The sequence below is a fragment of the Aethalodelphis obliquidens genome, unplaced genomic scaffold (assembly GCF_003676395.1).
Source record: "Aethalodelphis obliquidens isolate GAN/ISIS:26980383/991018 unplaced genomic scaffold, ASM367639v1 scaffold6, whole genome shotgun sequence".
In the NCBI taxonomy this organism is placed as follows: Eukaryota; Metazoa; Chordata; class Mammalia; order Artiodactyla; family Delphinidae; genus Aethalodelphis; species Aethalodelphis obliquidens.
In genome coordinates, this window is record NW_020837950.1 from 55,700,058 (window position 1) to 55,772,146 (window position 72,089).

Sequence of the window (72,089 nt, forward strand, 5' to 3'; positions counted from 1 at the left end):
ATATTTAAAGTGATGAAAGGGAAAAGCCTACAACCAAACCTACAACCTCTACCCAGCAAGGGTCTCATTCAGATTCAACAGAGAAATTAAAACCTTTACAGACAAGCAAAAGCTAAGAGAATTCAGCACCACCAAACCAGCTTTACAACAAATGCTAAAGGAACTTCTCTAGGCAGGAAACACAAGAGAAGGAAAAGACCTACAATAACAAACCCAAAACAATTAAGAAAATGGGAATAGGAACATACATATCGATAACTAGCTTACATATAAATGGATTAAATGCTCCAACCAAAAGACATAGACTGTCTGAATGAACACAAAATCAAGACCATATATATGCTGTCTATAAGAGAGCCACTTCAGACCTAGGGAAATACACAGACTGAAAGTGAGGGGATGGAAAAAGATATTCCATGCAAATGGAAATCAAAAGAAAGCTGGAGTAGCAATTCTCATATCAGACAAACAGACTTTAAAATAAAGGCTATTACAAGAGACAAAGAAGAACAATACATAATGATCAAGGCATCAATCCAAGAAGAAGATATAACAATTTTAAATATTTATGCACCCAACATAGGAGCACCTCAATACATAAGGCAAATGCTAACAGCCATAAAAGGCTAAATCGACAGTGACACAATAACAGTAGGGGACTTTAACACCCCACTTTCACCAATGGACAGATCAACCAAAATAAAAATAAATAACGAAACACAAGCTTTAAATGACACATTAAACAAGATGGACTTAATTGATATTTATAGGACATTCCATCCAAAAGCAACAGAATACACTTTCTTCTGAAGTGCTCATGGAAGATTCTCCAGGATAGATCATATCTTGGGTCACAAATCAAGCCTTGGTAAATTTAAGAAAATTGAAATCGTATCAAGTATCTTTTCCCACCACAATGCTATGAGACTAGATATCAACTACAGGAAAAATTCTGTAAAAAATACAAACACATGGAGGCTAAACAATACACTACTAAATAACCAAGAGATCAGTGAAGAAATCAAAGAGGAAATCAAAAAATACCTAGAAACAAATGATAACGAAATCACGATAACCCAAAACCTATGGGATGCAGCAAAAGCAGTTCTAAGAGGGAAGTTTATAGCAATACAATCCTACCTCAAGAAACAAGAAACATCTCAAATGAACAACCTAACCTTACACCTAAAGCAATTAGAGAAAGAAGAACAAAAAAACACCAAGTTAGCAGAAGGAAAGAAATCATAAAGATCAGATCAGAAATAAATGAAAAAGAAATGGAAAAGACAATAGCAAAGATCAATAAAACTGGTCTTTGAGAAGATAAACAAAATTGATAAACCATTAGCCAGACTCATCAAGAGAAAAATGGAGAACACTCAAATCAATAGAATTAGAAATGAAAAAGGAAAAGTAACAACTGACACTGCAGAAATACAAACGATCATGAGAGATTACTACAAGCAACTATATGCCAATAAAATGGACAAGAAGAAATAGCAAATTCTTAGAAAAGCACAACCTTCCAAGACTGAGCCAGGAAGAAATAGAAAATATAAACAGACCAATCACAAGCACTGAAATTGAGACTGTGATTAAAAATCTTCCAACAAACAAAAGCACAGGACCAGATGGCTTCACATGCGAATTCTATCTAACATTTAGAGAAGAGCTAACACCTATCCTTGTCAAAGTCTTCCAAAATACAGCAGAGGGAGGAACACTCCCAAACTCATTCTACAAGGCCACCATCACCCTGATACCAAAACCAGACAAGGATGTCACAAAGAAAGAAAACTACAGGCCAATATCACTGATGAACATAGATGCAAAAATCCTCAACAAAATACTAGCAAACAGAATCCAACAGCACATTAAAATGATCATACATGATGATGAAGTTGGGTTTATCCCAGGAATGCAAGTATTCTTCAGTATACGCAAATCAATCAATGTGATACACCATATTAACAAATGGAAGGAGAAAAACCATATGGTCATCTCAATAGATGCAGAGAAAGCTTTCAACAAAATTCAACACCCATTTATGATAAAACTCTCCAGAACGTAGGAATAGAAGGAACTTACCTCAACATAATAAAGCCCATATATGACAAACCCACAGCCAACGTCATTCTCAATGGTGAAAAACTGAAAGCATTTCCACTAAGATCAGGAACAAGCCAAGGTTGTCCACTCTCACCACTATCATTCAACATAGTTTTGGAAGTTTTAGCGACAGCAATCAGAGAACAAAAAGAAATAAAAGGAATCCAAATCGGAAAAGAAGAAGTAAAGCTGTCACTGTTTTCAGATTACATGATACTATACAGAGAATCCTAGAGATGCTACCAGAAATCTACTAGAGCTAATCAATGCATTTGGTAAAGTAGCAGCATACAAAATTAATGCACAGGAATCTCTTTTATTCCTATACACTAATGATGAAAAATCTGAAAGAGAAATTAAGGAAACACTCTCATTTACCACTGCAACAAAAAGAATAAAACACCTAGGAATAAAGCTACCTAAGGAGACAAAAGACCTGTTTGCAGAAAACTGTAAGACACTGATGAAAGAAATTAAAGATGTTTCAAACGGATGGAGAGATATACCATGTTCTTGGATTGGAAGAATGAACACTGTGAAAATGACTCTACTTACTCAAAGCAATCTACAGATTCAGTGCAATCCCTATCAAAATACCAATGGCCTTTTTCACAGAACTAGAACAAAAAATCTCACAATTTATATGGAAACACAAAAGACCCCGAATAGCCAAAGCAGTGTTGAGAAAGAAAAACGGAGCTGGAGGTATCAGGCTTCTGGACTTCTACTATACTACAAAGCTACAGTAATCAAGACAGTATGGTACTGGCACAAAAACAGAAATATTGATCCTTGGAACAGGGTAGAAAGTCCAGAGATAAACCCACACACAAATGGTCACCTTATTTTTGATAAAGGAGGCAAGAATATACAGTGGAGAAAAGACAACCTCTTCAGTAAGTGGTGCTGGGAAATCTGGACAGTTACATGTAAAATAATGAAATGAGAACACTCCCTAACACCATACACAAAAATAAACTCAAAATGGATTAAAGACCTAAATATAAGGCCAGACACTATAAAACTTTTAGAGGAAAACATAGGCAGAATGATCTGTGACATAAATCACAACAAGATCCTTTTTGACCCACCTCCTAGAGAAATCAAAATAAAAACAAAAATAAACAAATGGGACCTAATGAAACTTAAAAGCTTTTGCACAGCAAAGGAAAGCATAAACAAGATGAAATTACAACCCTCAGAAAGGGAAAAAATATTTGCAAATGAAGCAACTGACAAAGGATTAATCTCCAAAATTTACAAGCAGCTCATGCAACTCTATGTCAAAAAAACAAAGAACCCAATCTAAAAATGGGCAGAAGACTGAAATAGACATTTCTCCAAAGAAGATATACAGATTGTCAACAAACACATGAAAGGATGCTCAACATCACTAATCATTAGAGAAATGCAAATCAAAACTACAATGAGGTATCACCTCACACCAGTCAGAAAGGCCATCATCAAAAAATCTACAAACAGTAAATGCTGGAGAGAGTGTGGAGAAAAGGGAACCCTCTTGCACTGTGGGTGGGAATGTAAATTGATATAGCCACTATGGAGAACAGTATGGAGGTTCCTTAAAAAACTAAAAATAGACCTACCATATGACCCAGCAATCCCACTACTGGGCATATACCCTGAGAAAACCATAATTAAAAAAAAAAAAAAACCAGTCATGTACCACCATGTCCATTTCCATTGCAGCTCTATTTACAATAGCCAGGACATGGAAGCAACCTAAGTGTCCATTGACAGATGAATGGATAAAGAGGATGTGGCACATATATACAATGGAATATTACTCAACCATAAAAAGAAACGAAACTGAGTTATTTGTAGTGAGGTGGATGGACCTAGCATCTGTCATACAGAGTGAAGTAAGTCAGAAAGAGAAAGCCAAATACCGTACACTGACACATATATAGGGAATCTAAAAAAGAAAAACAAAATGGTTCTGAAGAACCTAGGGGCAGGACAGGAATAAAAATGCAGACATAGAGAATGGACTTGAGGACACAGGGAATGGACAAAATTATTCTCCTTCTTTTCCCCCTCAACAAAAATGTCTCCAGTCTTTATATCTTCTCTCGCCGGCAAAACATGTCCTGTTTGCTTTACATACAGAAATGCTTCCCTTATCATTTTTATGTATTAAAAATTTTAATCCTTGAAAACCTTAACAAAACCAAGAAACAAGTAGTTGAACTGTCATACCAGCATTTTTTGATTGGGAAACTTAAGAACATATTTTATAACCTTTAAAAACGTACATTTTTCTCATAGCACAATATCTCTTTTTAATGTGATACAAGATACATGTTTAATAAACCCAAACCCTCTTTCTTCTTCTTTTTTTTTTTTTCTGGCTTGAAGTTCTACTAATTAACCCAAGGTTGAAGTCTGAGGGTCTCAGGCAAAGTGGGTTGTGTTTATATTTCAAGGACATGATGAGAGTTAACTTTAAGCTTTCTCCTAGGAATATTTTTATTCTCTCAGAGTCAGAATTCTGCAAAAAGTATTTTTATCAAGCCGGCTTTCTATAACTGCATATGTAAAAAGAACCAGTTTGGGAGTTTCAGAAGAGTTTCATTTTAACCAATTTTCTCTGGAGTTGGAAGGATAATGTTGGTGACCACACAGTGCTTAAACAAATTATCTTTCTTTTTCTTTAGTCATAATTTCATAGCTAAAATCTTTCTCATGAACAGAACCTGAATTTCTCATTTTACAAAATCCAACAAGAATACCAACCACAAAAACGGAATACACATCGACACACCAGAAGACCGAACTGTCACAAATCCTCTAAGACAGTGGAACCCAACCTTTTTGGCACCAGGGACTGGTTTCCTGGAAGACAATTTTTCCGCGGGCGGGGCGGGGGTGGGCAGGAGAGGGGGGTGTGGGTAAGGTTCAGGCAGAAACGCGAGTGACAGGGAGCGGCGGATGAAGCTTCGCTCACTTGCCCTACACTCACCTCTTGCCGTGCAGCCCGGTTCCTAACAGGTTGCGGCCCGGTACTGGTCTGTGGCCCGGGGCTTGGGGACCCCTGCTCTAAGAGGAGTCCCAAACAAACACCTCCCCAACACAAATGGCCTTCAAGGTCAGACACACGTCAGAACCAATTGGCAAAACGCCCAAATAGCAGTTCAGTGCTCACAAATGGCCCTCAACATCAGACAGTCAGAACCAATTGGCAAAATGCCCAAATGACACTCAGGGCTCAAAAGTGAAGTTTGCCCGGGTGCACACCGGTGGACTTACTCGGTCTTGGAGCTCATCAGCTGGTCCAGATGCACGTTTCCGTTCCACCAAGGAAAAGTGTAAGTTGGCAACCAGTGCCGAGCAAGGGAGAAACAGGGAGAATCCCGGAAACAAATGGTTTCAGCAGCTCCTACGAATGTCCCCCAAAATCTCCCTCTCGGGGCCAGCTAGCCACGAGTAGCGGACTCCTCGCGGCCATCCAGTCCAGGCGTGTCGTCATGGCTGCGGCTCTACTCGGGAAACCCCCGGGGAGCCAGATGTCACAAGAGCGCTACAGCCCCACGTTGGACTCAAAAGCTGTTCCTCAAAGTGGGGTCCGGCTGCTCGCTGCTCAAAAGCCAATAAAGAGGCAAAGTTGGTGGAAAGGAAAGCTGCTGTAGTTCAGATGTCGGCAAGAGCTTTTATCGATGGAGGGAGGGGGCTACATACAGAAACAGCACAGTCAGCTCTCACAGTCATCAGAATCGTGGCAGCTTATGTCATGGCTGCAGTCTGGTCATCATGTAGTTAACTGCTTCCACCTGGTGAGGGGTTTCAGTATCTATGCGACAGCTCACAGGATGTGGCTCGGAATATTATCTATAGCCCTTGAAGAGGAACTAAAGGTCCTTGACTTTGCTTAATGACTAAAGTATTATTATTTAGTCTTGTTGGACTGTTTTCCTTTGTTTCTGCATTTTCTCACTTCTCTGATTAAACTTCTTCTTTAGCTAAAGTTTTTCCACAGACAAAAGGCAGGCTGAGGACATGAGGGGCAGGGACCATAGGGTTCTGTTCTGTTTCACTGAGACAGAAACCAAGATCTGGGTGAGAGCTGTGTTTATTGCTACTGGGGTGTCACTGCTTCTACACTCTCTCATTGACAGAGCATAGAAATACATGTGTGTATACTAATCCGTGTATATACACGTATTGATAAACTTTTCTATACTAACCATCTGTATTTATATTATTCTAAACATGAGTTTATACTGGCATCTCCAACTCTATTTCATCACCATCACATGGATCATTGTAGCCTCCTCTCCTTGTTTATCAGTAATCTCCCATTCCAACGGTGAAAAACCGGCTTCCCCCTTTGCCATGCATTTACCCAATTGTACAATTCCAGTATATACTTATAGCAGTACCAGAATTGTTAATACTTACCCCCATGGGAAACAACTTTGTCAACTGGACTATAGTGCTCATGTAAGTTTCTTTTGCTCTTAGTTTTACAAATTCCATTTCATTTCCAAATTTACTTAGGTCAGCAATTCCCTCCCCTCCCGCCCGCCCTCAGCAAAACCATCCCCTTCAGTGGTGTGGTTTCACATGCATTTGTAATACAATTAGATCCTCTGGCCAAGATCTGTATTCCCTTTTGGGATCCCCTGGCCTCCTAGATGATTTCTTAAAATTTGCATACATTAAACTGTACAGTTAGAAAATAAAAAAGTGAAAATATTTAAGCTAAGTGATCAATCAACTCATGCAATTAAATGCAAAGAAAGCAGAAGGAGGAAAGCAATAGAGATAACATTAGAAATTAACAAAACATAAAACAAACAATTTAAAAGAGTAATAAAACCAAAAGCTGCTTTTTTTGAGAAAAAGAAAACAATTGACAAGCTCTTGGGAAGATTTAAGAAAATAAGACAAATAATTTAAAAATAATAAAGGAAATAAAATTAAAAGTATGTAAAATATTTAAAGAACATAATACTATGAATAAATTTGGAGCAGTGCATTTGAAAATTTAAGTAAAATGACAAGTTTTAAAGAAAATATAAATTTTTGATTTAAGATAAAATAGAAAACTTGAGAGAATACTATCAGTAAATAAATAGAATAGTCACAACGCTCCAAAGGATAATAGAACCAGATGGTTCCCAGGTGTGTTTTATCAAGTAGTCAAGAAACCAGTAACTCCTAATAGTATACAAATTGTTCCTGAGGATAGAGAGAGAAGGAAAGCTTTCCAATCAATTTTGTGAAGCAAAGAAAACCTTTATAAGAAAACCAGACGAAGGCAGTCTGAGAAAGAAAAATTAGAAGACATTCTCATTCTGGGACATGAAAGCATATTTTATGTCTTATGGTTATAGTCTATATATGGTTTTGTAAATTTTTTTTTATATTTTATGGTTATAGTCTATATATGGTTTTGTAAATAACTTTATATTCTCTGTGTATTTATATAAAATATACATAATTTTTGTAAACACATGTAAAATCAGGACTTGTACAACAAACCAGATGTTGGCATTAACTTTGATTTTATCTGTATTTTATCTTACCCAAAATGCAATAATCGTTTTTATTATATAGTCTTTAAAAGTACTTTCCAATTCTTAGTTCAGTCCTCTATAGATCCCTTGAGAGTAGTTTCATTTTACTTTTTTATGGTTACTTCATTTAACCTGAATTTGTAATGAGCATGAAATGGGAATTTTAAAGGTATTTGCTCAAGCTCTTGTCAGAGAACAGTGTCATGACATTTAACCCCGAGAAGATCCAGATACTGAACAAGTCTCTGCCCCCATTGGTGCCTGCCATTCAGCCCCCTACCTGAACGCTTCAAAGAGCTGCCTGCAAAGGAGAAAGCCTCAGGGTGGCTTGAAGATGTGTGTCGTTTCCATCTCCGACAGAATTGTTTGGGAGCGCCGGGTGAATAGATAAGAGACTTTCCTGCCTCACTATTCTCACCCCTCCCGGGAAACTGATTACGATCCAAGACACATGTAGACTGAAGCTTTGATTGAAAGGACTTGGTTCCTTGCTCTCATGGTATTAAGTGGCTGGGGTGGGGTAGAGCTTTATGAGGGTGATCATAAAAGAGAAGCCAGGGAATGACCTGCTTTTAACCCAACTTCTGTGTCACATGGACTCAGGGACAATTTCTACGTAGCATCTCAGCTTTCCTTGCCAATGTCAACTTGAATAGCGTGGATCAGAAACACAGATCCTCCCAAGAGTGTTAAATATAAATGTGAATATAACAATCATGTCAACTGGGCTTTGGAAACATTTCCTTTGAACTTACATTTGAATATATTTGCCTGATTGTGGGTATCATGTGTGCATGAACCCCTAAGCAGTATTCCACATGGTGGGTGAGCACTCCCACAGAGATACTGACAAGGCTGAAGATGAAGACAAGGTCTGGAAGTAGTTTACTTGTGCTAAAAAAATGCATTCTGATACTTGTTCAGATAGTAAGGTGGACTGTATTCAGGACTGTCGCAATAGGTGTAGGGACTACTGCAATGGGGTTTTGCAGCAAGGAGAGATTGGGCTTAACTCAGGATACAACAAAGAAAAGTAGAGATTTACAGCCAAAGAACAGGGTGGGAGGAGGGAGTCAGTGGATGAAAAATTATGATGAGAGTATGGTGATTCTTGTTAAACTGACCTAATGGGATTCTTGCTGAAGGCAGGCTGGGGTGATACAATATTATCTGAGGGGGGTGGTAGGGGATGAGAAATTTGGCCAGATGTCCAGAGTCATCAGATTCCAGGGTGGGGGATTTAGGTTAAACTGACTTAGCAGGATTCTTGCTAAAACTGGGCTATGCAGGCCCTCCCAGGATGTACACTGAGATCCAAGCCTAGGCAGCTCAGACCAGCCTGACTACAGGTCAAGGAGAGAGTCTGTCACTTGTTGGGAGAGGACGCCCGTATGCAACAATGAACACAGGAGAGGTCAGCGATGGTTCAGTCCTGAATTTGAGGATGGTTTAACATGTAACTGATAGAGACCATCACTGTGTGTTCATATTGATACACATTTTACATATCTGAGGAGAATGGGAAGAAAGGATGTTTAAATGGGATCAAGCTGACATGGAATGTGGGTCCAAATATCAAATTCAATGAAAAAAGCCAGTTGCAAAACTGTGTGTTTAGTATAATTCCATATTTTGTAAAACTGAATGGTAAAAATAGTTTATACACAGGGAAGGAAAAAGTATTGGAATGTAAACAGAATTGTTAAAAATAGTTTTCATTGGGGAATAGAATTAGAGTGAAGGTTCAAGTTTCATGGTATAGGTTTGAGTAATTTTTTAGTTGTTGTAGTTTTCTTTTTATAACAAACACTACCTTAGCAATTAGGAAAAAAATAATTTTTAAATGGGGGAGGGGCTAAGGGGGCAACAGAGCCCTCATCTCTCCTTAGCACTGCCTAGGAAAGAGTTCAACAAAAGAAGTCATATCAACTAACTCACTGGCCCCAAAGGCGATACTCGAATCCTGTCGTCAGCTGCTCTTTCCCCAGGCAGGACACAGAGTTCACCAGCTTTCAGCCTGCGACCCAGGCAGTGGCTGTGTGAGCTTCTTAAATGCCAGGTACATAGGAAAAATTTATATGGGAACAAAGGTGTAAGAGAGGGAATCAGGAGAATGTCAGTATCAAATACTCAATATGCCAACAAAGTAAGTCCTTAGTAGAATGAGCACAAGTCCAGCAAACTTTAAAAGTAAATCTGTGCCAGTGGGTTCTATGGGAAGTCAGAGGACCTTTCCCAAAGGCAGGAAATGAGAATCACCCTTTCCATCATTGGCTTTATCTATAACCCTGGATTTGACACTGAGTTGTACCCCTTATTAGCTGTGTGATATCGGGGAAGTTACTCAACCTCTCTGACCCTTGGTTTCTTCATCAGTAAAATGTGGAATAATAGTATCTACCTCATAAGACTGTTGTGTGGATGATCACAATATGCCTCAGCTTGGGGGCTGGCATATAAATGAAGGCCCAGTAAGTATCTGCAATTAAAAAACCTATAACAAAAGAAAGTAAATCTGTACAAAACAAAATCCCAAACAACCACAGATAACTCTATATGCTAAAACACAAAAGCATTAAATAAAGGTTTATTGGCATCATATTACAGACACATTTTATCTTATGCAAGCATTACAGCAAATTCTGTATAATGAGATATATAAACAAATGGAAAGAAAGGTTGTTGTGATATAGTATAAGACATCATTAAATGGAGAAATCCTACACAGTAAAAGGAACTTAGTGATCCTTTGTGAATTATTTCTCTTTTATCTCTAGCTCTTCATAGTTATCCATGTCAAAGATAATTTGTTGATAAATGTCCAGGCCAACCTTTGAATATGTTTTAAATTTTCCACATTTTAATCAATTGTCTCCTCATGTATTCTATTCTGTAAGTTCATTAATAAGCACTAGAGCTCACACCACACAAATGGAAATAGAAAGATGCATACATTTGGAGCCAGACGTATCCATTTTTTATTCAGTTTGTGACCCTGAGCACATTATGTAATTTCTTTGTTCTTTGGATCCTTGTCTGTTCAATGAGACTGCAATAACGTCTTCATCTCAGAGTTGTTATGGGGATAAAATAATTGTATCTCACATGCTGGCACTCAGTTGTTCGTTTCCCTGCTTTACCAAAAGGAATCTTAAGAGATCATCACCCTTCTCATTTTACGAATGAGAAAAGCTCAAGACCACAGAAGTTAAAAAAACCACACATCCTGAGTCCCATTTCTACACTCCTTCCACTGCTGTCCTTTCTCTTATTAGCTTGTTTATCTTCAATAGAGAAGAGAAAACTCAGTGGAATCAAAAAGTATTGTTTTCCTTTTTTTAATATAGGTAAGCCACCAAGAGACTTTTAAAGGAGGAGTAAGTTTTATGAAAGGTAATAAGTAGTCTAAGAACCGTCTGAAATCCTCAGAGATATTAAAAACAGAAGTTCTGTTTTTCCAAGATTTCCATAGCAGAACATAAGTATTCTGTAGGCTTTGGCACCAAAACCTCCAGCACTGAGTATTTATCTGCACATTTGAACTCAGGCCTTAGGAATGCTTGCCCATCGAATCGGCAAAGGAATTGGAGTTCAGCATTCAGAGCAGCGAAGTTTGCTCAGCACACAGCTGTATTTGAAGCCCGGCTCTGTTCCATTAGTCAATGGAACTTGCACAAAATGCAAAGTAGTTTAAATGTAAGTGCTGGGATCTTACCCTGCTTTCATATCTTTGTCATCTTTTTCCATACCTGAAGATCACCTGTGGATAAGCCAAGAGAACCCGTGATCGTGTGCATGATGGAAAAAGTCAAAATTGGGCAACCTGTAATTTAGACCTTGGCCTCTTTACTTGAGGAAGCACGGCAAGCTTTATTTGGCAGGAAGGAGATATTCAATACTACCATTAAAAACAGCTAAAAGAGGGCTTCCCTGGTGGCGCAGTGGTTCAGAGTCGGTCCGGGAAGATCCCACATGCCGCGGAGCGGCTGGGCCCGTGAGCCATGGCCGCTGAGCCTGCGCATCCGGAGCCTGTGCTCTGCAACGGGAGAGGCCACAACAGTGAGAGGCCCGCAAGCTAAAAGAGTCTGTTATTTCCTTAAAAACATGTTTTTAAAATTACATTTTACCATAGTAAAATTGGTTGAATTTTATTTGGTTATTTAAAAAATATATGTACCTTTATTTGTCTCTCTCAGTTGTTTCACTTGCCTCTTTGCTGGTCTCAAGTAAAGTTCTTACTACATCCAGAAGCACCAGGAAACTTTAAATGTCACTAAGGCTACTTGTGGCTGCTCTGATACTTGGGAACACAACCATTGGAAATGGGCCATATTTGTGACTACACCAGTTGCTCGTAGCAAATTGCTCACACAGCAAACTATATCTGTGGTTATAACTCTTACATGGTTCAGCCACAATCCAGGTATTTTAACCATATGGATCCACAGAAGGGCACAAAATCGGTCAGTCAAATGCAGAGGCCTGTGCGACATCTCTGTGGCTTTTGAGGGTAACAAGCTGCTTCCAAAAACTGCCTATTGATTTGGCATTGGGGAAATTTTGCAACCTGCCTGGTAAAAGTAGCAATATGTTAATTTTATTTAATAGGTCAGAGTTCATTTTATGGGAAGGGATGAGACTGAACAGTCAAACCTCTAACCCTGCTATGTATTAATGTACTTGGTTCTGTTTATTACAAATAATTTTTCTCAGAAGCAAAATCCTGTCAGAATTATAATTAAATATGGACATTTGGGAGTCTTGTCAAGTGTATCTTAAAACAACTGTTTATATAATCCTGTGCTGCCTTATTTACACAATGTAGAAAGATTATACCAAGGCCTAACTATAGACAAGAAATGGATATTTGCTCCTTTCCAAATTATGACAATTTGATTGGATATTAATATTGGCAAGTATTTACACAAGCAGAGAGAGACTTGAAACATTTTGAAATTGCTTCTTAAAGCTCACTTTCTGACAATAGCACCGGACTCAAAAAACAAAGCAATGCGTTCATCGCTTCTCTTAGTTGTAAGATGGTGATTATTATTATTATTTTTAACTGTTCTGTCTGGATCTCATCACCCATAACAAGAACCCATCTGCTGTAACTTCTTTGTTTTGCACCTTAGTCTCAATTCATAAAATTATTTCAAATTCTGAAGTCTTGGGACATGTCCACATCCTGGGAGCCCGCTTGACGTGTCCCTGCTTCAAAGTTTCTAGACTCTAAGTTTCTAACAAGTTTCCAGAAAACCTTACACTTTTCTGAAAATTCTCCCCTGTAGGGCAATGGGATGACAAGTTACATTCATTCTTCTGTTTTCTAAGCGGTCTTTTACTAGGATGCAGTGTCCCTCCTGGCACTACTCTCTTCCCCCTCTAACACTAGATGCCACACTATCTTCATTAGAATCTGAATAATGACAATATAGCAACATAACCACCCCTAAGGCCTTGCACTCTTCCATCTTGGCACCAATTATTTTTCTGTGATGGCGATCAGTAGCCTTCTATATATTTTATACTTTGAAAGAATATTGTAAAATATCTTTGAAAGAGGTATAAGGGTGGATATGAAAAGCCATTCTAAGTAATTTCATCTCTAAACTTTGATTACTAAGTTTATTTCTCAAAGGTTGAGGAAGGGGAATGCAAAGAAACAGAAATGAAGGAAATCTTACCCAGATACATGATCAACCATTCCTAGCAAATAGCGGGACGCAATTTTAATAGAGCGGATGGTGATCTATTAAATTTTCCGGTGTCAGGTTGTGTGTAGAACAGAATCCAAAACCTTAATAAAATTAAGCTGTATTAGATCTCTCACTTCCCTTGATCTCTCAGACCACTTTGAGAAAGAAATTAGATAAAACTATACTTTGCTCCATTTCCTCTCTCTGTTCTCCTCTCTCCCATTTCCCACCTTCACAACAACAACAAAGACCCAAATCCCAAGCTACTGCATATTTTTCTGACCAAAACTCTCTGGGAAAAACACAATGATGAGTGTGCCCTGATGTCTCCCAGGTCCTGCGGACAACTTCAAACAGAGTACAGCTGAAATCGGGCTGCAGTCACTTTGCTTGGTCCTGGGGGAAGGACCCAAAGGCAAGTTCCCAGCTGACTTTATCTCTATTGCACCATATCTAAGTGGGGAAGGAAGTGGCTGGAGATGCTCCAAAGGACCTTGTTCTTCAAGTTAGATGCTGGTTTTTGTGTTGAAGCCAGCCAGTGAAGAGGGACAAAGGTGCACAGTCTGGGTGAGCGGCTCCATGTCTTCTGGAGTGAAGAAGTGTTTAAAATGAACTCCCGGAGTGAACATTAAACTGGGAGTACAGGAATCTGGGTTCTAGTCTTAGCTGAGCCTCAATTTCCTCATCTATAAATTGAGATAGTTGAACTAGATGATCTCTAAGAGGCATTAGTAATGTGTTGGAAGAGATTCCTGTTGGTTTCAGGTCCAACAAATTCCTTGAATTGTATTCAAAACGTGTGTGTGTGTTTGTGTGTGTGTGAGTGTGTGTGTGTGTGTGTGTGTGTGTGTGTTTTCAATGGTGTCTGGACCTCCCAAACTATTAAAAACCATTAAAACTGATTTCAAACTCTAAAGTTCATCTAAGTGATTTTTTATTTGAAGTTGCTTCATTTGGCTTTTCAGGATACAAAGATCACAACTTTTCCAAGTGTATTCGGAGTAACTAAAATAATCAATGCATATATCCTTTCCAGCACTAATCCTCTGATGCATGTTTAAAAAATTAATCTAGACATTGATTATAATTTAACCAAGAAAATCATCTGCTATAAACTTGTATAGATTCTGAATAGTTTTAGATTAAAATAATTGACTAATGAACTTAACAGCCTCAGTTTGTGTGTACATGCAAACCTAGATTAGAATACCTTCTGTCTCTAAAAATAATCATAACTTTTTTTTTCTTACAAGTTTGCAGTTGTCAGTTATGGGTTACACACACAGTCTTAACGAAATTTGAAATGGTCTTTAAGAATGAGTTGCTTTGAAGTCATAAATAAGACAACAATTTTATTTCCTTTTGGAAAATAATCCATAAGTGACTTCTTTTCCCTAAGAATTGGTGATTTATATTCTAGTAAGGATTTTGGAGTCCAAGCAATTCTATTACTTATTTGTTTCGACTATGAGAACTTTCTTTTTATTTCTCTGGTATTCAATTTCCTTTTGCACCTGAAAAATAAAGACAGTGAACTCAAATAAAATGTCCTCAGAGATTCCTCCCTCCTCAATGATACTATGGCTATACTTGGTATTCTAAATGCCCTGTTCTCAGTACAGCTATCCCGGAGCTTAATGGAGAAAAGGTGGTGCTTTCATATTAGCTTTCTAGTTCTTTTGTTAATTAAGAACAAATTTTTCTTTCTTGTCCTCAGTTCACCTGAATGCTCCTAAAATCTAAACACATTAGTAAATAAGAGAGCTTTGTTTTTAATAGGTTTCTCTCTTCCTTTATGAGTGATAGAAGTTTTACAATGTGTGTTTAATTTTCCCATAATTTTTAAAAGGCAAATTTCACTGGGGCCATGAAAGAATTCTCTGGTATATCCAGAGTACATAGAAATCGCCATCCCAGTTGGCTAAAAAATAAAAGCTTGGTTAAATTGATTTGGCCTGGCTCCCAGCGTTTCCCAGGCATTTAGCAATATCTGAGAGTTAAGTCCGTCACCTTCAGAAGCTGCAATAACTCTTTGATTCACTGTAGTCCCATTTAGCACATTGCTCTGTAATAATATATTTGTGAATAATATGAGAAAGTAGATTCTCCTTCCAAAGGCACCGTATTTATAACTTAGGATAAGAAGGTCTCTGGGATATTGTCAATTTTAAAGTTCTCCTTCCAAGTTGGTTGGTTATGTGGCCACTGGGGACATGCTCTTTCTTCCTTTTAGAAAATTATTTCAGGTGTCACAATGCTTCATACAGATATGATACATTTTGTTTTGATATCTTAACGCTGATGAATTGGATGAGACATTTTTAGAGGGGATATTTTCTCCTAAGGACCACCACTTATACTCCCCAAGCCATAGTGACTTTATACTCCATAAGAATGCTACTCGGGCTTCCCTGGTGGCGCAGTGGTTGAGAGTCCGCCTGCCGATGCAGGGAACACGGGTTCGTGCCCCGGTCCGGGAAGATCCCTCATGCTGCGGAGCGGCCGGGCCCGTGAGTCATGGCCGCTGAGCCTGTGCATCCGGAGCCTGTTGCTCCGCAACGGGAGAGGCCGCAGCAGTGAGAGGTCCACCACATGAAAGGCGGTGCCAGCACATAGGGGAAATGCAGTGGTTAAGGAATTACACCTGCCCCACTTGTAGTTACAGAGACACTTTCTCATTTAGAATCATAGAATTCTACAAAAGACAATGTGTCATGATAGAAGGTATCCTATGATATCATCTTATCCACATCTATCACCACTTAATTTTATAACTGGGAAAGAGGAACAAGGGGACGTAGCAGATTTTCCTAAAGCCGCATAGCCTAGTTGACTGGAAATCCCAGACTCTTCTAAATCCTCCAGTGTTTTCATGACACATCATGTATAGAACCTGTGGGGAATGAAACTATCTAAAACTGCCCTCTGTAAAGAGTTTTTGATAATTGAAGGTTCCTATTATTATTTGCCTACATTTTATCTTACACCTAAATTACTTTTTGAAGATTCATGAAAAATCAAAGCTAAAAGTAACAGACTGTTAATGTTACAAACCAGCAGCTTCCATATTTTTCTCATGACTAATTAAAGTCCTAATTAGTGGTTGCTTAGTTGTTCCCACTAGAAATCAAAACAATTATTTTGCTAATATTCAAGCAGCTGGAAAATATTTGGCATACCCCAATTTTGTACTTAAAATAGATGGTTATTTTTAAAAGAGAGGTAATATATTTTAGGTTGTTAAGGACGATTTGTTGAATACTTATCGAGCTACAGTATTTTGAGGCTTGTCTTATTCCAAGTCCATTGGTGCGCTCTCAATTCTCACAACAGCTAGCTCCTATTCAATGTCAAAATACAAATTTCAATAACTGTCTCTAATGCCACAGTAACTTTAGAGAGATGCAACATGCCTTTTAACTATTAAAAAAGGGTCAAACCTGGTGCAAAATTACATAAAGGCGCAGTTTGGGGGACAGAATAGAAATTGAATACACCAAGGTAGCTGCTTGGGAAAATGAACAGTATATAATCTAATATCTTTAATTTTATATACATGAATATAATGTATGTCAGCTTTGTACATGAGATACATACAGTATTTAAACATTTTACTCAACAGATAAGAATTTACAATAGGGCTTCCCTAGTGGCGCAGTGGTTGAGAGTCTGCCTGCCGATGTAGGGGACACGGGTTCGTGCCCCGGTCCGGGAAGATCCCACATGCCGCGGAGCGGCTAGGCCCGTGAGCCATGGCCGTTGAGCCTGCGCGTCCGGAACCTGTGCTCCGCAACGGGAGAGGCCACAACAGTGAGAGGCCCACATACCGGAAAAAAAAAAAAAGAAGAATTTACAATAGCAATAGAACTGACTAAATGGCTGTCCACTTAATATACTTAGATTAGATCCTTACTTTAACAGGAAAAGAATTTAATAGTTTACAATCATAGACACACTGACATTTAAAACAAGACTTTATAAAATAATTTATATATATTCTAGCATCTATTGAGAGGAATAATTTGCATTTGTGGATGTGTGCAATGAATGGCATATTCAAAATTTTTAGGTGATAAAATAATTTAGAAGCAGTTCATGCAGAGGTCAAAGCAAGGGATGGCAGTTCCTTCAAGATGTCCTTTCTCTTTGACATCAGTGGACATCAGATACACACTAGGTACCATTGGGGCACACTAGACCAAGTCTCCTCCAACAATTACTTATATAAACATCAATATACACCAGTTGATATCCCTTCTTCCGTAGTACAAGTACAGGTCACAACTTCTCTCAGCTGTGGGAGTAGTCAGTTTATACTTAAAGTGATTTAATGTCTCCTGGAGTTCTAAGTGATATATCTCTATACAAGGTAACTAACAGAACTTCCTGGTTTTTACAACTTTACTCTGATACTTCACAGAGTGCCCCCCGTGTCCTGTGACATAAACATCCAGCAGGTAAGATTTTCCAGGCTGAAGACCTTTGATTGTTTCTGTGGTCACTGCTTTGTGCAGGTTTTGACTGTGGAAATATTTACAGAGGACCTTCTCTGATTTCTTCCTTGTATCTGGTCCAAGGCATTGGTTTTGCTCTCTTTTCTTCTGGTCTTCACTGTAATTATCATCCACTTCCTTTTTGTAGATGCAAAACTTGTTCCTTTCCTGGGTGCCTAGCCAAGCCACGGTGGCTGAAGAACAGGTACGCAGCTTGTCGAAGGCTTTGATGCGCGTGTCTTCAGGAAGAGAGGGAAATGACTGCTTACTGGGCCTGGTGGTAGCTAGTATTTTCAACATAGATGCTCCCTTCTTGTTTCCTTTCAGTCGAATGAGATATTTGGCTTTAGGTTTTCCTCTCAGCTGAAACTGTCGAATGCCTTCCACGTTCTGAGACAGAAGAAGTTTCCCATCTCTTCTCACTTGGATTTGGACAGCGTCCAGACAAGAGTGAATAAATAAGGTGACTTTTTGGTGAGACGAGACTGGAGCAAACCGTAGAAACTTTGCCCCCTTCCTTTTAACGAACACATCCGTAACTTTCCCATCTTTCAGCTCAACTGTCTTCTGTTTTGCTTCTTCCTTGGTCCTGGCAAAGGTGCCCACGTAAGCAGTGCTCATATTGCTGTTGCTGTTGGCCACGAAGACGTCAAAGTAGTACTGCGTATCGGGTTTCAGATCCGAGACAGTGAAGATGTTCTTGTTTCCTATGCAGATTTTCTGAATGTCAACCTTGGGCCTCGAGTAGGCGTGCCTCCCCAGTTTTGGAGACGGCTTTGTCAGGAAGCTGTGCTCTTTACCTGAATTATCCGAAGCAAATCCGAAGTGGGCAAAGTCAAAAGGGCTGAAGTCCAGACCGGGCTTTGGTGCCATCATGAAAGCGTCGTCCGCACTCAACTTCGCTTCCACTGCGCAGAGACTTTTGAAATTGTGCTCTTTGTTGATGACCACACAGTACTGAATGGGTTGTTTCAGCAAAGAGGCCGTGGGGCTCGGTTTCCAAGCCAAAGTGACCGTGGTGCATCCCAGGGAGGTAACGTCGACTCTTGGGTCATAAGGTAATTCAGGGTAGGGCTGGTCAGACTCTGGAGTTGTGGTGGCATATACCTTGAAATGTGTGTCTTTCTCTGTTGAAAGAAGCTCCAACTGATATAAACCAGATGGAGAACTAGAAGATATGAAATATTCCACGTCGTTGCCTTTGTAGGAGAATAACTCTGCGCCTTCCTCATTAATGATCTGCTGCTTCTGCTGAGCCAGAGGCTCTGGATCACCTAAAAGACACAAGAGAAGCACAGCCTACACGTCAGGGCATGTGCTGTGGCTTGCCAACCTTAAATTGTGTTCTTAAGACAATTTAATTTAGTTTTTCTCCATTATAAAAAGAATACATGTTCCCAGTAGAAAACTGGGAGATAGAGAACAAGATAAAAAAAATCATCCATTAATACAAATCCATATAGTCCTTTATTAACAGTTTGGTCTATTTCTATCAGTCTTCCTTCTACACATGTTTATGCAGTTGTTATTATTTTCTCTTATTTTTCTCTGCAACTTTATAACATTTATTATCATGCATATATGTACCTAGAGAAACCTCCATTTTTCTCACTTAATATTATATCATAAAAATGAAACTGTTGGTTAATTTTTGACCATTATAATAATGCTTTTATATATATAAGGCTTTTCTGATTTTACATTATTTCTTCAGGATAGATTCCAGCTGGTAGAATTTTTAGGTCAAAGACTGCAAACCTCTTAGAGACTAATCCCTACTGTCAATCTGCTTTTACCAGAAGGGTTCTGTCAGTTTGCACTTGGATGGCTAGCCATTTCACTAATTTCACTTTTGTTAGTAGGACTGGACAACCTCATTAAAATATAGACTATAAAGCACCAGTAAGAGGACCTAATTTTCAACGTGTAGAACACGCGCTCAGGAGGAATACAGGGAAAGTACTGAAACTAAAATAACGTTTTCCATTTTTTGTTACTATTCATATCAGATGTCACACAGATATCGGTGTTAGAAGACCCAGAGAAGGACCGTGTAGCCAGAGTGGGAATGGATCTTTTCCAGCTGATCACTGCAGGTTGAGAGTGAGGTATGTAGAATTCCATATCCCTAAACCACGCAATTAACACAATCATCATGTGACTACTCATTCTATCTCAATCTCGCCACTCCCCATACGCCCTTTCAATATTTTCCTAATTACAGTGTTCCCACATCACTGTACGTATCTAGCTGGCTACCATCCTGTCATGGCACCAGTCTCAAGCCTTCATTTCAAGCTAGGATGCCTTTGCCCCTTAAAGGGAAGCAGCGTCAACCCAGGGCCTCATACAGACTCTACTCATTTCTTTGTATCTGTCATTTGTTTCCCACCATCTGCATCTTCTTCAGATGCCTGACCTATTCCTCCTGACTTTCTTCTCATCCTGGACTTTCCGTGGTGCTCGATGCCCTTTTGTTCTCTCTTTGTGGCGACCCTTTACTCCCCAGAGATCAGAGGCTCTTATCCTTGGGTGCATATTAGATTCACCTGGAAGGGAACTTTTACCATCCCAATGTCCAGACCCCACCCCAGGGCAATTAAATCACAACCTCGGAGGTAGGATGCAGGCATCAGTAGCATATACAGCCCCCAGTGGTGAGTCCAGTGGTTAGGCAAGACTGCAAACCACAGCCAGGGAAGCCGATGCTCACCCCTTGCCTTTCCTCACTCCTTCAGCCCACACACCTGTCTCTCTCAACCTTTTATTTCACCAAATCACCGCCATCTGATGTCATCCTCCGTTTCCCTCATCTCCAGCCCCAAATCTCCAGCTTCCCCCATGCATCCGTGCTGGTTTTTCTTACTAAGAGAAGGCTGTCTGTCTCATAAGCCTTTCAGCTATCCATCCAGAGGTCCGGGGTCAGGTCTGCCGCGCCGCTTACCTGAGCCTTCCCCGCTCGCCTCCTCTGGCAGCTCCTGGAGGCTCAGCGTCCACGCTAAGGGCGCATCGCAGGGAGTCACTGTGACTGACAATGGCGTGTTGTCTTCTTCAACCACAAAGAAATACCTGGGTGAAAGTGGACCACTTCAGACCGAGGTAATTCATCCTAACACTTACAACCAAGATTAGTGGGAAAAATCGCTTGGTTTAATTTGTATTCACTTAACAGAAAATCAAACTGGCTATCTGACATAAATCATGATATTTTCAGCAGTAACCGTGGAAGTCCAATAGCCCAAGGTTCTGCGACCAGATTTACCATCGACACAGTCTGAAATAATTGAAAGACATTGAACCAAAATGTGGAGTTTGGGTGTTACTCGAGTTAAGAATCAAAACTTACCAGTTTGGGGGTGTTATTTAACACCAGTACAAAGTAAGTCACAACCAAGAGGAATTTCCAGGTACGTTGCCCTACAGGTACTGCATTTTCCATAAATTTGGCGATAAATTTATAAGTTACCCCAAGGGCACTCTAAAGCGCCAACCATTCCAAGAGATCATTTTCACAGCAGTGTCCTTCTAAAATGCATGTTGGTCTCTGGCAAAGTAACACTGTATTCAGGCTTTCACAGTCTTGACTTTTGTTCACAGTTTTACTATTCCATCTCCTTTTGGAGACAGGTATCTAATGACCATTTGAGAAATATTTTTAAAAGGTAAAGATAACTGTGTCAGTCAGTGGAAAGGCACATTTCTCTGTCACTAAGATTTTCTGTTGAATTAATAACCTAGTGATTTGAAAACATTTTAAAAGAACAAAACATTCTCCTCTATGCTTTCCCCTTAGATTTTTTAAATGATGTCTCAAAAGAACTTTTAAGTAGAATAAAAATATTGCCTATGTATAACAATGCTATATATTCTTACTCTGAATAATTTAGATGATTCCATTTATCTTTCAAAGCCCATAATCTTGCAAGGGAGGAAACAGTGGTTTCCTCACTGGTTTCACGGCAAAAAATAAGCAAGTTTCACCTCCTAGAGATTGCACCTCCTGGGTACCTCTTTGCCTCTCGATTCTCTCTATATCTACCCCAACACCCTCTCCAAACTGACCACCGTGGCCAGCTGCTCCATCAGCCTCCTCTGCAGTTCTTCTCACCTCCCCGAACTCTAACCCATGGGGTGAACCAAGGGCCTGTGCTAGGACACTCTTTTCTACCCGTGCTCATTCCCTGTGTGATCTCACCCAGGCTCACAGCTTTAAGCTCTTCTATTTTAATGATTCTCACATGTAAATTGTCAGCCTGAACTCTTAGCTAAATTTTAGAGACAACTATCTTCTCACCATCTTCCTTTAGAGACTACTGAAAGTTTCAAACTTAAGATGTCTAATCCAAACTTCTCATTCTCTCATCAAACCAACTTCTGCAGTCTGTCTCTACTCAGTAAATGACAGCCCTAACCTTCCAGTTGCTCAGGACAAACGTTTTAGAGGCATTCTTGACTTTTTCTTACTCTTCCACTCCACATACACTGAATCAGCAGTCATTTTTTTTTTTTTTTGGCTTCATCTTTAAAATATACCCAGAGTCCATCCCTTTGTTCCACTTTCCCTGTTACCACCAGATCAAGCCACCATTTTTTCTTGTCTGAGCATTGCAATAGCCTTCTGACTGGCCTTGTTTCCACTTTGACCCCCTTAGTTTATTTACCTCCTTCCAGGAGGAGATATCCATGTACACCTAATTCTGAACACACTCGCTGCAAACCCTCCAGGAGCTTCTTGTCTCATTCAGAACTTGCAATGATTTGCGTCCCCAACCAAATCTCTAAACTCGTCTCCTCTATTCTCTCCCTTCTTTACTCAGCTCCTTGCTCTCTGTGGAATGACTACGGCACACTCTTGCCTCAGGGCCTCTGAACTTGCTGTTTCTCCATCTGAGATGCTCATCCTCCAGCTGTTGACCTTACGTGCTCAGTCACTGCATCAACTCTCTTCTCTAGAGTCGGTCACCATCTCGCCATAGACCGACTCTGACCCCTTATGTAAGACATCACCTTCCTACCCGTGAAGCTGTTCTACTCCTCTTCATTTTTCTTCAAAGCACTTATCACTGCCTGATGTATTAGATATACCTTTGTTTGTTTTTTTATTTTCCCACCTCCCCCAACTAGAATGAAAGCTACAAGAGGGCAGGGCATTTAGTTCATTGATGAAGACTTAGAGACTAAAATAATTATTAATAAATATTTGTTGGATTAATGAATAAGTTTAGCTTTTCACTTTTGGGGAAAAAAGTCTTTACTTGTTCAGAGAGTCTACAACTTCCCCAGCAGTGGGGCCTCCGCCTACCTCACTGTCATGTCATCATCCCTTCTGCTTTCTGTGCTCGAACCACGTAGGGCTTCTTTGAGCCATTGGGATGTTGTTTGCTCTGCCTGAAATACACCCCTTAGTCCTTATTAATATTTGTAAATAAATAATTTTTTAATTGAAATATAGTTGATGTACATGCCCTTACTAATATTTAAATGTCACTTCTTCAGGGATGCCTTCTCTAACTGTTCTGGCTCAGGTTCTCTCCCATGCTCTGAGTGTCCTATACTTTTCACTTTGGGCACCTATTGCAATTTGTTACTATATATTTATATTATTATTCGATTAATGTCATTTTCCCAACAAAGGCCCACTTAGGGTTCATTCTCCATGTCATTTTATTCTCAGCATTTAGCACAGATTTCTGCAGGTAGAAAGTACTTGATAAAGTCTTCTTAATGAATGCATTACTAAATGAATAAACAGAACCCAAGAATCATAACACCTACCTTATTCTAGCCTTAGGATACCTACACTTAGTCTGTTTCTACCTGAAGATACTGAATCTGAATGGAAATATATGTGCTTTCCCCCCTTCATTATTCCAAGATGAATTAGGAGCTGGAGGGTGGAAATAGGGCTGTGGAAGGACAAATAAAGGGAAGACCCTATAAAAGCAAAAAAAGCTTGTTCGGAATATAGTAAACTTAGGCAATCATCCAAACAAAATAACTAGATGATTGTACTCTTTACTATATGGAAGGTTTATGGACTTAAGCATCCCTAAAGAGAGGTGTCAGATGGTTTAATTTTCAAATTCAGTCAACTTTTGGAGAGTAGAATTTTGTTCCTTTGGCCAGGTTGCATAGGTGATATTAACCACATAAACATGACTGAACCTATGAACATTACAAAGAATTAGGTAAGACAAAATAATTTATTTAGCATTGTGTAATTTTAAAAGTATTCAAAACTTTTTAGTTTTGTTTGTTTTTGGTTTTTATGTGGGTAGCCGAGCTAACCAGTGCTGAAATCAATGTGCACGTTCATCTATTATCTTCTGTTCTCATTTCAATCAAGAAAGTAGTTTATTTCCAAAAGTATGCAACTGTGTCTTAGTAACTTTAATACAGGCCATAAGCAACCAATAACAGAGAAAACAATGCTTGCATTCCACAGGGTAATCATTTTACATATGAAACATCAGAGAGTCCCTCTAAGTCAACATTTTCATATGGAAGCACTTATGATTAGGGATAAAAGACAATCTGAATAAACTTTAACAATTTGACAAACATTTATTGTCTACCATGCACAGTGCACTCATGGAACGGAGCTGCAATCAGAGATGATAGGGCACGATCTATGAGCACCAGGTATTTACTGGCTAGTGAGGAAGACAGAAATGTGACAAATATGCTCCAAATTATAAGGCCAGAGTTGAGGGATAAACACCGTGAACCATTTAGACTTTGGAATCTATGTATAAACATAAGCATAATTAATGAATTTGTTTTCTTTTGCTATTCTCTGCTTCCAAACTTTATCTGGAATTTCATCTTTAGTTGTAATATCAACAATGTCTATATGGGTTCTCCCATCACATATTTTACCCCTAGAAATGACTGTGGCCACAACTCTTTAACTATTGTTAACATTGCATCCAAATGTAGATATCAAAGTCTCCAATCATGATTTGTGCAGGGGGGAAAAAACCCAAAAGAATGAACAAATGAAAGAAATAAAAATAGAAGGAGGAAAGGAGCATGTGTTGTTTTGAAATGTCTTATAATAAAAACATGTTGCTTCAAAGAAAAAAAAAATGTAATTTTAAGACAGCGCTTAGAACCAAAACTTTAGTTTTTAAGAGACTGGAAGATCAAAGATAAACCATTTATTTGATTAAGTGAAATGATTACATAATGAGGAATGCTGTGCTTTAAAGAACACTGCAAAGCAGTGCACAAGTACATTTGGGAAATCAAAGTAATTTTTTAAAGAAAAATTTGGATTCACTCAAAAGTTTCAAGAGACAAAAGAATATGACAAGCAAAATGGTTCGGCATGAATTCAGCTGATATTTAAGACTAATTTGAATCATTAAAACTGCCTCCTCTACCCTTCCTTCTTTTCACAGACTAAGTCTCTGTAAATACTAAGACATCAAGTTCCTTTAGTATAATCATCCTTGCATTTTGTGCCTTCAGTCTTAGGAATGTCATTGAAAGAGTCATAATTATTTTATATATTACTGACAAATCAGTTCCTAATCTATTACTTCCATTCAAACAAATAATTTCATTCAGATGGTGCTGAAATGATACCCAAACAATAGGTCACACCAGTCAAAATATGAAAACTGATTATCTACTCTCACACAGACTGACCGGATGGTAACATGTCTGTGCCATTCAGTGGAAGAGGAGCACCACGTTCCATTCTTATTGTCAATTAAAACTGAAGTGACGGGGCTTCCCTGGTGGCGCTGTGGTTGAGAGTCCACCTGCCGATGCAGGGGACACGGGTTCTGTGCCCCGGTCCTGGAAGATCCCACATGCCGCGGAGTGGCTAGGCCCGTGAGCCATGGCCGCTGAGCCTGCGCGTCCGGAGCCTGTGCTCCACAACGGGAGAGGCCACAACAGTGAGGCCCGCGTACCAAGAAAAAAAAAAAAAACAAACTGAAGTGACAAGAGAAAGACGACAATAATTTGATACACCTCAATCTTTGGAAAATGGATTATTGATGACATGACATAGTTTTATCCTTTGGAATGCCAAGGTGCCCTAGGTTAAAAGGAGAAACTGTTTTTGAAATATGATAAAGAGGAGTTTGGGTACTGCAAAGTAAGTAACTTTAAATATAATTAGTTTATATGATTGATTGATTGATTGATTGATATATGTTGATATATGTAAGTTTTAAAGGTCAAAATACTTAGAAGCATTATGTGAGTTCAATATGTTGATGTTGGAGTGAAGATAAGTGAGGGGCCAGTTTTTTTTTTTTTTTTTTTTTTGCGGTACACGGGCCTCTCACTGTTGTGGCCTCTCCCGTTGCGGAGCACAGGCTCAGCGGCCATGGCTCATGGGCCCAGCCGCTCCACGGCATGTGGGATCTTCCCCGGACCGGGGCACGAACCCATGTCCCCTGCATCGGCAGGCGGACTCTCAACCACTGCGCCACCAGGGAAGCCCGAGGGGCCAGTTTTTATCTCTGTTTGGTTTGATGCTTTCAGAACCAATCATATTGATCAAAGAAATACTATCCTTACAAGCCAATGCAAACCCTTGAAGAATCATATGTGTTCAATTAATTGCATTCATCCTGTAGAGTCATTCTTAGAAATTTCCTACCATCCTGAAGAAAAGAAAATGACCATTCCAAAACGTTAGACACGCAAGGACTTCTCTCTCCACCCAAAAGATCACAATCAGCGAGAATCAAAGAGACGTCTAATGGCTAGACGTTGCACTGCCGTTTTATTTTCTTACTTAGAGAAAAATAGGCAATGCTATCCAGAGGTTGACTGCAAATTACCTAAACTAAGTCTAAAAGGTCACTTTCTTTTTCAGAGACACCCGTTCTGAGCTTATTGATAAAGGAAGTCCTGCAGGGAGAATACCTTTTAGGTGTGTCTCTAAAGAGATAACTGCTAATTTCAGCTCCATCTGGAATTACTGACGAATCATGAAAAAATGCCTTGTCCCGAATTTGCATCTGAAAGAGTTCCTCATCTCGAGTGGGTAACTTCTGGGTCCTGGAGCTGAGTGGTAACAGCAGCCACAGCATACACCAGTGGAGAGGCACCATCCTGGGGCAACAAAAAAGAATTGCTTACATTAATTTTACAGGCAAAACACTTGGGCAAGTTGCGAACTTTCTGAAGGGTTCACACTATTTGGTTTTGACAGAAAGAGCTGTATTATGTATTTTGGATACATGCACATGAGCTTTAAGGCGACTTTCCAGTTCTTTTTTTTTCAAAGTATTTCAACAAGTTGACAATGAATTCACCAGAATTTCAGATATTAAAAAGATTTTGAAACAAAAGGACTCTTGGTGCATTGACTTCCTTGGGTATTCAGGGAGAAAAGTTCCCCCTTCATTATGGCAGAAGCCAATATGGTCATTGTAGACATCTCCATACAAATGTCTCAAAGCTTAAACCATAACATAAGTCTCAGAGACCCACTGAGAGCCTGAAAATTACCACTACACAGTTACTTTTCTTCGTCCTTAAAATTTGATTAAGGATCATATATAGAATTATTCTGCAAATCAGATTTTCATAAATCAGAGATTTTAAGAGATTATAAAGTTTAACTTTCTTATAGGATAAGCAATTTGTCTATAATCCCAAGGTGAGTTATTTGCCAGTGTCTAATATTACAGATTTACCAGACTCTTCAACACAACACTTATATATAAACTTTTACCATATTAAAAAGTGGGCTTGGATTCCCACTTCAAATCAAGAAAGACCACTGGGGACTTCCCTGGTGGTCCGGTGGTTAAGACTCCACGCTTCCAATGCAGGGGGAGAGGGTTCCATCCCTGGTCGGGGAGCTAAAATCCCACATGCCCTGTGGCGCAGCCAAAAAAAAAAAAAAAAGACCATTGGAAAGTTCTATACTTAGGTCATTTGTCTTAACCTCCAGCAGAGTTATATATTTGCTGCTCCAGTTTTCATTGAGTTACACTTTGACATTTATCACTGACTTTCATAAAAAATCCTATAAGCAGGGCTTCCCTGGTGGCGCAGTGGTTGAGAGTCCGCCTGCCGATGCAGGGGACACGGGTTCGTACCCCGGTCCGGGAGGATCCCACACGTCGCGCAGCGGCTGGGCCCGTGAGCCATGGCCTCTGAGCCTGTGCGTCCGGAGCCTGTGCTCCGCAACGGGAGAGGCCACAACAGTGAGAGGCCCGCGTACCGCAAAAAAATAAAAATAAAATTAAAAATCCTATAAGCAATCATGGATCATTCTCTAGGGCACCTTGCTTTAGGGATTGTTTCAAGGACACCATCTTCTACATGTTTCCCTTTCCCAACAGGAAGACGCAGGTAGGCGAGTTCTTTTCACCTCAAGTGCTAATGAAAGGCTTTGCTTCCTTTGAGGATTTGGTGCCTGTTTTCCTCACAGAAAAAACTAGGTAAGGAGTTGTTTTCCCTTATCTCTTTGACAACATACATCAGGGAATTCAAGCATTAGGGAAATATAGTGTTTTTACATTGAAGTACTTTAAATAGTGAGAAAGTCAAATGCAAATATTTGCAATAATTTGAAATGAAGAGAATGCCAGTTTTATTTCTAAATAGTCATTGCTATAGCTATGCGGTCACCTCTACTTAAACCATCACTTGACTTTAAGTTTTCTTTGAGTGCTACCAAAAATAGATTCATACAACTGAAAATATTTTTTTGAAGGGAATAAGCTTTTCTTTCTTCTATGAGAGTTTGAGAAGTAATTTTTCCCAGTGAGCTTGCTCAGAAAGTTCCTTTAACTTACTTTTTCAAAATTTGCTTTCTGCCATGTGCTCTGCAATTTTCCATATAAATATCCGCAGTAATTAGGAGTTACTATGTGCAAAACACGGTGCGAAGTTGCATTTATATTCACAATAACCTTGTGAAGTAGGTGCTATTCTTATATAAGTATAAACCTCCTTTAACATAAGCAGAGAAAGGATATAAACCCAAGTGAATCTGACTGCAGAGCCCAAACATTTATTTCCCATCCTATTTCTCAATTGTATTGCCATTGAATGAGAGTTTGACTGAGAGCTAAGAAACTTGACTTTTTAGTTTCAGCTGCTAACTAGAAGTGTAATCTTAGGCAATTCACTTAAAATTCTGGACCTCAATTTTATGAAGGGTTTGGATGGATGATCTCTAAACTCTGAAAACAAATGATGATTCTGAGACTGAACACTGAAATCCTCTTCCCAAATAGCTAGCAGTTTAGGAATAAGAACAGGCCTCCTTGAGTTTCATTAAATAACCTGTCCCTCAGATATCCAGGTGATTGTCAAGGTGGAACCCAAGGAAAGCCGGGGATGTAAACGAGAGGTCATGGGAGTTACTAAAAGCAAACAAAGGTTATATCTACAAAAGATGGCTGGGGGGATCAAAAATCAAAGCTCAGTGAACCTATTCAAAACAAATAGGGACATGGTGGAGTAGACCGAATGGGACCACCACTCACGACCCTCAGTCCCTCTCCTCTGATGCCCTTCATCCTGCAGCCAACAGAAACGGAAAATCTGAATAGAATTTGATATACCGCCCCTATAAAGAAATACTTATTATTTCAGCATAATAAAACACATTCAGTTTACTTTGTAGTAGCATCTCTGAAAGTTTGCCTCCTGAGAGCAGAAGGGGCCAGATAATAAAATATGTCTCTTTAGAAAGGGTTAGAATTTGGCTTTCCATACTTATTAGGAACTTAGAGCAAACATGCCATGGCAGCACTTGAGTGTGAGATACTTGGGCGTATTTGCCCTAGAACCACTCAAGGGCAGCCTTCTCCCATGAGCCCCATATTTGCCCGCAAAGCTGTCAATTGCACAGTACCACTGCACAGCTGAACAGGACAAGCTGCCCAATGCCCCTGGGTATTTGGGATATTTAGGTCAGCCCCAGAGTTAGACAGCTAGCATGTTATGACTGGTGGGAATTTTCCCAGCATCCTCAGCTGCCTGTGGGAGGAACTTTCTCTTTATTAAATCAGCTAATAAGAAGAGATGAATTTTGAGTTAATAACAATATTAATAAATTTGTTGTGTATGTGCTGCATGCCAGGCACTCTTCTAAGTGCTTCATGTCTATTATCTCATGAATGCCAGCAACAAGCCTATGATGTAGGCCCTATTATTTATCTCATCTCATCTCAAAAATGATCAAACTGAGGCTTGGACACATAAGAACACATAGTGAATACAATATGATATGAGAAATATAAACTATCAGGGGTGTGGTAAATATGATTATTATATATTCCCCCACGTCAGCTACTTAGCCATGTAATATTCAGTAAAGGGAACAACTTCAGATGATAGGATTATGCAGAGTAAGTGTTAAAAAGCCAATACTCCATGGGTTTCTGTGCTTGGTTGTGTATATGTGGGGAGCAGAAGAACTGACTGCCTTTGTTCCAGATTATCTTTCAAGGATGTTTGTATAGTAAACAGCCTTGGAAGATAAAGCTTCTGGAGCAAAGAGCAGGCATGATTGTTACCCATTATAAAAATCTGGGTTCCCTAAGCTCAGGGCTGCTCTCTTATAATAAACGCCACTATATGGGCTGATGCCATCAGGCCCTCTTTCAATCATCCTACGAGAATTGGGGGGTCAGGCAGTGGGAGAAAATGCTGCTGCTGTGGATCTGTGGCTTCTGCTATTGCTGCGTAATAAAGTACTTTGTCGCCGACCCAGGAGTCTCATGCCATCTAGCATCCATGAAACTACGGCAGGCTAGCTTGTTAGCTTGCAAGGAGGGTAAAATCTCATACTCTTCACAGTTATTGACACTAAGATTTTACTTGTTAAATTATTTTACTGGCTTATTGACTTCACACTGGCTCAGGTAGACATTTTTATTTAGATAATCACCAATAGGGAATAGACTAAACTATCTTTTGCTTTCTTTTAAAAAAAAAAATCGTATATCCTCAGCTAAAGTTCTATCAGGTCACACTTTCTGTTTCTGAAACAATTTTAGCTATTTAAATTGCCACATCAACTATGGGCAAAACAGATACTTTTCAGAAAAGTGTTTAAAATGAGTATGATCCCTTTTCTTTTTATTGTATCTACAGGAGAAGATGGGTGTTAACTGAACTTATTGTGGTAACCATCTCACAATGTATGTAAATCAAACCACCAGGATGTATGCCTTAAACTTACACAGTGATGTATGTCAATTATTTTTCAATGAAACTGGAAAAAATTAGTATGACTCCCCAAACACAGGACTTTATATTCTGTAGGATTATTGTTTTCAAAATGTTATCTAATAACATCCATGTATTGCTGGGGAAAAACATACTCCGTTTTTAGGGAAACCTAATAATTTGTTCAATTTGATCAGGTTACAGGCAGCATTTTTTTAACAAGGTGTACTTAAAAGAAGCATTGAATATAGCTAATCAAAAAACGATTATGCAGACATATTGTGCATGTTTTCACAATTTATATTCACTTATTCAAATTTAAAGCTTTATGTAAGTATTGTTTAAAGGATGGAATTTTACAGATTTTTTTCCCTACCAAAAAAAATGTTCTCTCTTAGACATTCAGCTTAAGAATTAGTCACTTTTAAATAAACAACTGAAAATACATTCTGCTTAAGAATAAGCCTTGGGTAATCCAGTCTATAAGAACAGACTTTTCTTCTAAGATTACAAAAGTGCCCTCTAATGGCATAACTTTTCCTCTCATTTCTTTTTGTTACTTCTAGGTATCTAGAGCTTATCTAGGTTTAAAGTTTAAAGTAAATAACGTTTCTTAGAATTTCTCATTCAGCATTATTACTTCTGTCATGGACATCTTGTGGATAATCTAGGAAATGTGTCTGCACAGCAAGAAATCTTGCTATCTTTCTACAGTCAAGGGTCTAGTTCCAACAGCAGTAGAAAGTTGCTAGGATAGTTCCAAATATTTTTATTTTACTAGGCAGATCAATCAACTTGGTTGCACAATGATTTTCAGCCCAGAAAAACTAGGTGGTGTTATCCTATTACTGAGAAGATTGACTTTGTTTCGATTGAAAAGTTCTGGTGAATCATGTTCATAGATGCTAATCTAAAACTCTGAGATTGTTCATATTGTCAGAGGCCTTCCCCATATTCGAACATTCCTTCCTATCCTACCAAAACTGAAGTGAGAAAACAAAAATGACCTAATGATTTGATATACCTCAAACTTTAATCTAGATTATTGGGAATCCAGATTATTGGAGATATGAGGTACTTTTATCCTTTGGAATGCCAATGTGTCCTGGATTAAAAGGAGAAATTGTTTTGAAATATAATTGTCCAATGAGATTAACAATGTATTCTATACCTGGAAAGGTAGAGACAGGTTTGGGCACTGAAAAGTAAATAACTTCAAATATTATTAAAGTTTATTAGTTTAACTAATAAACTAAACTATTATTAGTTTAGACTATACACACACACACACACACACACACACAGATATCTAAATTCAAGCTATTTAGATACACTATATGAATCCAATTAGTTGATGTTAGAGTAAAGGTACATGAGCAATGGTTCTAAAAGAACCTTTTAAATATGCAATTTTATTTTTATATTTGCTGCCCCCTCTCTGGCGAGCGAGTGAACACTACAGCTCTAGAAGGGTGGAGAGGGGCTGCTTTTGAATGTTTGAGGGCTGTGATGACTGGAGCTGCTTCTCCCATTTGCCTCCTTCCCTGCTGGGCTCTCTGCTGCCCTACCCCACAGAGAGAACGCAGAGCGTGGACCGCAGTGTGTGAACTGAAGATCAGTTTTAAACAAAATGCCAACGTAGAGATATAAAGCATTTGTATTGTCCCAGAATGGGTAGGGAGTAGAGCAGCTAATGGGTAACTGAAAACACATAAATAATTCTAAGACTTTATTTTCAGCATTAACATGACCTTTTTTTTAAAAATTTATTTGTTTAATTTATTTTTATTTTTGGCTGCGTTGGGTCTTTGTTGCTACGCCGTGGGCTTTCTCTAGTTGCGGCGAGCAGGGGCTACTCTTCATTGTGGTGCACGGGCTTCTCATTGGGGTGGCTTCTCTTGTTGTGGAGCACGGGCTCTAGGTGCGCGGGCTTCAGTAGCTGTGGCACTTGGGCTCAGTAGTTGTGGCTCGCGGGCTTAGTTGCTCAGCAGCACGTGGGATCTTCCCGGACCAGGGCTCGAATCCGTGTCCCCTGCATTGGCAGGTGGATTCTTAGCCACTGTGCCACTAGGGAAGCCCCAGATTTTATTCTACGTGGCTTTTAAACAGTCAAACTGACCTGGCACAACCTTTTCCCACAAACCTGTGGAAATGCTTGAGAATTGTAAAATGGTCAAATGGTATGCAAGAAAAAAAATTAAAGGGGCCTGGAATAATTTATCAGTGTACCAACTAACCACCCAGGATGACCTCTATCACCACAAAAAAACCACAATAGGCCTAAAAGCAAATAAAACTTTCCCCAGGGAGTCAGCAGCAGCTCTACTACCGTCATTTTGCAAAACTTATCTTCAGTTACATAGTCAACTTATCATCTTGGTTAATCCACTGATTCACTTAGTGAAAATAAAAATTTATTATTTGAGGGCTTCCCTGGTGGCGCAGTGGTTGAGAGTCCACCTGCCGATGCAGGGAACACGGGTTCGTGCCGCGGTCCGGGAGGATCCCACATGCCGCGGAGCGGCTGGGCCCGTGAACCATGGCCGCTGGGCCTGCGCGACCGGAGTCTGTGCTCCGCAGCGGGAGAGGCCACAACAGTGAGAGGCCCGCGTATCGCAAGAAAAAAAAAATTTATTATTTGAAACTGTGTAAACAATGAGAGTAAGTAAATAAATCTGGTTAATTTTTTTTTACTTTGAAATAGGTATTCAATGAATTTAACCACAAATCCTAATTGAGAATCTTGTCTTAAGAGTAGTGAATATTTCAAACCATTAAAATGCTTGCGTTTAATATTTATAGACTGCTGTTTAGTTACATCATTTCACTAATCTAAGAAATTTGCAAGGCTGGTACATAAAAAGTTCTTTAAGGTTTTCATGGAACTTCCAAGGCTCTGTGAATAGAAGATATCATATAAATTAAGGCATTGCAACCTTTCTCAGTTCTGTAGATTTCTCAGAACAGCAGCCGGCAGCTCTACCTACCTGTGAGTTATATGATCAAAGCAAATTCCTCCATCCCTTTACCACCAACCACCAAGATTCTGCAAATTCCTTGTAGAACATGTGAACGTATTTGTAAAAAATGTCATCGAGCTCCTATAGACATTACATGGTATAAAACTTAATAAGATCAGATTCATCAGGATAAACAGGCCACACATAGCATACAATTAAAAAGAAAATTCATAGAGTCATTAAAATGCACTTAAAAACTATCCAATGCGCCCAATCACGTGTAGGCCACAAACATGAAATGAACTTACAATGACCAAAAAGAAGGATGGGGCGTTCTGAATTTACTTGAGACAAATGCATCTGGAATAAATAAAATCTAATGTTTAATTACAGAGAGTGGAAAGTGCATGATTATAATTTAGTGAGGATAATTTCAAGGAATGGTCTGCCGCAGAGATTTCTGTTATTTTCTTTTCCTTTTTAAGTGCAAATATTTAGCCTTTTAACTTCTATTTTTAAACTCAAGGGCATTTGTTTTTGTTTGAATCATCCATGCCACATCTGATAATAAATCTGAAGCATCTGATCTAGCTGTAAAGAAAAAAAAAAAAACGTAGCCTTGGTCGGGGGGGATGGCCCCCGTGCCTGCCGGGATGTGATCTGTGAGCAAGGAGAGGTGGCGGGGTCGGGGGGGGGGCGGGGGGTCTGTCTGTGCACTTGACGCAGTAGAATGTCCAGCCTGGACCTACAGATTCCCTCAAGGCAGAAAAAAATGAAAAAAGCTGAATTCCCAGAAGTCGTTTTGTTCTGCCGTCTTTTGCAAACAATGAAAATGTTAACTGAAATTAGTTGGTTGTTCCTATAAATATACAAATAGCCTCTACTACGGTTGCAAATTTGAGGGAAATAGAGCATTCTGTGGTTTGGTATGTTTCCATATTTGAAAAGGGTGAAAGAAGCAGGTAGAAGTCAAGGGCTTCTGGTCTGCGCTAAGGAGTGGTTTCCTGCCCGTGCTGGGTGAGCTGCAATATTTCTAACGCCTATAGCCCAACAGAGCAGAGCCAGCCTTGGGCACAGAACACATAGGCTAAAGCTCTCTATATGCAGGCTGTCATTACAGAGTGGAATGATTATTAAGGGTTTTAGAGTTCATTATGTCAATAATCTATGGATTAGGGACCTTCACAGGCATTTCAGCTGCAATGATTCCAACCTCCTCTACCACTTCTCTAAATGATTGCCAACTTTCATTCTGGAAGGAAATTAAATTAGTATGAAAAAGCAATGTAAAATTAAAACATGCCAAAGATCTGAATACAGTTTCCATTCTGTCATCTCCTTCCCTCTGATCCTCATGGTGTGCAGTTCACAGCAGGGCCAAGGCTAGGGCACTCTAATTTTAAAAGATGGCCAAGCCTACATAATAAGAACAGCTTGAAAGAGGATAAGGTTTGAAAGGAAGTGACCCTGTATTCCTACCATAATTAATGCCAATGGAAAGAATCATGAACAATAGAAATGGCCAAAATAAATGTACTAGAGATAGAGAGTAGTCTTTGATTCAGGAAGCCACACTCATTTTACTAAAGGAAGGAGCAGATCTCCTAAAATGCATCTGTTAGTTAGGTGATTCGAAGATATGATAAATTCAAAAGCAATTTAGAAGATAATGCAAAATAAAGCTGGAACAAGATACTGAATATCCTCCTCCTCTCCAAATTTCCTCTGTAGGTGCAATTGAGATACCTGGGCTCATTTCCACTGTCTTGGGAGAAGCTAATGATTCCTGGAATAATGAAAGCCCCTAAGGGAGGAGGAATATGCTCGCTTGCTTTTCTTTCTTTAGTTTGGCAACTAAGCCTTATTTCCTGTTGATCTGCAACAAAATGGAAATGACTTCCTGTGCAATGTTCTCCAAAGCAGTTAAGAAACGACACACGCCATCCTCAACAGAAACGTAGCTAAGATGGAACGTGGCAATGTACCAGCAGCATCTAACAGCAGCACATGTCAGCCTCAAAAGTGAATCGTCATGGTCAGCAGAGTCCCTGCTGTGTAAAACACGCCAAAAATACACTGAGAGTACAACAATATTGAATACACATCCATACCGTCCCACTCTCTACCATCGAGTCAAGCGGACATTAATCATGCATAAAAGTGCCCTCCAGTGTGAGCTAACGCATACCAAGAGGAAAAGGGTAGTTGAGATAATAAGTGCTTAACAGGGTTGGAGTGAAGAGTCACCGAGAGCTGGTGAGGACAGAATGGGAATCAGAGTGGAAGTAGGATGAAGGGAGAAGAATGAACTAGATTTGGGGAAGGGAGATGGAGGTGGAGAGGTCAGGGAGTTGAGGCAGAGAAGTAGAACTGCATCAGTAAACAAATGTCATCTGAGCCCCCTCCACGTGCTGGACACAGAACGGTGTGCCAGTTAACACAAGACATACTCTCCTCTTGAGGTGTTTATGGTCTAGTAAGAAGTAAGGAAGAAAATATTCTTAGGTAGAGGTAAAGAGAGATCAGCAGGGAACTGCATTCTGAAGAGGGTCCTTAAAATTTCACATCATGTCCCTAAGATCACAGAGAAAGACCGCAGAGGCAAGGACAAATATTTCATCAAGACAAGCTACTTTTTCGAAGATCACTCTTCTTTTCCACACAGAGCCTCCCGCCACCCCCAAGGTCAAGATGCATGTTTCAGTGGAAAAATCACAGACCGAGAGTCAAGACACTTCCACTGCAGGCAGGAGAGCTATTCATGTTGATGGCTTGTTGGCCCAGGTGTTCTCCAGGGTACCCTGTAGCTGTGAGCCCCTGAGTCTAGGGTTAGTTCAGCCTGTTTCTCACAAAAGCTGAGCATAGGGCAGAAACTAAGTTCCTCAAGGACACAATGCAACTTGGGTTCCTCTGTATCTAATTCTAAGATGAGAAATAACAGGTTAAGGACAGAAGTAAAGAAAAATCAACCTACCTTTACGGAAACATGTCCATCCATTTCATGTATTGAATGGTTACTGTTGTAGGTTAACCTTGAGAAAGGGTTTCCACAGCCATGGTAACACTACAGAAGAATATTAATGTGAAATTCTACTGGCAAGTAAACCCAATTCTACTTTCTTGGAAATAATCATTAAAACACTGGAGGTGAGTTGTTGTAGACCTCCTGGAGGTTGGGACTATAGTATATGAATTATAGATTTGATATTTTTACAGTTATTTTATTCAAGAAGGGAACTTTTCAGTAAGATACTCCATAGATTTCTTAGGATACCAAAAACTAAATATGGTCAAAAGAGCTAAAAATCAAGAGAATAAGAATTTTCCAAGCACCGACTCCATATTCTAAACTGAACTGGGTGACATAAGGGCTCAAAAGAAATATCCTAGGAATTTATAATCTACTCATAAAAGTTACACGACCCAGACACCAGAGTCCAATCATGTCCATATCACTCATTCACTATTTTATTACTTAACATATATGTAATGAGTCCTTGCTACACGCAAGGCCCTCTTCTGGGGCCAGGGATGGTCTCATGAATCCATGTTCTCATGGGGGTGATAGCAAGACACAGATGCATAGGTCAGAAAGCACTATTGGCTGGTAGTCATTGCTATGCAGAGAATTAAAAGAAGCCTGTGTGAAAGATAGTGTGGTGAGGGCCACTCTAGATGGTATATTTAGAGAAGATTTCTTGGAGAAAATGACATTTACTCTGAGATATGAAGGAAAGGAAGCAGTGAAACAAATGGCAGGGAAAAGAGCATTCCTGCAGAGAAACAGCAGGTGCGAAGGCCCTAAGTTGGCAGTAGGCCTGGGGCACTATGGAGAGGAAAGGTTATCAGTGTGGAACAGAGTGGGTGAAGGGGAGAGTGGAGGTCAAAGGGCAGATCACACACAGCCGTGCAGACCATATGAAGGAGTTAGGATTCTATCCTGAGTGTGATGGAAAGCCCTTTAAGCGGGCCAGGACCGTGATCTGGTCCATGGTTTTTCGGTGTAACTCTGTCTACTGTGTAGAAAATGGGTTTTAAGGAAGGGGTCATTGTCAAAGCAAAAACCAAGCTCATCTCTGTAAAAGCAGAAAGATCAGATGAAGGCAAGGCTACTACAGTTATCCACGGTAGACATGCTGATGGCTTAAACCTCGTGGCAGAGATGGACAGTAGTGAAGAGATTGGGAATATGTTTTACAGGCAGGGCCACCAAAATGTGCAGGTGAGTTGGAGGTAAGAAGTGAGGAAAAGAGAGGAATCGAAGATAACACCTTGATTATAGTAACACAGGTACAATAAAATGACAAAACCTAAGTAATGAAGAGATGGAAGAAAACAGAGGGAAATGAGATGAGTCAAGCAGAATTTCCAGCTGGCATCAAATAATTTTTGAGTTGCTGGCCATCTTGATGCAGTTTTTGAAAGCTAATTCTTATACTGGATAAAGTATTAGAAAAGAGGAGAAAAGAGGAAGGTGTTCTCTTCGTGTTATGACAAACATAAAGGAGCGCAGGACAAGGTGGGAAGTAGCAGGAGTTCAGTTGTCAGGGTGGGAAATGGGATCCGCTGGATACAGGGAAGGTGGTGAGACATACTGGGGAAAGGCAACACACACACACACACACACACACCAGTAGTTGCTTCAAAGGAAAGGATGCATGAGGTCAACTATTTTGTCAAAATTTCTGGTAAGGGGTTGTTTGTGGTAAGTGCACAGGAAACGAAGAGAGACAGATACAGAAGTTATGAAGAAAATTTGACAAGAAACCAATGCCATTTGGCATATATGATCAGACTATGTCCCAATGGACAGGCTAGATAAAACTTATGAACTTTCTGATGAACCCACACCTGCCAAATGTCACGTAGCAGAGGCTCCCAGGCACTTTTCTGGCAAGCAGCACCACGAGAGGAATCCCAAGACAGAGGGATAATATGACAAGGAGGCTGACGACACAGGCGTGGGCAAGGGAGAGGCAGGCCGTGAGCTCACCAACAGGCAAGAAAAAGCAGCAGAGAAACAAAGATGTGACCTCGGCAGGGTCATTAGGACAGACGCCAGGCTCTGAAAGATAAGAGTCTAAGGGAGAAAAATTAGCAATCATTTCAGATATTTTGTAATACGCAAATTAAGTGTTCACTAAATATTGATTGACCGATGGGCCAAACTGAATAATCACTACATCTTCTGAAATGAGACCATTACTGGTTTTGTGTGTTAGTGACAGCAAGGATAAAACTAAAAGACAAAAGCAAAATACTGTAGCAGGAACAAAAGATTCTAAAAAGTGATCAATCTCGTCACTCATCCATCAGCAACAACCCTGACTATTTATGTCCTTTCCATCTATCTCAGGGCAGACGTACTACCTTCTCCAAGGAACTTCAAAATCTAAAAGGCTTTTTTAGTTCTATTTACTCTACTAACAAAATCAGGTATTTAAATTATTCAAGTTCAAAGATAGTCCTGTTCTCAGGACAAACCTGGTTTTAAAACTTGCTTTGGGGGCTTCTCTGGTGGCACAGTGGTTAAGAATCCGCCTGCCAGTGCAGGGGACACGGGTTAGAGCCCTGGTCCGGAAAGATCCCACATGCTGCGGAGCAACTAAGCCTGTGTGCCACAACTACTGAGCCTGCACTCTAGAGCCCACGAGCCACAACTACTGAGCCCATGTGCCACAACTACTGAATCCCGCCCACCTAGAGCCTGTGCTCCGCAACAAGAGAAGCCACCGCAATGAGAAGCCCGTGCACCGCAACAAAGAGTAGCCCCTGCTCGCCGCAACTAGAGAAAGCCCACGCGCAGCAACAAAGACCCAACATAGCCAAATATAAATAAATAAAATAAATAAATTAAAAAAAAAAAAAACTTGCTTTGGTAGTTCTGCCAGCTATGTCTGCTGAACACATGGGCTGCATCTTCCATAAGTTTTGATCAAAGAAATGTTTTATAACAGAGCTTCTAGTGATGTAATAAAAAGCGGTACTCATCCACAAGGCAATGAGAACAGAAAGTTTTTTTAGGACAGCAAGCATGATGGAAATGCAGATCTCACTGGCTGATCCAACAAACAGTTTGGGGCACTTACTCTGTACCAGGCACCGCTTGATATCTAGACATACAGTAGTGAACAAGATGTGTGCATGAGGTTCTCATGCTTGCAAAGCTTACACTTCGGCGGGTAAGAGAGAGATGATGAATAAGTAAATAACTACACATACTGATTCCAGAGAGCAGTAGCACCATGACGAAAATGAAACTGGTGACGAGGCTGGAGGGGAGCCACAGAGAGGGGCAAGCTGGGGGGACAGAGCGATTCTAGGCTGAGTGGTCAGGGAGGACCTCTCTGAGGAAGTGACATTTCAGCAGGGACTTGAATGGAGAAAATAAGCCATGGCGAGACACAGAACGTTGGGACTAGAAGGGATCTTTTACAGATGAGGAAACTGAGGAAGACAGAGGGGAACGACCTATTTCGTCTCCTGGGCTTCACATCCGGGAATCTGCCTCACCTGTGCATTAACTTCAACCCTCAGCACCCAAGAGGCTTTGCCTCCACACGGGCAAGCCTTGGGGACCAGAAGACAGGCACTGAGGCCCGTGACGATCACCTCAGGTGGGGGACAACTGGCCAATGTTAAACCCAGGGTGTGCTAGGAAGGGTGATGCCAAATATTGTTAAGGCCCCTTAGCAGATAAAAGAGGGATTGAAGCCCTCTGGCTGGCCCAGCTAGTCTCAGTGGTTGGCACGGCATTATAGGGAAGGAGATTGGGACTCAGTAAAATAAGGATTTATCTGATAAAGCCATTAAACTGAAGGGCGAAGGCGCAGTTTAAAAAGCAGGAGGTGTTCTGATGGAGGAAGGATGCTGCCTGACTTTCCCCAGGGAGATTCTTAATAGGATTGCAGCAGGGTGGTGTTTACTTAGATGGTCTGTTATCTGAGCTCTCTCTGTACACCGTCAGTCAGTCAATGAGCTAGTGTTTATTAAGTGCCTATTGTAAGTTCCCTGGGGACATCAGAGGCGGATAAGGCAGAATCACAGTCCTCTGGCGAAACCAGAGACTTTGATTCTTCTGTACTTTATCTCACTTGAATTATAGCTATTTTTATATTTTTTCTTGTCCCTAAAAAAAAGCTCTTCACGAGGCTTACATAACATGAATTTACTCAAGAAAGTGCCCCGTAGACCAAGATTACTTTTTTACTCTTTATATCCCCTGCATAGACTTTTTTAGTTCTTGCATAAAATAGGCACTAAATAAATATTTGCTTAATTATACTGTTTTCAAGAAGTTTATAGGAAGAGGAAGGTAATCAGAAATGTCTCCCATCAGACAAATCCCTAAATGTTCTGAACTGGGCAAGGCAGTTGGGCGCGGTTATCGGCCAAACCCTCAAGGCTGACTGCTAGCTCCAGACCCATCTTCCTTCCTTTCCCAGGCACCTAACCCTCAACGGTGTGGAGTGGCTCAAGGCTGCCCTCGCCAAGCCAGACTCAGGAGTCAGGCTCGAATCTGAATCTGGGTTCCTTCCTCTGTCGGAACCCCTGGGTACCACTGCCACTGTGGGCAGATGAAGTAAGCGGAACTGCTCTGAGCCTTGGTTTCCATGTTTGTCGTCTGAAAAGGCACAGCAGCTCCTGGTGAGGCTGCTGAAGGGTTCCCTTGACATCAGTGCACATCAGTATTACCTCAGCAGCCCGGTCCTGCCAGCAGCTAAACTAGAACCTCAACGTTATCTGATATTTTGATCCCCGCGTCCCGTGACCCATCAAGTCCTGACGATCTCCCTGCTGCATCTTCTCTCAAAGTTGCTCTCTCTCCTCTAACCAAACGGCCGATGCCTCAAATTGTCCACTTACTGCATCTCCCCTGACTGTTCTCACACTCATTTCCTGCATCTTTGCTCAATCGTGCCGCACAGCACTGTACTGTCCCCTTTCTAAATGGAATCTGTTTCACTCTTCTGCTTAAAACAAAAAGTCAGAGGCTTCCCATGAAGTACAGAATGAAGGGCATGCATGCGAGGTCCTTTAGGCCCCTCCTCACTCTACAAACTCACTTCCTACAACTTCCCCGCACTCTGCTCACATGCCCAGCTCGCGGAGGAGCTGCCGCCTCCTTTGCCAGGATACCACTGCCCCCTCGCTGGTGGCAAAATCCCACTCATTCTTCAAGACGCCAGCATCTACAGCCACAGAGAAATTTAGTTGTGCACTAAATGTTCCACGCTCACACTTCTATTGCAAACCATTTTGAATTCTCTGTACGTATTCTTGACACCCCCCCCCAGGGTGGCAAGGACACATGCTCTCTCTCTACAACAGTGATATGCTGATCACGGAACCCAACCCCTAGCAGATGCCCATGATGTTTCATGAGTGTGTAACGAATAAAGGGAAATGAAAATAATAAAATTGACTGTTGTTGCTGATTTATGGCTTCTGCTTCACAAGAGATAATACAAGCTAAATAGGAAATAAGTTACGGATGCTTTTGACAATTTTATGGGCGCTAAATTTATAATAGTTACTGTGTGAAACCTAAAAAGTTGGGAAGAGTATCTTTAATCTTTTGAGGTGGACATCACAGACATCTGCTGGTGTGGCTGCCACAGACAGATGGTGTGTGCTAGGCAGTGCAGGGACTTCGTATAAGGATGCATTTCTTTTGCCCTTAAGAACACAAGAATGTCCTGGTAAGAATAACATAGTGCATTACTCAGGAGGGCCTCTGTCTTCTGTAAACACGTAAAATATGTTTGGTTGGGATACATTCTGATTAGAGAATAGGAGTGGTACAGACTAGTGCTTCTGAAACCTTATTATGCACACAAATCACCCAGCCTCCCTGGTAAAATGCAGACTCTGATTCCAAAGGTCTGGGGTGGGCCCTGAGACTCATCCTTTCGAACAAGCTCCCTGGAGATGCAGGTGCTGATATTTCAGGGACGGTACTTTGAGTAGCTCTGACTCTTCCAATCCTATTAATCCGGTAAGATCAGCACTATGATTTTCATCTCCAAGATTTTCATTGTTTGAACTTTCTGATTTCTAATTTTCATTCATTACCAAAGTTTAACATTTTAGACATCTATTTAGGGAGAAGCATGGGTGAAATAGAGGTTGTCCACATCCTCTCTTCCTCTTACCTTGAGAACTATTATTATATCCACACAATTTCTCAGCTTTCTCTTTTCTCTACCTCCTTTAAATTAAAAAAAAGAATGACAGGCAGGTTTATTGCCTTTGAGGAATATGTCTAGGTTCATCTTAAAGCCCAATAATGGACAAGTGGACCATTTACCATTTGGGAAATTGTGAGAAGGTTCAAAGTTATTCCAAAGTTTCTAATTTGTTCATATAGTGATACATACTGGAGTTGGCAAATACAGTCCTAGTAAATAAATGCTATCAAGAAGAAATTATTTATTATTACCATAGAATAATAAATATCATAGACTAGGAAGGGGTGTGGTTCCATGGACCCAATCCCATATTTTCCCAAATATCTGATGGTCCTAAAGCTTTACTCCTTCCTCTCCCCTGGCAGTTGTTTTGATATGACAGCATTAGAGCTTGTCTGCTACCAAAGAGGATTTAAAGGGGTCTCCGGTGCCAAAGCCCAGGACAAGATCAAAACAGCGATTTAGAAATAACTGTACGCACGATAACGTAATTGAAAGAGAGATGAGTGAGATAGATATACCAGGGACCTCAAAGAGTCAAAATGGTTTAACCCTAGATTATTCTTATTTCCAGAAAAAAGGAGGGCATGCGAGTATGTTGTTCTTGTAAAAAGAAATAAGTTAAAGTTTTCAAACTGTTTGGCCTTAAAATCCAAGGCCAAAAACAAACTATAAACTTAGAGCCATGTCTTTGGACAGATGAGGTAATATTCTCCAAGGACACTGGTTCCTGACAATTTAGTAATTTAGAGGTTCTCTCCTGTCTTTCTCTGTCTCACCCTCCTGTCTCCTGTCTCAGTGTCTCAGGTGACTATTCCCACATCTTGGGTTCCTATCAATTCAGGATTGAATATTTTTACAAAAACTTGAATTTAATTTTTGGTTTGTTCTTTATTCTTATCCATTCTCCCCCTGTCATGTAATTTTTATGTATGTATTAATTTATTTATTCAAGTTTGGGGACAGTTAAAAGGCTGCCAAAATTTCTATTTAAAATAGAAAACAATCACTGGACTGAGAGTAAGAAGATCTGGGTTGGAGAAGTTCTGACCAAATAATTATCAGCTTTCGTTCTTTGAGCAAGTCTCAATCTCTTTGAGTCTCAGTTTCCTCATCTACAAAATGAAGACAATTATTCCCAGGATTGTTATAAGATTAAAAAATCATAGACATGAATGCTCTTTTTAAAGTAAAGAAGGCTCTATTTATTTACAAATACTATAATCCAGCTACCCAACTAGTTGTAAAATTGTATTCAATGGCAAAAGATACAGGTTTTGACTCGCTCTTAAAACAAGATATGAGAAGCAGTTTCAGCATCAGATTATTCTACCTTTATTTACCTAATCTATCAGGTAAAAGGTTAGGTTCCTATTTAATAAGAGACTGACTAGAAACACGGAGGAAAGGCCAAGATGTTGGGTTTTTAAAAACAACCACACAGACAGTAGAAACTCTTAATATTCTTTTTGTTATCCTTGGTATGCCTTATCTGAGGACATCAGTACTGTTTAATAAAAACAAAGCTGGATTAAAACTGATTCAAAGGTGAGTGTGCGCCAGCTTTTTAGGCACTAGATCCAGCAAAGGATTTAAGATGCATGTGCTGAGATCAGAGAGTTGAGGGTTAGGCTCAGTCCCTGCGATGTTCTGCATTATTATTCCTGGATTAAGAGATGATTGAAGAACAGGACAGTCAAAAGGCAGACGATGTGGACTGATCTCACAGTCACTTTTAATAAAGAGTTTATAGCAAATTATGATGAAATAATACAAACATATAAGCCTGCAACAATTAGCGAGATGACTAATCACAAAATACTGACCCAATATGGGTATTCAGACCCACAATTACTTCATTCCTTTCCTCCCCGAAAAGTAAGATGTATAGGTAGGTGTGGCTTTTATTCTTATTAAAAACTTTTTAAGGGAAACATTGAGGAAAGGCTGCAGCTGGTGAGTGTTGGGGGTCAACAGTGTTCAGTGCTCATTACAAGACAGAACCTGCCAAGAGAAAAGATGTTTCCAAACTGCCTCTTTGTGGTCGTTGCTTTGTAAGTGTGAATAAACTTTAAATGTAGAGACATTTTTTCAATTATAGACTGAATCTGGTGGCTGAAGTGTTAATATGGAGGTGTGTATAAATACTTTCATTGTCTGAACTTACTTATTCCTCACTGTGTTTTAAAGGGCTTTAAACTTTTTGGATATTTGGAATATCTTATCATATATGTCTATAATAGCTCTCATTATTCTATTGAAAAATAAAATTTCATCCAAGTTTTTGGGAAATCACTGTTTAAAAAAATCTTAGCACTGAACTAACTTGAAATCTTACCTCTCAAAAATGTCACATTATTAATGGAATAATAAAATAACTGTAGTGTGAATTACTATTAATTACTACTAATTACTATTCATTACTACTAATTTTAAAAGGGATTCTGTAGCTTATTGATTTTTCAGTACTATACCTGCCACATATACTTGGAATATGTGTCAAAATCATAGGTTATATGTCTCTAATACACTTATAACTCAATTTTAATCCCTAATTTTCTTATTAGTCTCCACTTTCTGAGGAAAATGTTTTATTGTTTCCTTTTCCAGACAACTTGTCTCTAAAGTATGTTAAAGACTTTGTCTGTTATACACACACACTTACACACAGACACACACACATACACATCAGATGCAACCAATAGCGTATCTTAGGGCATTTTAACACCCAGGGTTGGATGGCTGGTCAGTGAGACCATAAGAGGAGAGCTGAAGAAAGGAAAAGAGATTTGCCTTCAAGAATTGATTCCATGGCTATATGTAGATTTAATAAAGCAAAGTGATGAACTACTTTGCCTTTTGTGATTGGGGTAGAATCTGTGCAAACAGAGGTTGGGATTGTGGGGAGGCGGGGCAGGTTTACACCAGAACTTACACATATAGTCAGAAATCGATACCCCATTTCACTTTCAAAAATTCTCCTTATTAAAAAAAAAGTCTTTAACCTTCTAGAAGGACAGGTGTGGGGCATTGTTTTTCTATTTATCCTTGCTGGACCTTTGTGTTATTTTCAACTAGAATGTGTTTATTCTCAAAGAAAAGTTGTTTAGGCATGACCTTAAATAATGATTTAAAACTGGAAAACATAATCATTTTCCCCTAAAAGATTCCGTAATAAGTTAACTAATATCAAAACAAACAAACAAACATGTAGCACATAAAAAGCTTACGATTAAAGTCTTGCGGATTTAGACTAAATTAATGATATTTTTGAATCATTATATTTAAAAAAATTCTAAGCAAATTGTGTCCTTGCAAATTAATTTGCCAATTAATTTAAATTAAAAAATTTTAGACATTTCTATCAACTTTCCTTCTAAAATCAAAGAGTTATCACTTTATTTTAAAAGTGTGTGTTTCCGTAAGTCTTTTAATCCGAAACTGAGTCTCAGATTTCTCAGGAGAAAGAGGATATAATAACTTCCTCACTGAGTTCCTGTGAAGATGAAAGAAAACGATGGATGCGGAAGCACCTTGTAAACAGTCAAGGGCTATAATATTATTAGTAAACAGAATCTTTTCCATTCACTCTGTGAAATCCAAAGCACAGAAACAACTTTAACACAGTTAATAACTAACCATACTGAAAACTAATAAAATTTCAAATAAAAATTTCAAAAGGTAAGACAATATACATTTTTATGAGAGCATTAAGAAGGTTAGATAACTTTTTTTAACTCTTAAAATACTGAAATTTCAGAATATAATGGAGTATAATATCTAATTATCGATAACAGAGGACTTATGAAATGTTTGTACAAATAACTAAGAATACCCTTGAAGATAATGGTGGCTAATTTAATTGAGGGTTCTTCCAGCTACCTGTCCACCTCCTTTCAAGACCTCTGGCTCTGTAATGGGTTGTCTCCAAATCTCTTAGAATTCTGATTAAAATATATAGATATATTTTATTTACATAAAATAACTTAAGGCATTCTATACTGGAATAAGTATCATAATTTCCCGTAAAAGTTGATTAGAATGTCATTTTTACTTTGTCTTTTTACGTCATAGAAGCTGTCACCTCTGCCATGTTGTTTTTATTGTTCAATGACCATCTGATACGCTGAGAGTGCCTTTTTCAATAGATATATTGAAAATAATATTAACAAAACATTTTCCTTCTTTATACATAAAAGTAAATATAAATAAAGCATCTGATATTTTCTCCTTTCATCATAATGAGACACCGTGTGTTCTGTAATGAGGGGAAAAGGACACTCTGTTTCAGGGAATTTTGCTTTACAAGACTGACACTATTGGAAGCTGGATAACTACTCAGTATAATTTTGGAGGCAATGGGAAACCTTTACCTCAATTGTTTAAAGAAGTATCCTGTCTCTTTCATTTTAGTTAAAGACATGTTTTTAAATCAAATATTCACTGGACCCAACCTTGCAAAAATAACCTCAAATGTCCTTTCCAATTCCTTGACATTAAGATTCTGTCTTAAATTCACACCAAAGGACAATGAAGGTGACTTCCATGATTTGTGGGACACAATGCAAGATTTCTTTTTCATAAATTAAGAATTTCAAGATGACAACAGCAGACTACTCAACTGAGCACAGGGGTTCCTCCTAACTGCAGCCCATGAAGCTGGCCCTGAGTATAACTTATACTAGAGTATAGGAAACTGAGAATCGATCACCAGAGGAAGAGACCATAGAACAGGTACATACTAAGGGTAGGTTGTCTACAGAAGGAGAGGCTAAGACAGCCCAAGATATACATCATTCCTCTCTAAAATTCTGTCTAAAACTAGCCTCATTTCAATCTGGCTTTATCTAGCCATTAACATCTTTGGAAGATGTTGGCCAATTGCAGCTTACCCTGTTTCCCATCTTGGGGATATTTTCATATTTATAGGGGACACTGAAAAACAAAATTACTTTAAAAATGAAAAATCATCTTTTTTTAGGTGGTGTTTTAGTACCATGAGAGACCATACTGACATTTGGGGCAGGGTCCCAATACCTCTTAGGCCATCTCTCAGGAGACCCATCTGTTGGTTCATCTACTAGTACCTAATCCTGCTACTGCAATTGTTAGAGTGTTAAATTTGCATCTCCTATTTAAGAGGCAGTTTTATTTTTCCATTAAAAAGTAATATATTTTCATAGCAATTTTTTTAAAGAATTTTTTTGATGTGGAACATTTTTAAAGTCTTTATTGAATTTGTTACAATGTTGCTTCTGTTTTGTTTTGGTTTTTTGGCTGTGAGGCATGTGGGATCTTAGCTCCCCCAGTAGGGAACGAACCTGCACCCCCCTGCATTGGAAGGCGAAGTCTTAACCACTGGACTGCCAGGGAAGTCCCTCATAGCAATTTTAGCAAATTTTGAAGGATCAGCCCTAGAACTGAGACTTGGAGAGGCCAAGAGGTAAGTGATTGCTGTCTCTTCTCAGTTGGCCAGGTGTTTTAGCCAGCACTGCTGTTTCTGATCTCTGTCACCACTGTTGGCAACAAATATCTCTTCAATTACAGGATCCAGTTACTTCTGAATCAATCTCTATTTGAAGCTTTTGATAATATCAGTGAATTTTAGTGAATGCTGTAATCTAATATGAAATTACAACATTTACTGAGTGCTATCAACATATGAACAATATTTAGATTTAAATCATGATAGATATACTAGTATTTATTATTTACCTTTAAATGTATTTTAAACAAGATAACTAAGAAGGATCAAGTACATTTATGTTCGTGTGTGTGTATGTGTGTGTGTTTGGTATGACTGATAATTTAATCAGAAACACATTTTATTACTGGAATAAAATGCATAATGTTACACTTGGCAAGGCCTATGGGCTTAGAGTACATATGACCTGAACAAAAGAGAGTAATCAAAGCCATCTCCTAGGTTCACATGCATTGCTAGGGTTTACTTTTCACAGCGATGTGCTATAAATTGTAACCATCTATACTCCAAGAGGCACCTATATTGGAGAAATTAATCCTAAATAAATCAAGCCCTTTTACATTAGATTTTTCCCTTTTAAACATAATATCTCCAAGTAACTACCACAATGTTTATCATTTTGTCAACTGTCTAGATATGGTATTATCTATCTTTGCATATAAACACTTGTTCATAGTTTCTATAACTTTAAAAATAATCATGGTAATTTCAAAAAGGTGTCACACCTCACAGATCTTTCTAATTATGGGTTCAGTTTTTACTAATTATTTTAGAAAATGATAAATTTCAGTCTTATACTTTACTTAGATCTGTGTATATAAGGACATGCCTCAGCGAACAAGATGTACTTATGATAATCTTTTGTTGTTGGTAAAACACCCATTTGAATATAGCCCATATTTTTTGGCTATGTCTTTAGATTGTGGAATATAGGCTCTTTGATCACACAGCTGGAAGAAGAGGGCGTTTACCCTGATTTCATGTTAGGGAGAAGAAACACTAACAGACAAAAATCTTACGTAGTCACCATTTACTTCAGTCGGTCTCCCCTACTTGTGCTATTGTGTGAAATCATTCCAACTAGAAAACAGACACGAGTGCATAACTTGATTTTTTTGTTATTTGGTTATTATATATAAAATCTCCACACTGCAGAGGCAGTGTGTAAGAGTTCCACTCAAATGAACTGATTTTCAATCATGTGTAATCATGTTTTTTGTTGTGTTCCTTCCAAACTCTATATAACCCCGTTACTTCTAAAAATGTTTTTTCTTTTCTCATAACTATATAAAAGGCAGCAAATTCTTTCAAAAGAATAATTTAAAGAGATATTTGATAACCATATGCATTCTGCCACATTTTTCTTTTTCAAAGAAAAGATTCATTTCAGAGTTTTTAACAAGTGAAACTAAAAATAAATACTTCAGAGAGATATATGAAACAGTAAATATATGTCATGTCCAAATTTGCTACAGGAAAAAATTAACAAATGAAAACCAAAAACTATTCACCAACTTACTAAAATAAATCAGTTTCCAAAGGATCCAGAACTTATTGAAGGAGTAATAACATGTAATTTTGGAAGTTTCTATACTTATAAACTTGAGGTCTGCAGACTTTAAAGTTAATTTTAAATCAAATCTAGCTTGATGAGTTCTTTAAAAAATTGACATTGTAACAGGACCCAATATCCAGCTGTTCTGTGGTCAAATCTGATTCTTCATCCCAAAGGGAAAAGTCTGCAGAAACATATTGCTAGTTTGCTTTTATTCCATACTGATCAAATGTTTCACTCTTACTTTTTAAAATGCAAAGCAAGCAATGTCTTTTTTATTTGGGGTGAATTAAAATTATATATTTCACGTGTTCCAAATATCTCAAAAGACTAAAATGTGTGGATTTGTTGGTTTGCAGTTTTTGGTAAAATACCAAAATGAAGGGGAAAGGTGCAGATATAGCATCTTTGGGTTTAAGAAGCGTGTTTAGGAAATAAGCAGCCACGAAACCACCTGCTTCCTATACTGGTTTGGGCATTGGTGGGATATAGAACAGCAAATCTCATGTGTCATCTCAGAAGTGGCAATAGATACATAAGTCTGTACGCACAACCAAACACACACAGATTCACACTAAAAGGGTGCTGGTTTTCCCAGCAATATAATTGAATTTATGGTCAATATACCATTGTGTAATTCAATAAAATATTAGCAATTCTGTTTTTCCATGTCATACTATACGATTCTCTTTTTTTTTCTTTAACCACAATAACAACAGCAGTATTTACTTTTCTTCCTAGGTAGAAATTGACAATGTGGAAACATAACTGTGTATCCTAGGTGTCAATTTGCATTGTAATACAGTGGGAAAATAGAGCAGAATTTAGCCTAAATTCAGGACTTAAATTGCAAAGTATTTTTAAATGGGGTGTTTAAATACTGGAGGACTTTAATTTTAAAAGTCTTCAAGGCACAGACTTGGTGTGACTGACTATTCAACTGTAACTTTTAAAGCTATTGCTTCTGCTAAATGATTGTGAACCAATGGGGAAGAGTAAATTACATTCTTCAGAATAATCGTTCCAAAATAAATATTTAGAGGTATTCGATATCATTTCAAGGTCAAATGAATACTCTGAATGATTCTTGCAGGTTACGCTTGCCTTTGACCCAGTACAGATCATAGGAAATGCCTTCTTTCTGGTGAATGGCTGATGGCAACTGACCCTGGCAAGTTTCATTAATACAAGGCTGCTACTACGGATGCGCTGGTGCCCAAAGCAACGCCTGACAAGAAGACAACGAACAAGTAAGTGTCAGAGAACCCTGCTTGGTTACTAGAATCAACCACATAATCATTGGGAAAACTAAGGAAGAGGGATTAAAATAATTTCAATCAATGCAAATTATGTGGAATCACACTACTCCCACACTATCTGTTAGTTCAGGCACAACCGTTCCATTTCCAATATCTACTCATCCATCATAGCAAAATGCAAAATAAGTTCTGTCCTAACAATGACAACAAAAACACAGTCGGTTTTAAAATAAAAATTCTGACGTCTAGATAGACTGAATAGAAAAATGAACATAGGAAGATAACAGACAGTTTATGCTTTATTTCTACCTTTCCCCCCTTTATTTCAAATAATTTGTCGGAGCTTTACAACACATTTCCCCCACTATCACACAGAGAGCCTGGTCAGTAAATCCAAGTGAGGAAACTAAAATCTGAATCACCAGGCTCATGAAGCCGACTGAAAAAGTTGCTGCATTAAGTTATCTGAAGACTGACCCACTGTGGCTACTTCGAATGTAGCGTTCCCTCAGCATGCCATTATTCTTTACTCTTTAACATTCATACTTCACCACACGGATGTTCAATAAACCCAGGACAAATAAACTGAGGGCGGGGGCTTCCCTCATTCTTACAAGGGTATTTTTCAATTATATATTTTGCTACATTTTAAAGAGATAAAAGCTGTATCTGCAAGTGATTAAAAGATGTTTTATATTCATGGTTTCATTTCTGCTGAAATAAATGCGTAATTTAAACCACACATAATTCATACCAATTTAGGCCCATTACAGAGTTCTAGCTTCTTTTTTTATGATAGCTACTAATTAAAACAGAGTGTTACTGTCACGCTGAGCCTGTGACTTCGACATACAGGTTAATGAATAAAACAGCCTGACATAAAAATGAAAACAATGATACAGACAGAGCTGCAAGCTGTTATGTTCCCAGTGTGTGGTAAAGATTAAGTAGATTTGCTGAAGTTAAGAACTGTGCAGAGAAAAAAACTTGTAATTTCTTTTTTCCTTTTTTTTTTTAAGGAATTAGTGAAGGATTTTTGAGAGAAATCTGAAATAGTATTAATTTCTCTAACTTCTGGGGCCCTCATTCCCAGCTCCCCATCCAAGAATTTAAACTCATCAGAGTCACTTTTAAAGGATAAATGATGGGATAGTTTAATATAATCCTGAATATAGGTTTAGATTGAAAATGGGAATTGGGACCATAATTAATTATGTTGCCAAGTTTTTTGAACTTTAAGGAGACAGATTGAGGCAAATGAGGACATTTATAAGACTGCAACCTTATAAAGTTCATGGGTTAAAACTTTGGTAAAACGACAGTATCTTTTTGACATTGATTAATTCCATGTGCAGCATGAGTGTGAGGAATTAATACCCTTTTGGTGTTTTCACTTTCTGAAACCACTGTAATAAGAGACTGACGTAAAATTAAAACCAAATATAAACATAGTCTTCAGCCAGGGTTACGGCCTTATTATCACTCTTAATAAACGATAATGAGTAATAATAAATACTGATCGCCCTCAGTACCCTCTGCTCTGCACGCATATTTGCTCTCGCATCCATCCATCACGTCTTTCAGGATAATAACACAATTCAATCCCATCAAATCCTCAAAACCGCTCCCTCGGGAGGGATGTTTTATCTCTACTTCTGCAAGCCCGGGGAGGATTTTACTTGTTTGAAGGGGGCGGAGAATGGAGCGGGGTCCTATTTATTTCCATTGATAACTCCCCTGGTTCTCACAGGCGCTCAGGAATCGGGTGGGAGGAAGAGAGGAGGAGGTGCGGAGATTCCCTCCTTCAGAAAAGAAAAAGGGTTCAGGAAACGAGGCAGGAGGAGGAGGGGTGCGGGGGGAAGAGAGGGTAGCGTGTTCGGAGCGATCAGCAACGAAATGAATATATACACATATGTATTTTGCGTGATTTAGCGGGATCGAGGGATGAGGAATAAACATTTACAACCCAACTAAGTTGCTAAAAAGAACTTTGTTAAAAACACACAAACAAACCAACCCAGAAACATTTTCTCAGGTTCATTTCCCGCTCAAGGTCTTGGTGGTTTCAGGGAACTACTTTTACAGAGCAGGAGATGGACAGCGCCCCGAAGGGGACCGGGAGAGGAACCGCGACCTGACCCGAAGGACAGCTCAGCGGCAGCGCCGAGGTGCCCGCGGTGAGCTCCAGGGGCCTTGGCGACCCGCGCGGAGCGGGGGCTGGGGGCTGCGGGGAATTCTCCCGCCTCGACCTCTGGGGGCGGGAGTGTGCAGCGAGGAAGGGGTAGGAAGGGCGCACGAGGAAACGAAACAGCACCCCAAATTCAGCAGTTTGCGAAGTGCCCCCAAAAGAACAGCTGGGACCTAGAGCCAATCGTTCGGATTCCTGAGGGTCGGAGCTGCTCCGCCTTCAGTCCTGAAGGCAGCGCCAGACTCCCTCATAGACGGTGCTACGGCCGGATGCCCTGTCGCTCCAGCTGGGGCGGGAAGGAGCGTCCCCTCGGTGGCCGCTCTGCTTTCCCGGTAAAAGTAGGATCGGGTCCCAGGCCACCCCGCTGAGCTCCAGGAAGTTTCTCTAACGATGCTCGCCTACCACGCAGAGGGCAAACGAGGAGCCAGAGCGGTGGGGGGTCCGCCGGGCGAGGCCGGCGAGATCCCAACGCCCCCGGGGGCTGCGCGGCTCCGGACCGCCCGCCAGGAACCTGCGCCGCCCCGCCGGCGGGCGAGCCCCGCGCGCTGTCCTGACTTCTCGCTTTTCGCCTCACAAGCAGACGCGCCCTGCAAGACCCCACCAACCCCGCAGGCTTTCTCCAGCGGCCGGCGGAGGGCATGAACCAGGGGAGGGAGGCAGCAGCCCTCCCGGCGGGCGGGCAAAGAAAGTGTCCACGCCGAGTCGGGGATAAGGGCTCGGGGGCGGCTCCCCGGACTCCGCCGCCTCCTGGGCACCGGACCCCGTGCCCCCGGCCTATGCACTCTCTGCGTCTCCTCCCAGCACCGCTGGGGCCGCCCAGCCACGAAGCCTGCCTGGAGAACTGAGGGAGACCTGCTCCACGCCCCTCACGCCCTTGGCTCCTCGGGAGCCGGCGCCCTCGCCCTGCTGTGACCGAGAACCTAGCGGGGCCCCACCAAGTGAGGAGACGCGCGCCTCCACCCCCATCCCAGACGAGCCCTCGGGTGCGAACGCTTCTTGCGCCAGGTCTCGGGTGGCGGGCTAAGGCGTCGGACGTCGGGGGTTTTTCTCTCGCAACTTACCTTACAAAAAATGTTTTCCTGCGGGGAAGAGGAAATATCCCTTCCCGAGGTGTGATGGGGCCACGTCCCCGGCTCCGGCCAAGATGCTAAGCACCAGTACTCAGGAACCAAAGGGACTTGGGGGAGGTGGGTGGAGGAGGAAGCGGATAAAGGAGAAAAATGAAATGGGCCGAAGTGTCCCAACTTTGCGGCCGGCGCTGCAAACTTCAAAGGCGGGCGAGGGCTGGCGGCGCGCGGCCGCCGAAGTTGCTGCGAAGTGGCGCGGGGAGAAGCGCAGAACTGGGGGGATCCCGGGGCAGAGCGAGGGAGCGGCGGAAGGTCCTTTTAAAAGGCAGGGAGAGTGCGGGGGCCGGGCGGCGGGAGGATGCTGCAGCTGAGAGGGGAGCCGGCGCGGGCTCCACGGGCGGCCGCTCTGGGCACCGGCTCCAGGCTGGAGCGCCGCGCGGGGAGAGCTGGGCGCACGGGGCGGCGGCGTGTGAGCGGCTCGGTTCGCTCCGCTCTCTCGCGGCTCGGAGCTGGGAGTGTGTGATCTCTCCCGAGTGTCACTGCTGAAGCCCGGAGCCTCTCCCCTCCCGCCCCACCGCTGCCCGCCCGCCCCCTCCCTCTCTGCCCGCTGCCTCCCGCTCCGTTCCTCCCTCCCTCCCGCTGCGCGCCACCGCGCGCGCGCGCGCGTACACACACACGCACACACACACCCTCCCCCCCCTCCCAAACGGACCCTCGCGGGCGGCGTCGCGGGGGGCGTACTCCCCTCCGTACCTCCCAGACAGCCGCGGGGAAGCAGAGGGAGGCCCACCGAGACCCCCTCAAAGCTACGAAACCAAGAGAGACGCATAACGGGACCATCGCCCTGTCTGGGAGACCTGGGCGCACAATAAGGGGGAACTCGGGTTGATTTGAGGGCGGGGTGGGGAGACGAGCTAAATGGAGAGGTTGGAGGCGGAAGCAGAGTGTGCAAACTGTGCATTCCTGTCCCACTTTTCACCCGGCCGCCTGCCTACCACAGCCTTCAGCCGGGGAGCGCTTCCCCCTCTGCGCACTCCGAGCCTCCTCGGGTTTGAAACTCAGCAGCTGTTTTAACAATTGAAAAGCGGCCCTGCAGGACCAGAGAGACTGAGCGGAGTGTGTGAAGCCATTAAGGCTGACTAGGTAATTATGATAAGAAGTTACCTAATTTGCAACCTGGCCTGGGCGCAGGAAAAGGCTGCGGGAGGGCGGGGCGGGACTAAGTGATTTAGTGACCTCACTTTGGCAACTTCGAACCTAGTTTTCGGCTAACCTGGTTTGTAGACCCTTGCACTTTAAGTTCTCAGAATATATAGTTTATTAAGATATAGTGTCAGGAATGAAAGCAGGAAAAATACTTGCCCGCTTCTCGTTGCCACAGAAAAATGAAGACAAGATGAAAATCAACCTTACCGAGGTAATATTCTTGTTAAATACCTGGTCACAGAGGGCAGCCCAATGCAGCTCCTTAAGTTTTGTGGCTCCTGGATGAGAACACTGCAGTAGGTGGATTTATGAAACCGATTTACTCCACAAAATCGCTTTATAAAAGCCTTAGAATTTTTAAGCGCTAAAAGCGACGTTGAGATCACTGTGCAAACGTTTTTAGCAGATGAGACAATGAGGTAGGAAAAAGGGATCTCTGGATCTCTGCTCAGAAGTTCTGTAAGAGTGGCTTCTGCACTTCTGAGGTATGGCCCCAAACAGGTCATTGGAGAACTCATTAGCAAACATTTATTAAGCGCCTGCTGTGTACCATACATGTCTCGGTGCCAAGATTTCAAGGTAAGACATAGTGCTGGGCCTTTAAGAAGTTTATAACCTTGTGGGGAGACAGAGGCATCAATGAAAATGTGATTAGTGCTATAATATGTGTTTGTACCTGTTCCTGTAGGAGCATGGAAAGGGAAGCAGCTAATTCCCCTTTAGAAGTTACTCTTGGTAGAGATTTTAGTGTAGAGTTCTGAAGCATGAGGAAGAGAATGCCAGGCAAACAAGGATGGGGGAGGAAAGGACTTCCACAAACAGAGAGAAGCAAGTGAAAAGGTTAGAAAAGTGTCAAAGTGCACGGTGTGTCCTGGGAACTGGGAGAAGTTAGATGTGGCTGAATTGCCGCTGAAGGAAGCAAGGCCAGGCCACACCACACACTACAGGCCCAGAGAGCCAGAACTTTCTGGAGGTGGTACGTGGTTGGGAAACTATTAAGGGTTTTAAGCAAGGACAGAGTTTAAGGTTTTCAAATGTCATCACATACGAGTTTTGGAAAGTTACCTCTGGAATCATGGTGGAAGACAAATAGATAACAGTGAAGAGGTTATTTCCAGAGGAAAAAGTAGGCCCTAACTAGGGCAGTGAAAGTACCAGTTGGAAGATCGGGACAGCTCTAGAGATATTTAGGAAATAGTAAAGCAGGACCTAGTGGTTGATTGCACATGGAGGGTAATGCAGAGGAGGAGGAGTCTAGACTGCCTCCCAGATCTCTGGCTGGGGCAAGCAGGCAGGGGACTGTGCCATTTGTCAAGAGAAACAATGTATAGAGAGGAGGAATTTTAGGAGGAATGGGATGAGTTCTGTCTTAAACTTGTTGAGTAGGGGGTGCATTTGGGACACCTGAGTGCAGAACCTTGTAAGCAGCCAGAAACAAAGTTTCTGGGAGAGAAGATCCAAGCTGGAGGATCCGTCAGGAATTATCAGCATTCAGATATTTCCTGAAGCCAGGGAGAGGGGGAAGGCAGCCAGGGAGAGAAGACCTAGGATGGAACATGGCAGAACACCAGTGTTCTAGGGCTGGATGGGGAAAGAGGAGCCTTTGAAAGAAACAGATGGAGACCAGAGAGGGAAGAGGAGACCAAGGAGGGAGCGGCATTGATGAAGCCGAGGAAGGAAAGGACTGGTGACCAAGGTGGAAGGCAGCAGGGTGAACAATACAACCAGGCTAAAAAGCAACTGCTACTCTTTTCAGAATGTCTCAGTGATCTTGACCTAAGCAATTGTAGTTTCTGTTGTATGTGGGTAATGGGTCCAGATAATAGCAGGTAGAGAAGGTGAGATCATGGGGACAGAGAACATAGCTCATGTCCCTGGTACTTTGGCCCTGAAGGGAAGGAGAGAGATGATGAGAAAAGCATTTTTGTAGTTGTACTTTTGTTTGTTTTCCTGATTTGATATACCTGGTCTTAATTTCACAGTGCTGAGGGGAAAGCAGGTGGAGAGAGAAAAGCAGAGTAGTCTATGAAGTTCTCTGAGGATCTGTTCCCGCCTCAGTACAGTGGTGGCACCAGTATCTCCCTGCTGAATCTCACAGTGTTGATGGGAGTTCAGATAAACCAGGCATTAAGATAGTGATTTAAAATTGCCATTGGGGAGAAACTGAGTCCAAAAGATGTTAAAGTGACTTATTAAATCAGCCCATTAATGACAGACTGAGGAGTCTATGGGGAAAGTTCTATAAAAACTCTGTGAAAGGTTTTTTTTTGCTTTTTTTTTTTTGCGGTATGCGGGCCTCTCACTGCTGCGGCCTCTCCCGTTGCAGAGCACAGGCTCCGGACGCGCAGGCTCAGCGGCCATGGCTCACGGGCCCAGCCACTCCGCGGCATGTGGGATCCTCCCAGACCGGAGCACGAACCCGTGTCCCCTGCATCGGCAGGCAGACTCTCAACCACTGCGCCACCAGGGAAGCCCCGAAAGGTATTTTTATGAAAGTTCCCCCAAATAGTCCTAATTTTGGACATCAGGATTTGCATATATCAATATAGCTGTCTTCTCAAAAAATGTGTCATTGGTAAAGCCAATGGCATTGTGGGTATTTATATTTATACATGTACGGATCCTCAGTGTGTTTTGAGAGACTTGGGAGATGTACCATATCAGTTAGAACATGCGTTATTTAGTCAGACAGACTTGCATTTAATTCTAAACCCTGAGAATTATTTGCTGTGGGACAAATAGGTTAATCTCACTGAGCTTCAGTGTTGTTTTTTTCCAATATAGAAATGGAACAAATTATAGCTGACTTACAGATGTTTTGTGAGGATTAGGTACTATACTGTATTCAAGTGTTTGGCAGATATTTGATTACTTATATTTCAACTTACTTTTTTAAAATAAATTTATTTCTGGCTGCATTGGGTGTTGCTGCACGCGGGCTTTCTTTAGTTGCAGCATGCGGGGACTACTCTTCGTTGCGGTGTGCGGGCTTCTCATTGCAGCGGCTTCTCTTGTTGTAGAGCACAGGCTCTAGGCACGCAGGCTCAGTAGTTGTGGCTCGTGGGCTCTAGAGTGCAGGCTCAGTAGTTGTGGCGCACGGACTTAACTGCTCCACGGCATGTGGGATCTTCCTGGACCAGGGCTCAAACCCATGTCTCCTGCATTGGCAGGCAGATTCTTAACCACTGTGCCACCATGGAAGCCCTCAATTTACCTTTAAACTATGAAATTCATAAATATTCAGTCAATTGGGAAAAAATTAAAAGTCCAAGACTATTATAAACTTAAGAGTGTAATTTAAGTCTATTTAAGAGAAGTCCTAGTTCAAGCCCTTGTCTTAAGGCAGCAGTCCTCAAAGTGTGGTCCCCAGAACCGTGGAGGGGTGGGGCATGAGACCCTTTCAGGGAGATCTGTAAGGCCAAGGTACTATCATATTAACTCGAAGATGGTAATTTGCCTTTTTTACTGTGTTGACATTTGCGCTAATATCAATAGTACAAAAGCAATAGCGGGTAAAACTGCTAACATCTTAGCATGAATCAAGGCAGTGGCACCAAACCGTACTAGTAGTTATTGTCGTCTCCACTGCTACAAATGTCAGTTTCTCCTAAGAATGCCTTTGATGCAGTAGAAATTATTCATTTCATTAAATTTTAACCCTTGACTTTGTCTTTTTAATATTCTGTATAGCAAAGTGAGAGACACACATAAAGCTTTTCTGCTGCATACAGTGTTTGTCCTGAATTAAGACCCTTGTGTAATTGAGTTGTGAGCTAAACTAGTTGTTGTTTTTTTTCATGAAACATATTTTTCCTTGAAAGAACAACTGACAGACAAGCTATGGTTATTCACAGTTGATGTTTGGCAGACACTTTTTTTCAAAACAAATTAAGTGAGCCTGTCACTTCAAGGTAAACAACTGGCGTTATTTATTTTCAATGAAAAATTTGAGCTTTCAAGGAAAAAAAATATATAGAAATTAGAAAACTTGTATCTGCTACCATGAGCTTGACAGGCTCATAAACATAAACTCTTTTCTAATAGGATTGTGGCCTTTTTAATTAATGTGGTTTTTTGATATTGTACAATGAAATGTCTTGATATTTGGAAGTCTGCTTATGCAGTGCAGCAGTATTTTCCAAATGACCAATAATGTGTGATGTTCTAAAACCATGCATTAGTTACAGATCCATTCAAAGCCCAAGACAGACCAATGAATTTTAATATGAGTATGAAACGTTAACTGATGTCGTTTCACATTCCGTATTGCAATTATAAAGTTTAAGAAACTACCACTTGTTGAGTTTTCGTATAGCACCAAAGAAAAATATCCAGAATTATTTGAAAACGTTATTAAACTGTTATTTCATTTTCCAACTACATATCTGTGTGAAACCGGATATTCCTCATTTGCTTCAAACAAAACAGCATATCGCAACAGATTGAATACAGAAGTGATAGGAGAATCCAGCTGTCTTCTACTAAGCCGAACATTAAAGAGACTTGCAAAAAATATAAAACAATGCCACTTTTCTTACTAGATTATTTTCTTTGGAAAATATACGTTATTTTCAGAAAAACATGATGCAATTTATGCTAACATAGTAGATATGCTATAGTTATTTTAAAATAAATTAAAAAAATTTTCTGTTTTAATTCCTAATATGTTGAATACTGATAGAAATAATCCACATAAACAAAAACTGCTTGGGATCCTCAACGATTCTAAGATCCTCAGTGATTCTTAGTGGTTCTGGAGAACCACTGCTTTATAGAACAGGCCTAATCATGAAAATAGATTGAAAGATCATCAAAGCCTTATCATAGCATTCTGCCTAATGATTGGCCAACACCTCACATGCATTTATTTGTCCAACATATTTCTTATTTTACACAAATATACATAGACCCTTCTATACATATACTTAACTCTATAGAGTGTTGTAGTGGACATTTCTACACTGGGGACTGGAACAAAAGAACTGGTGGAAACCATCATACAAATACAAGTTTGGATAAAACAGTATCACGCCATGCCTGGGCATTCTACTGAATCAGTTTCAGGCATTCTTTTGTTTGTTGGCTCAGTTTTCAATCCCTTCCCTACTCCACCCTCTCTGTGGTAGAGGCTGTTACACAATTCTTGAAGTAGGACTCTAAATTCCCTTCAAAATTAATGATTACCTCTAATCTGATGACTCTTACACACAGAACCAATGTTAAGTGGAAACCTTAAGCCTGAGTTACCCCTCATTCTTCATGAGGGCATTTATTCACTTAATAAATCCTTGTTGAGCACCTACTATATTTCTGGCACTATGCTAGCTGCTGGGAAGAAAAGGATAAGCAGGGCACTTGCTCTCAGGAATCTAGTCTAGTGGAGAATTAGGTAATTACCATGTAATGTAATAAGTGAGTAGTGAGGTGCTGTGCAAATCCATGAGAAATTGGAGTGGAGTGTCAGGGGAAGATTCTTGGGAGAAGTAACATCTAAAATATAGAGACCCAGAGAATGTGTCAGTCATCTTGGGTTAAAGGATGGCGGAGTGGAGTCAATGAGGGTTTGAAGCAAGAGGGAACAGCATAGTCTATGACATATTCAGAAAGTGTTACCAAGAAACCCACTACTATAGGAAATTACCTTAATTTTAAAGGTATAGATAAGATCAACATATTTTTCTTGAGTTTTAGTTTGTGTGAGAACTAGAATGGGATATTTTAAAACCATTATAGTACATTTAAATACATTTAATTTAAATCAGAATTACCATTATCTTACAAAAGAAACACTGGATTAAAAAAAAGATTAAAAATTTTATTAGAAACCTCAAACGCAATTTTGCGTGGCTTTCCAAAGATTAACTTAGTGCATCAAAAAAGAATGTTTTTATTGTTACCTTGTTCAAGGCACTGAACTCAATGCTAAAGAGATAAAAAAAAAATCTAAAGCATAGTGTTTGCCCAGGAAAAGTCTGTAAGATGAGTTCAGACATATTTTCTTTCCTTCCTTTAGGCATTCAATAAATATTTATTGACTGCCTATTGCCTGACTGATCCTGAGGATGTATTATTAAAAAGACAGATGTCACCCCTGCCCTCAGAGAGCATATAGCACAATAGCGACAAGTCAGTTGGCTTTCAAATATTGGTCCCAACATCAGACACCAAGTGATAGTTCCAAGGGAGTAGTAAAAATTGCAGGACGTAACTTTCTCACCATTGGGAAAAGTTTGAATTAAGGGAGAGGAGACTGAGAACATCAAAGCCACAGAAGTGTCATTGGAAGAGGTTCAGAGGAAGGAAATACCAAGATGCATTAAGAGGCAGAAAGTAGACTAGTTTAGCTGGGATGGGTTTGATAATGGAATTAATGGAATTAATATAGAAAAAGAAATCAGGTACGTAGGTTGGGTAGATTGGAGAGACCACGTTATAAGGTGAGGTTTGGGCTTCATTCCTCTTGGCAAGGAGTAAAACCTAAACAAATAAAACATTAAAGCAAGCATTGTTTGCCACACTTAAGAAGGACACTCCTGGTTTGTAAAAGAGGCATTCTTTTGATTATAATAAATAGGCTCTTCTTACATAAAATCCCCTATTGTTTCACTTCAAAGTGCAGTCTTCCTTGGTACCCTTGGGGGATTGGTTCCAGGACCCGCTGTGAATATTGAAATCCTCCGATGCTCAGGTCCCATAGTCGGCCTTTCATATCTGTGATTCCTCATCCGTTGATTCAACCAAGCTAGGTTCATGTGGCGCTGTAGTATTTATTAAAAAAAATCCACAATCCACGTATAAGTGGACCTGCACAGTTCAAGCTCGTGTTGTTCAAGGGTCCACTGTATATATCTGCTCGTTCATTGCATTTCCTGTGAACAATTTTTCTAGTTGATATACTACACTTTATCAGTTATGTGATAGAAACACTAAAGTATTTTTTAATGTCAATCCAGAAAAACATTTCCTGAGTGCATCCTATGTTCTAGAAGAAGGAATCCACTGGTGACATTGAGTCTCAGCCTGTGGTATTCCACCACTGTACTTTGATCCAGGCTGGTTGACCAAATCGACATGGATTGCCATTTTCAGTAGCCTGCACTGTGTCAATTATGTAGAAAGAGCAGACCATGCAAGACAAACTAGCAGCACTGTAGTGAGGGTACTGATGATATGTGCACACCCGCAAAAAGAGACGCGAAAACACTAGGCCAGTCCGGGGCAGAAAAAGGGCTGAAAGGAATAGGGGTGGGGAGGTATTCTTAGATATAACAGTGAGTCCAGGATTGTGTGATTAATATGTTCTTATAATTTGGGATAATTTAAAAATTGCTTTATTTTCTACCTCGCATGGCTTGTTTAGACACAGTTAAAAAGAAAATTCTTTCACGTAGGAAGATTGGCCCAAGCGCCTGATAGCTACATGCCAGTGATGTCATACCACCTTAAGGCCACTCAGACACAAAGCCCGGTTATTTTATTTTATTGTTTTTAGATTTATCAATTATATTTATATCAAATAATCAGCTTTTATTTTCTTTGATTTTTCTCCAGAGCCCTCTATTTTCTTCTTTTTTTTTTAACATCTTTATTGGAGTATAATTGGTTTACAATGTTGTGTTAGTTTCTGCTGTATGACAAAGTGAATCAGCTATATGTATACATACATCCCCATATCCCCTCCCTCTAGCGTCTCCCTCCCACCCCTCTATGTGGTCACAAAGCCCAGTTATCTTTTAATGTTTTGAAGCTGAATGGCATCGATAGAGTGGAAGGAACACAGGCTTCTGAATCAGAGGTCTTGCGTACAGTTTCCTACATTGCCCCTTAACGACTTGGAGACTGTGTGACTTGGAAAGTTGTTTAATCTCTCTCAAGCTCTGTTTTATCATCTGTAAAATGGGAATAATAAAATTTCCCTGAGAGGAATTTTAGTGTCAGAATTAAACAGTTCTGAATATGTAAAGTGCCAGATATATAAATAGGCACTAAATAACTGCCCATTCTTATTCCCTGGCTTCAACTTGCCTGAAAACACATAATACATTTGCCCCTGCCTAATCAGAAGGCCATTTGTAAGTGAAAAAAATGAAATGAATGGAATCATCGAGAACCTGGGCATTAGGATGATCAAAATGAGCAATTTCAGGTTTATAAAATGTGCTATATCGAATACTCCTCCCTTTACAAATTTTTATCTAGTTTATTCCTTAAAACAAAGACTGAAAAACATTATTTCCCACATTTCACTGATGAGGAAACTGAGGTTTAGGGACACAAGTGACCTGAACCTCATTCTGTCTGACCCCAGATCCTCTGCTCTTAACCAGCTCCCCAGGCTGTCCAGGTATATTACTTGGAACCTCTCTATCAACTGTTTTCACATATTCATTTCTCTTTTTGGTTCTGTCATGTTAATAGACAATAATAAAAAAAAGATTTGACCACAGAATTTGAGTTGGTGGCTCCTTGGCACTCTGTAAGAGCAAATTTAATCACACATACTGTTTTCACAAAGTGTACGAATTCATCAATTCTAGCCACAAACTTCTCAGGTCACGAGTCTGGAAGATTAAACCAGAGGGAAGTGGAATAGTCCAACCTGATTTAGCTGCCTGAGTCTTTTACTTGAAAACCATTGAAACTCCATCCAGTTGACACAGTATGGATGCTTCCCTAATGGTACTTGACAAACTGGCTTGTCCATGAAAAACAGTGTGGCTAGGAGGGCTAACATAATTTTTAAAAATCTTCACATGTGCAGCTCATAAAAAGCAGACATGAGTATATATACCTTTGATTCAACCAGTTTCCATTACAAGGAACTTGTTAACCCTAGACGTCAATTACTGGAAAAAAAAAAAAGAAAAAGGCATCCCCGCATTAACCTTTTGTCCGTCTAATCCCTGTTGTTAGGTGGTTTCTACACACCTCTACTGTTACTGCTCACTAGTCCCCACAAGAGCCAGCATCAGTAGGTATTGTTATGATGCCCATTTTAGAGATGAGGCTACTGAGGCTGTCAGAACTTGTCCTGTTTCTTGCCAAGAAGAAATTTGAACCCAGGCAGTGCTATTGGCTATGACACCCTCTTGGCCCCCTTTTGGAATCGATTCAAGGTAGTCCCTTACAAATGTGGGGAATGAACTAAAGAATTCAAGAACAAGCCACGTCCAGTCACATCAACATCCATTTTAACTAGTTTTTAGTAGTGTGGCATATGCAAAGTTCCCTTTGAGAAAATGAAACTTTTCTTGGATAGAATAACATAATGTTAAAAAATCTGTTAAGTTTCTCAGTGTGCAGTAACAGACTCAGACATTAAATTCCTCATTGGATTAGACCAGTTAACACTGGATTTTGTCACATTTCTTTTAAATGCCACATCTAGGAAACAAGTGTATTTTTTTTAAAACATCTTTATTGGAGTATAATTGCTTTACAATGGTGTGTTACTTTCTGCTTTATAACAAAGTGAGTCAGCTATACATATACATATATCCCCATATCTCCTCCCTCTTGCATCTCCCTCCCTCCCACCCTCCCTATCCCACCCCTCTAGGTGGTCACAAAGCACTGAGCTGGTCTCCCTATGCCTTGTGGCTGCTTCCCACTAGCTATCTATTTTACATTTGGTAGTGTATATATGTCCATGCCACTCTCTCACTTCGTCCCAGCTTACCCTTCCCCCTCCCTGTGTCCTCAAGTCCATTCTCTACGTCTGTGTCTTTATTCCTGTCCTGCCCCTAGGTTCTTCAGAACCTTTTTTTGTTTGTTTTTTAGGTTCCATATATATATGTGTTAGCATACGGTATTTGTTTTTCTCTTTCTGACTTACTTCACTCTGTAGGACAGACTCTAGGTCCATCTACCTCACTACAAATAACTCAATTTCATTTCTTTTTATGGCTGAGTAATATTCCATTGTATATATGTGCCACATCTTCTTTATCCATTCACCTGTCGATGGACACTTAGGTTGCTTCCATGTCCTGGCTGTTGTAAATAGTGCTGCAGTGAACACTGTGGTACATGACTTTTTTTGAATTATGGTTTTCTCAGGGTATATGCCCAGTAGTGGGATTGCTGGGTCATATGGTAGTTCTATTTTTAGTTTTTTTTTTAAATATAATTTTATTTATTTATTTTTGGTTGTGTTGTGTGTTCGTTTCTGTGTGAGGGCTTTCTCTAGTTGCGGCGAGTGGGGGCCACTCTTCATCGCGGTGCACGGGCCTCTCACTGTCGCAGCCTCTCTTGTTGCGGAGCATGGGCTCCAGACGTGCAGACTCAGTAGTTGTGGCTCACGGGCCCAGTTGCTCCGCGGCATGTGGGATCTTCCCAGACCAGGGCTCGAACCTGTGTCCCCTGCATTGGCAGGCAGATTCTCAACCACTGCGCCACCAGGGAAGCCCCTATTTTTAGTTTTTTAAGGAACCTCCATACTGTTCTCCGTAGTGGCTATATCAATTTACATTCCCACCAACAGTGAAAGAGGGTTCCCTTTTCTCCATACCCTCTGCAGCATTTATGAAACAAATGTATTAATATTTAATCCATTGTGCCAAATCAGATTCTATTATAAAACTACATCAAATATGAATCACTACTCTGTAAAATTCAAAATCTGTATGTGCAAGGTAATAAGAAACATAGGTGGTTCTTGTTCCCTGAGAATAACTTCTCAACAATCTTATGCTCTGTTGAAGGAAAATATTGCATTATTTTGAGTCATTTAAAAGGAATAAAGCCATTTTTCTAGATAATAAATTGTAAATGAACCACTGAAAGTATTTTGGGAAAACAGCTTTCATTCTGGTAGAGTCTGATGTGAATCTGAAAACTCTTGGTGTTACAAAGGAAAATTTTGATTTTTGTTAATGTAAACTTAGATTATCTAGTCTAAACCTGCTTCATTTCTTCAGATCAATCCTTATATGACAGATTCTCTCCATAAATATTACCTGTTTAGAAGCTTGAATTTTTCTCTTTTGTCTTCCTAGCATTTTATCAGTAACTGTCTATATTTCTAAGTCTATAAATTTCTATGAATGTGCTAATCATACTGGTATCATATCACTTCCAATCCCCAAACCTTAGACTACTCAGTCAAAATCTGAGGGAATTCCTATGGTGAAGAAACAAAACTTAGGGGCTGGACATTTTTCTGCAATTAAAAGAGAATAACATCATGAAAATTCAAATAGGTTGGAAACTCAGTGGTCATTTGAAACACTAAACTCCAAAGAACTCATTTGTACATCTGTCAAAACATAGAAAAATCATTCTGAGTTTGAAAGAACTTTTCAAAGACCTTATCTGTGTGGGAAATTGCACACCAACCTATGAGGAATATGTAATTTGTGTTAAACACAAAGTCTCATTCAAGAACTAAAGATAATCTTATATCCGATCAATTCTAGACCAGAAATTTTGTAATTTATTTCTAGTGAGAATGTTCTTAAGGGAATAGGTGATACAAATCAAGCAGGATCCAAGTGCAGAAAGAACTTCAGAAGTGCAAAAATGTTTGATTCTCTTCATCTTTACATGAGCAAATACATTTACAAATCCCCTACTTGCTCTTCCTCTGTATTTCAAGGCAAGTCTAGCAAAACACATGTAGGGGGAGAAACACAATAAAATGAAGAATAAAGGTGATGGGAAGTAGGGATAAAAAGGAGAGAGAAAAGTGAAGAGAAGACAAAATAGTAGTTAAGAACTTAAAATAGAGAGTGATGAGAAAATAAAGACACGTAATAAAGTGATTAGGGTTAAGGTTAGTCAGTAGTGGGCATGGGGGCCGGAAAATACAGAGTGCATCAGAGGAGTCGAGAAGCCCAAGAAAAAAGGAAAGGTATGTGACTTAGCACCAAATCTAGAGGTAACATCACAGAGTCAATACTTACGTAATGAGAAAACAAAAACGTACACCTACATTTACTGGGAGGCAGAGTAGCATATTTCAAGATTTTGCATCTCACTATCAGTTAGAGAAGCTTCAAAGAGCTGCTTCATTTTCATGGGCAATTTGAGTGAAAAGAAGGAAGATAGAAAACTGAAGTGGGGAGGATTTTGAAGTTAGAGGGGTCCTACTGGTAAAAGGAGAGAAACTAAACTGGATTGTGTATTTTCACTGAGTGGGATTTGAGCCAATATGCCTTACAGTAGAATTTCCCAAAAGTTTTCCATATTTAAACACAGACTTTACTATTACTTACTTGATCTGTTTAAACTGTAGACCTTCTTTTTTTTTTTACTAAATAGCTTATTTAAAAAGGAAATTAACAACCTAAACAGTAATATCTGTTTCACATGCTAGTTATGTTTTTTTTCTCATACACATTAAAATAAATAAAATATTTGCTATGGAACCACTTAAAATAATATCTCATGCCGTTGCTGCTTTGCATGCATGGAAAGTGAGATAGTCCTAGGCTATGAGGAAGGCAGGAAGGACTCTTGTCTGATCCACAGCAGTGGGAAGCTCTTGAAAGACCCTAAAGAAGTAGGAAATACAGGAGAGCAATGGGCAGTGAGCCCCCGAGGCCTGCAAGAAAGGGGGAGAGATGAGGAAATAGCCCCTTGAGATCTGGCGTGGAGGTCACACAATGTTACTTCTGCCTCATTCTACTGATGAAAGAAACTCACAGAGCCAGCCCAGATTCAAGAGGTGAGGAAGTAGACTCCACTTTTTTTTTTTTTATATTTATTTATTTGGCTGCGCTGGGTCTTAGTTGTGGCACATGGGATCTTCGTTGCTATGTGCAGGATCTTCGTTGCAGCATGTGGAATCTCTTAGTTGCGGCATGCGGGCTCCCAGTTGAGGCATGCATGAGGGATCTAGCTCCCCAACCAGGGATCGAACCCGGGCCCCCTGCATTGGGAGCATGTCGTCTTAACCACTGGACCACCAGGGAGGTCCCTAGACTCCACTTCTTAATGGAAGAATCTGTAAAGAATTTGTGGCCATTTTTGTTTAAGTTTTTGTTTTTTTGTTTTTGCGGTATGCGGGCCTCTCACTGTTGTGGCCTCTCCCGTTGCGGAGCACAGGCTCCGGACGCGCAGGCTCAGCAGCCATGGCTCACGGGCCCAGCCGCTCCGCGGCATGTGGGATCCTCCCGGACCGGGGCACGAACCCGTGTCCCCTGCATCGGCAGGCGGACTCTCAACCACTGCGCCACCAGGGAAGCCCTGTGGCCATTTTTAATCTACCTCAACTCACAGGCTCAAAAACTCAAGAGAGGGTCATCAACATAATTCAAAAGAGGTGATAATTAATTTGAAATGTCATTTTTGTGTTCTTTTGAAGCTATAATATGTTTGGGGCTAAGTTTAACAGAATTAGGTCAGTAGAAGAAGAGTATAGCAACAGGTTTATTCTAACTCTCACTTTTATTTTGGGATGCCAGTTCTTATAGATCGTACACACACTCACAGAAACACACACACACCCCTCCAGGTCTATTATAGGTTTCTTGTACTATCTTTGTTCAAGAGAACTAGAAAATCAGTTTTATAATACGAATGGGAAGAACCAGATTAAAGGCCAACTTAATTGATTTTAACCTAAAGTAAACACAAAATGTCTTGTTTTTAAATGGCATCTCTCAGTGGGTGAAACACCTAATTCAGGCATCTCAAGAGACAGATATTCACTTAAGGTAGAGGAATAGTTCTGCTTCAGAGTGGAGATGGAGAGATGATTTATATTCCACTAAATTAATTCTTAACTGAGAGTAATATTATGGTGTTTTATCAAAATCTTCTAATATATTTGTTATCTCAAAAGCCTAGAAGAGAATAACTTATAAATTCTACTGACCAATGTTTGAGAAGCTGTGGACAGTTCCCAGGTCTTCCTAAAACAATGATGGACTTTTTATTTTTCACCTCTCGGGTTTGGGAATGATTCTCTTCTCAAAGGTTCCCCTGTGAATACATAACGTTTTTGTGCCTGGTATTAAGCTCTTTTCACTCCGCTTTGTACCTCCCTCCTTCTCCCTCCCCGCTTTGCTGTGTTGAGGAGCTGGCAAAACAGGTTTCTGCTTTGCCAGCTGCTCTGGAATGGGCTCTGCCGACGGATGATGGGGTGAGAGCGCAGGGTTGGAGGACGGAGAAGGGGCACTGCCTTCCTCAGTGCTTCCTGTTTCATTCCCACTGCTGCTTTTGCTTCCTGTGCCCTCAGACTTCACCCAGTGGGGCTTCTCCACTTGGCCATGGTGGTATTTTGCAGTAGCAGCAATGGATGCCCGTTTGCGGTTTTCCTGGCCTGTAGAGTCAGCCTCATCACATCCCGTCAGAAACACCAGCATCCTGTCCTTAGAGGTCCAGGTCACAGGTCGTAGGTCAGACACAGCAACATGAGTTTAACTGTGTCTCATCCTCAGAGATCTGAGTTTCAGCTCCACCAAACTCCTTCATGCTTCTAATTCCAGGCTTGTAATTTTGAACAGTTCCACCTCTTCTCTTTGTGCTCAGGGGAACCCTCTGCTTTCTCACTTGCTACCTCTGGGAGACCTCCAAGTTCCCTTTGTGCCCTTTTCAGTTCTCCAACACCTGGTTATATTACATTCTCTCTATTTAAAGAACAGACAGGGTTTCTGTCTTTTTTTTTTTTTTTTTTTGCGGTACGCAGGCCTCTCACTGTTGTGGCCTCTCCCGTTGCGGAGCACAGGCTCCGGACGCGCAGGCCCAGCGGCCATGGCTCATGGGCCCAGCCACTCCGCGGCATGTGGGATCCTCCCAGACCAGGGCACGAAGCCGTGTCCCCTGCATCGGCAGGTGGACCCTCAACCACCGCGCCACCAGGGAAGCCCCGTTTCTGTCTTTTGATTGGACCCTGACTGAATAAGTGACTAAAGACTAACACAGATGATCACTTAAAACATTAATCTTGATCATTTTAAGTGTGATCTTCAAAATTCAGGATGTACCTACCAGAAGACTTCAAAGAATACAATCTTTAAGTTTCAGGGTTTACAACGCTCATTTGAAGTAGTTTAATATTAGAGATGCTCTCTAATATTTAAAGCCACATACTTAAGCTACTGAAGACTTTTGACCTAAAGATTTGGAAGAGCTTGGTATAATGACACTTAATTAATCTGAGTTATATAATCTTGTGAATGTGATAGGATGTAAATATCGCACAAAAGTCAGCCAAAGATTAAGATGGTTTCAAGTAGTATACAAACAACTATTTCAAGCAAATATAGGGGAAAATCCAAATAAATCATTTCATATATATCAAAGTGGAGCAAGGGCAAGTGGAAGAAAAAAAGTAAAACAACTGATTTTCAATGGATTGTGGCTTCAGTTGGAATGTGTGAGAATAGGGACCATTTAGTTATTATGGTTCTGAGCAGAAGATGTAGCATCTTTGGGCTTCACTGGGCCCTCTGCTCCCTGGAGGGAGTGTGTGCTGAGAATGATGGCTTTTTCAGACTTAGGACAGAATCTTTCTCAGTGACTGAGTACCTCTTAATAGTAAATACAGTTAACAGTGCAAGGTGGCTATCTATAAGTGTCAGCCCTGGGTGTTGCTGGCTTTAAAAGTGTGAAGTGGAACCTTAGGCTGGAGGAAGGTGTAGGGGGCTGTTGGAGATTTTTATAAAAAGTTACATAATACATTGCATATAAATACATTAGAAAGATAAACAAAAAAATACAACATCTGTTGCCCCTGGTGAGGGGAGCTGCATGGCTGGGGGACAGGAGTGGGAGAAAGACTTGCCTTTCACTGTCTACCCATTTATATTTTTAAAATTGTGTACAAAGTTTATATAATACCTACTGAAATATTTTAAAAAGCCAACTAAATGTTTAATTCATATTGGTATTTCCCTTCACAGTTTCCAAATGGCTCTCACTTCCGTAATTCTCTCTGCTCCACACTAAAAGCCTGTGAGACAAATGTGGCAGGGTTCTTCTTGTCTTATGCATGAACACCTGAGGGTATAAATGTCTGACTTCCTCAGTATCATACAAACAAAGTTAAGGTTAAAAAAAAAAAAGGCTTAGGTTAAAAACAAGGTTTTCTTGCTCTTGAGTAGTTCTTTCCATTATATTACACTGCCTTATGTGTGCTCAGGACTACAGAACAGATTGTGTAGAAAGAAGATCGGCCTTTACAAGACAGAGTTTACAGACCAACCTCTGGCCTATGTATCTACACATGTAAGG

General features: G+C 40.3%; 1 protein-coding gene across 1 annotated transcript; it reads right to left on the bottom strand.

Annotated features, from left to right (window-relative positions):
• Window positions 1-17,124: 17,124 nt before the first annotated feature.
• On the bottom strand, window positions 17,125-54,781 carry NDNF (neuron derived neurotrophic factor). The gene is made up of 4 exons (XM_027103619.1): window positions 54,699-54,781; window positions 26,728-26,916; window positions 20,783-20,907; window positions 17,125-19,112 (listed from the first exon to the last, which is right to left on the bottom strand). Exons 2-4 carry the CDS (start codon window positions 26,913-26,915, stop codon window positions 17,719-17,721), a joined length of 1,707 nt encoding a protein of 568 aa, XP_026959420.1. The 5' UTR covers window position 26,916; window positions 54,699-54,781; the 3' UTR covers window positions 17,125-17,718.
• Between the last annotated feature and the right edge of the window lie 17,308 nt (window positions 54,782-72,089).

Coding starts and splice junctions, on each gene's coding strand:
- NDNF (XM_027103619.1), bottom strand. CDS start 26,915: ATGGTGCCTCTCCACTGGTGTATGCTGTGGCTGCTGTTACCACTCAGC. Junction 20,908..26,727: donor TTTAGAGACACACCTAAAAG/GTATTCTCCCTG, acceptor ACTTTCACCCAG/GTATTTCTTTGTGGTTGAAG. Junction 19,113..20,782: donor GGCGAGCGGGGAAGGCTCAG/GTAAGCGGCGCG, acceptor TGTGTCTTTTAG/GTGATCCAGAGCCTCTGGCT.